The 72,089-nt window shown below is 42.4% G+C and overlaps 1 protein-coding gene across 1 annotated transcript; it reads right to left on the minus strand.

Annotated features, from left to right (window-relative positions):
• Positions 1–13,486: 13,486 nt before the first annotated feature.
• LOC134335481 (calcium-binding protein 7) lies at positions 13,487–42,680 on the minus strand. The gene is made up of 5 exons (XM_063018018.1): positions 42,572–42,680; positions 18,709–18,852; positions 16,208–16,320; positions 14,816–14,966; positions 13,487–13,860 (listed from the first exon to the last, which is right to left on the minus strand). Exons 1-5 carry the CDS (start codon positions 42,678–42,680, stop codon positions 13,730–13,732), a joined length of 648 nt encoding a protein of 215 aa, XP_062874088.1. The 3' UTR covers positions 13,487–13,729.
• Positions 42,681–72,089: the final 29,409 nt, after the last annotated feature.

Genomic DNA, 72,089 nt, shown 5'->3' on the forward strand with positions numbered 1-72,089 from the left:
TACCAGATCATATTTCTCCTCCACTGCTGCAAACCTCCATTCCTCCATTCACACACCCCCTTCAACTCCTGTGTAGTAGTGGATCACTTCTTTTTCACTTGTATGATGCAGGTTCATATAGAGATCTGTATCACGCACGGAGAGTCAGCCAGCAGAGGCTGTAATTGCAGCAGTTATGAGGAAACCCTGTTTAGCCATTGGCTCGCCCCTTACAGACACACAGCCAATCGTGTATCTGTGTAGGTGCCCAGCCGGATGACATTTACATTTTCCGCATTTAGCAGACGCTTTTATCCAAAGCCACTTACAATTATGACTGGACACGATTTTGAGCAATTGAGGGTTAAGGGCCTTGCTCAGGGGCTCAACAGTGGCAACTTGGCGGCGGTGGATTACTATTCCAGTACCGTAACCACTGAGCTATCACTGCCCACTCCTGAGAATCGAACTCTAGAGCTTGAGGTCTCAACACTGGTAGGCTGGCGTGATTTTTGCTGTGCCACCAGAGCGCCCCCAGATAGTAGATAATCTTTTTAGGTTAAAGTTTTCCAGCTTCCACTTTTTTATCCTTCTCTCTCTGTCTACAAACATGAGCCCGTCTCATAGTGGTGCATTAGGAGGCCTTGAACTCAGCTGCTCCTGATCAGCAGGTAGAATTGAACCTCTTGAACTCCCTCATGGCTTAAATCCAATCCTGCATCACCGGTCAGATTGAGTCTGATTCTGTTTCGGCCGCTGCTGAGTCGTGACTGGGTTCACGACTAACCTTCTGCCGCAGTGGCCTTGCCTGATGAACCGAATGGTTCAGGTATCTTTAGGGGTCAGTGGCTTGTAGGGAATTCTGGGTAATAGTAGATCGATCTCATTGTGGTCAGGGTAAATCGATAGGTGGTCAGGGCTCTAGTGGAGTTTCTTTAAATAGAATCATGCTGGAACAGGAAAGGTTGTGGCTGAAACACGTGGTGGTGTCCCAATACTTTTGTCCACTTATTCTATGCATTTGTTTTCCTTTTTAGTTTCTGTCTTTGTTCAGTTAATCAGTCCTCGTATCAGAACTTTACCGTCGACATCGCACTCGTACTCCTCAGACCCGTAATCATCGTCCACTGCACTCCAGCTTCTCATAAATCACCCAAATAAACCCTGACCGTCTTCATGGACTCAAACCACTGCGCCTCAAAGAGTCAATTACAAAAGCCAGCTGTCTGCGCGGGAATATAAGGCTCTTGAAAACCAATCAAGTCACGCTTGAGATATAAGTGACCCAGCATGAATTGTTAATAAGACTAAGTCTGATTCCTCATTCATTATTAATGCTGAGTTTTACCGCGGTGGGACGTAAGAGGACGATCTGTTCTTAGGAATAATTAGTTAAAAAATGAATCAAAAATCTGGTAACAGCACAGTTGTGTCATCATACCTGTAACACTAATGATAAGTGGTTGCCAAGTAAAGGCAATGCCTAGTTCACACTACATGATTTTTGCTCGCCGACAGGTCGCCGCTAGATGTGGCAGCTCGGAAGCAACTCTTTGTTCGCTCGGGGCTCGAAAATCGCCTCTCGATCACTGTGTGTGAACTGTTCAACGACTCGATCTCAAGAAAAATATCTAGCATGTTAAATATCTGGACCTGATGGCGACTCAAAATCATGTCGTGTGAAAGGTGCTATAATTGTTATGAATGCAAAATACAGAAGGGAACCCCTGTGGGAGGAGTGTCAATATGTGGAACAGGGGCATCATATAGTTTATATCAGAATACATCAGCACATACAAGCTTTACAGTCCTTGTGTCTTATCGTCCATGCCAAACCCTCTCCTTCACCCAGATTAATTTACTTTTCCTACTTCCTTTTACACTGCACATCAGCGCACAAACAACTTTGATCGCTCGCTTCTTGTTGACGTGCTTTTTTAAACACGGTATCATTAAACCCCTTGTCACTTTCGTGTGTTTTTCTGACTAAAACTAGTTTGGAAGACAAAAACTATGCCTGTGATTCCTCCTGGTGATAGATGCTGTAGTGTGTGACCCTCTATCGCCGATCAGTTGTGTAAATCAAGCACTCATCTTTAAAACCAAAATCATATTTAAAACATATATAAATTGATAGAAAAACAAATCACTGAATAAATAAGCACATCGCTAAAATCCTGGTTTGAACCTCAGTTCAGAGTTGCTGTCAGCTGACCAGGCATCTACATATATATATGTAAGGGTGTGTCTAAAAGGGGACCGAAGCCCTGCAATGGATTGGCATCCTGTCCAGGGTGTTCCTGCCAAAACCCCAAACAGTTGATCAGCATCATGTCCTGGATGTGTTGTTGCATCGTGCCCAGTTATTCTGGCTGAGCCAGTTCTACTGTGACCCTGACCAGGATAAAGTGGTAGTAAGACAAGAAAATGATCTGAAGAAAGTCTGAATGATCACAGTAATGCTGAGCGATATTTTTAAGTCAAAAGGTGCTCGTGTGGCGCCGTAGTCTATTACACTAGCTCACTACTGCTGAGATCCGGGTTCGAATCTAGGTCTACCTTAAGCGCAGTGTTTCCCAGTGGAACTGGACCTGTTGCATCCCTGACCAGGATAAAGCAGTGTTTAAAACGTGAAAATAGAAGTCTGAATGATCACGGTAACGCTGAGCGATATTTTTGATTCAAAAGGCTCTTGGGTGGCACCGTAGTCTATTACACTAGCTCACTACTGCTGGGTCAGGGTTCGATTCTGTGCCTACCTTAAGCGCAGTGTTTTCCAGTGGAACTGGACCTGTTGCATCCCTGACCAGGATAAAGTGACTGATATAAATGAAATGAAGGAATGTTTGAGTTTGTGTGTGTTACTGTAGAAAATTCCTATTTGCGCCTGGATGCAGATTCACGATTGACTGTGGGTCTGTAGGGGGAGGGACAATAGCTGAAACGGGGATCCTTTTCCGGTTGAGGCTCCTACACAAGGGGCTGCAGGTGAAAGTGAGGGTTGTGGCAGTGACGACAGAGAAAAGCGTTCCAATTGGCCACGACTAGATTAGAGTACAAAAAGGATAAAAAATCCTATTAGTGAGAATATAACACTGCAGTGCAGGACACAGCTGGAAATGGACAGTGAGATTTATCTGTTTTGGATAAACCTTCGCTTATGGGGAAGAAATAAATGCTGTAAAGGTGTACGTGTGGAGTTTGGGGGCAGCACAGGTAGTAAAACATGTCATATGAAGGGTGAAAAATGGAGCCACACTGAGTTTAAGAGGCCTCCTGTAGACTTTCCTAAAAGAATTCCACACACAGTGATGAGAGACGCTCGTATACGACCTGCTTTAGAGGTAAAAGCTGTTCCTAATACAGTTCAGTTGCATTAAATCCAGATTATGGTGCAGCAGGTAGTGAACGTGCTACGAACCTCATTTCTAACCGCTGCTGTTTAGGAGTTTGGCATGTTCTCATACTATCAGGTTCTTTGGAATCTTCTCAGCTCCCAAATACATGAAGATTCTTCTTATTATTAGTAGTAGTAGTTGCAGTTGTAGCCTAGAGGTTAAGGTACTGGACTAGTAATTAAAAGGTTGCTGGATCAAGCCTCACCACTGGCAGGTTGTCACTGGTGGGCCCTTCAGCGAGGCCCTTAACCCTCAATTGCTTAGACAGTGTACTGTCACAGTGCTGTAAGTCGCTTTGGATAAAAGTGTCTTCTAAATGTAATAAGCGTCTGCTATTAGTGTTATTATTGGATTGGTGCCGTGTCCAGGGTATTCTGTAGCCTAGTGGTTAAGGTACTGGACTAGTAATTAGAATTAGTAATTAAAAGGTTGCTGGTTCAAACCCCACCACTGCCAGGTTGCCGCTGTTGGGCCCTTGAGCAAGGCCCTTAACCCTGTACTGTAACTGTAATGTAAGTCGCTTTAAATAAATGCATCTACTAAAAGCCAAAAATGTAAATGTATTCATGTCTTGCGCCTGTTGGACCCGGACCTGCTGCGACCCTGACCAGGAAAAAGTGGTTGATTTAAAATACAATGACAAAATAATTATTATTGGGCGCTCAGGTGGTGCCCACCACTATTATGACGTGATATCTAGCGATGCTAATGGTCCATCGGCATCTGCATACAGACATGATTGGCTATGTCTTGGTGTGGGGGTGGCCGAGGCCCCTGATAGACTGGCGTTCTGTCCTGCATTGCACCAAGTGATTACAGGGAAATCAGACCCACCTTGACTCTGACCAGGATAAAACAATGGTAAAACATAAAATGATTATTATTAATATTATTTTTTTCAGGTTTTATCTGGTTGTTAAACTAATTATGACAGTTATGAAGCTAATAATTAAAGAAACTAAAGCTAAAGCTAAGTGGTTCTGACGGAAACCTGTTAACCCTCCCGAGGCTAAAGACTGCAAGTCGAGACTGCAGGGCCAATAATGCTGCTTCTACTAGATGGAACGGGAACCTGGTGTGTCTGCACCAAAAATGTCCAGAACTTACAACGGACTTTTCACAGACTGGACTGAACAAAGAAGGATGGGGGTCCCTGCTGAGTCTGGTTCCTCTCAGGGTTTCTTCCTGTAACTTTAAGGGAGTTTTTCCTTGCCACTGTCGCCCTCGGCTTGCTCAGTAGGGGTTTTGGTCTGTTGGTCCTGGATTCTGTAAAGTTGATTTGAGACAATGTTCATTGTAAGAAGCGCTATATAAATAAATTTGACTTGACTTGACTTGATACGCATAACTTATTCTGTACAATACCTGCACATCTGGACATTATAAAATTATTCTAATTCTAAATTGAAACGTTATATGCTGGAAAAATACATTTTTTACATTAACAGACTCACAGTAGATTATACTTTAATGTTGTATATCTGTACATTCATAGCTTTACATGTATGTATTGAACAGATGGTTTTATGTAAGATTTATGTAAGCAAATGTGTGTGTTGTATTTAATGTGTGTTAAAACTGTGAGGGACTCTGCACCCAAGATTTTTACTCACCTTTCACACCTGTGTTAATGTGACGTGACAATAAAAGTAAAAGAAAGAAAAGAAAAGAAAGAACTATTGATACAATAAGCTGTGTTCCATTACGATCAGATCTGATGAATTGATTAATAGAAACCCATGTGTGTATATTAGAAGTAGATGTGTGCGCTGAATTTAAATTAAAAAACAACACACACACACACACACACACACCCTCCGATTGAACCATCCAGGTTGAAAAATGTACGGCTTGATGATAAAGCTGCGTCCTTAAAAACTCATTCTGTACCAAGTGAACGGAAAGAAAACGTATAAGGATGGACACGGCGCTGGAGGAGTGTCGGTGTGACGCATGATAAGATATTAATCGAATCTCTGCGCCTGGCTGAATCTGTAATCTACATACCAATCAGGTGAACAGGAGGAACGTTTGAGAGTAATCTCCACATCTGCTGCCTGCTCCGGACTCCACGCTGATTGCTGCTTTGTCTCACACAATGTCACGCCGTCCTCCGGTCCGTTCGTGTGATTATTAACCGGATTGACGGCTGGCGTGGCGCTTTGTTGGAATACTTGTCAGCACTTGGAGAAAAAGGGATTCAAATGTGCAGCCTGCGGTGCCACAGACACCCACCGCTGGTCAGTCGGGTGAAATGTGATGCGATTGCACTTTCACTATAAGAGCTTGTCAAATAGTCGGTTCATCATCCCGCCATTATCCTGCTTTTAAATTTAGCAGTGATTGTCTTTTTCTTTTTACTACGTATGAGGGATCTTCAAAAAGTTTCCTCACTTTTATATTGTGGTTATAAGCGGTGAGGGTGGGAGGAGTAGTAATCGGTCGTGTCTGTGAGACTGAGAGACGCTTATAGTCCGGATTTAGCTCCATCTGATTTCCACCTTTTTGGACGCTCAAAGAAGCTTTAAGGGGAAGAAGATATTTTATGTGATGATGTGAGAGCAGCGGCGCATCAGTGGCTACGAGCTCAACCAACCCTCACACATTCTCAGTAATTAAGGTGACGCAGCGGTAAAGTACACTAGCCCTGGGGTTTTTAAACATTTGTTTCAAGTGACCCACATTTTGCCGTTTAGGTGGCGCAGCGGTAAAAACACGTTAGCACACCAGAGCTGACATTTCAAACTCGTCGTTTCGATGTTGTTCTTACAGGGTGAGAGCTGGGCGAGGATTCCTCATAACTGATACAATTACGGCCTCTGCTGGCTGATTTATGGTGAGTCGAGGAATAATGCGTTGATCAGGGTGTGTCTCTCCGTACACAAAGCTGATCCGCATATGAACTCGCTTCGTGCGGGTGAGAAGATGCAGTCGGCTACTGCACACGTGTCGGAGGAGGCGTGTGTCATTCACTCTCTCCTCAATCACCAGTGGAGATTAGCATCAGTAGAGAGGAAGCATCATGCAATTAGGTAATTGGATACGACTAGATTGGGAGGAAATTGGGGGAAAAAAAGTGACCCACATTTTGTCCATGATTTTTACCGCAACCCAGGCAACACAAACAGTGCGTTAAAACAAAACTAAATATACTTAATTAATGAAAACTGTGGCAATCTGGTCCCACTGTGGTTTACAAGATGTAATGTAAAGCCTCCACAAGGGTGCATTTGTGTACAAGTTCATTTCATTTAGCAGACGTCTTTATCCAAAGTGACTTACAGTAGTGTGAGTAGGGATGTAACGATTCACCACAATACAGTTAATAATCGATTCAAAAATTCCACGATTAAAATCGATTTGACTTGTATAATGAATCGATATTCATTTTAAACAGCAGAGGGCGTTGGCGCTATTCACCTCGCCTTGTTGACGTCACTACGCCTGGTTGCCAAATTCGGGGATTTTCAGCCAAATTGGGCTTAATTCAAAATTGTTTTGCATAGTTTGCACCTAACTCAGAAATAAAAGGGCATTCATTATTTAGATAAATAAAAGATAATCACAAATACAGCATTTTATTTTGTTTTTTTAAGAGAAATAATAAAAGGAAACTTTGTCATAATTTGTCTTCAATTTCAGTTTTAAAAAATTGTATCGTGAACCCAGTATAGTGAATAGCATCGCATCATGGGTAGAGTGTATCGTTACATCCCTAAGTGTGACCGTATACAGTCTGAGCAATTGAGGGTTAAGGGCCTTGCTTGAGGGCCCAACAGCAGCAACCTGGCAGTGGTGGGGCTTGAACCAGCAACCTTCTGCTTATTAGTCAAGTACCTTAACCTCTAGGCTTTTTCTCTGCAAACAGGGTATGAAAAGCCCTGCACTAGCTGACTACTGCTGAGATCTAGGATCCAGGGTTTGAGGGGCTTAGCTGTGTTATTGACCGGTCGGACTTCTGCATGGACATGACTGGCTCATTTCTGCAGTGGGGGGTGGCTGAAACAGCCTAGCCACTGGGAGGTGCACTTGTCAGTGCGCTCTCAGTGCTGGTCCCAAGCCCGGAGGGTTGCATCAGGATTTGCATTCAGTCTGGTATGAGGACCAGATCTGCTCTGGCGACCCCTAAGAAGTATTGACATGCATTTGTTATTTTACATTCTTGTCCCTTACACTTGTCACCCCTCCGCACCAGCTTTTGGAGTGTCTGTGGGAATTTGTGTCCATTTCATTTCAACAGCATTCTGGCATAGTGTATTTCCGACAGTCATGCCAATGCACAAACGGGTTCTCATACTCACTGTGGTGCTCAGAGAGTGTTTTAAGATCAACTGTAACAAACCAGTATTTATTATCTCTTGATTCAGATTGTTTAGCATCTCGAGAGGCCAGAACAGATCGGCCTTCTGTTTATTCTCACCAGATACAGTTACAGGAAGACGCAGTGAACACACTTCAGTTCGGATGCACACACACACACACACACACACACACATCACGGTAGATTTACTCAGGAACAGAATAACACGACATCTCGAGGTGCATCCATAGATATATTTATGGTACGTCGATATAAAAAATAGATGTATTCTGCAAAATGAAGATACATTTAATAACATTTCATTATAAAAGAAAGAACTGATCAAGGGAATCTTCAAGGCAAATCAAATTTTAAACCCTCTTAAAGCATCTTAATGTATATTTTTGTTCCACAAAACCACAACATTAAGGATTACAGTACATTTAACCTCTTGGGCCTGCTCTCTACACCGATCAGCCATAACATTGAAACCACCTCCTTGTTTCTACACTTACTGTTCATTTTATCAGCTCCACTTACCATATAGAAGCACTTTGTAGTTCTACAATTACTGACTGTAGTCCATCTGTTTCTCTGCATGCTTTGTTAGCCCCCTTTCATGCTGTTCTTTAATGGTCAGGACCCCCACAGGACCACCACCACAGAGCAGGTATTATTTAGGTGGTGGATCATTCTTAGCACTGCAGTGACACTAACATGGTGGTGGTGTGTTAGTGTGTGTGGTATTTAAAAACTCCAGCACAACACACACTAACACACCACCACCATGTCAGTGTCACTGCAGTGCTGAGAATGATCCACCACCTAAATAATACTTGCTCTATAGTGGTCCTTTGGGGGTCCTGACCACTGAAGAACAGAGTAAAAGCAGGCTAAAAAAATATGTAGAGAAACATATGGACTTCAGTCAGTAATTGTAGAACTACAAAGTGCTTCTATATGGTAAGTGGAGCTGATAAAATGGACAGTCAGTGTAGAAACAAGGAGGTGGTTTTAATGTTATGGCTGATCAGTGTATATTGCCATATAATAAAATAAATATGGACACGTACATACAGTGTATCACAAAAGTGAGTACACCCCTCACATTTCTGCAGTTATTTAAGTATATCTTTTTATGGGACAACACTGACAAAATGACACTTTGACACAATAAAAAGTAGTCTGTGTGCAGCTTATATAACAGTGTAAATTTATTCTTCCCTCAAAATAACTCAATATACAGCCATTAATGTCTAAACCATCGGCAACAAAAGTGAGTACACCCCTAAGAGACTACACCCCTAAATGTCCAAATTGAGCACTGCTTGTCATTTTCCCTCCAAAATGTCATGGGATTTGTTAGTGTTACTAGGTCTCAGGTGTGCATAGGGAGCAGGTGTGTTCAATTTAGTAGTATAGCTCTCACACTCTCTCATACTGGTCACTGAAAGTTCCAACATGGCACCTCATGGCAAAGAACTCTCTGAGGATCTTAAAAGACGAATTGTTGCGCTACATGAAGATGGCCAAGGCTACAAGAAGATTGCCAACACCCTGAAACTGAGCTGCAGCACAGTGGCCAAGATCATCCAGCGTTTTAAAAGAGCAGGGTCCACTCAGAACAGACCTCGCGTTGGTCGTCCAAAGAAGCTGAGTGCACGTGCTCAGCGTCACATCCAACTGCTGTCTTTGAAAGATAGGCGCAGGAGTGCTGTCAGCATTGCTGCAGAGATTGAAAAGGTGGGGGGTCAGCCTGTCAGTGCTCAGACCATACGCCGCACACTACATCAAATTGGTCTGCATGGCTGTCACCCCAGAAGGAAGCCTCTTCTGAAGTCTCTACACAAGAAAGCCCGCAAACAGTTTGCTGAAGACATGTCAACAAAGGACATGGATTACTGAAACCATGTCCTATGGTCTGATGAGACCAAGATTAATTTGTTTGGTTCAGATGGTCTCAAGCATGTGTGGCGGCAATCAGGTGAGGAGTACAAAGATAAGTGTGTCATGCCTACAGTCAAGCATGGTGGTGGGAATGCCATGGTCTGGGGCTGCATGAGTGCAGCAGGTGTTGGGGAGTTACATTTCATTGAGGAACACATGAACTCCAATATGTACTGTGAAATACTGAAGTAGAGCATGATCCCCTCCCTCCGGAAACTGGGTCGCAGGGCAGTGTTCCAGCATGATAATGACCCCAAACACACCTCTAAGACGACCACTGCTTTATTGAAGAGGCTGAGGGTAAAGGTGATGGACTGGCCAAGCATGTCTCCAGACCTAAACCCAATAGAACATCTTTGGGGCATCCTCAAGCGGAAGGTGGAGGAGCGCAAAGTCTCGAATATCCGCCAGCTCTGTGATGTCGTCATGGAGGAGTGGAAAAGCATTCCAGTGGCAACCTGTGAAGCTCTGGTAAACTCCATGCTCAGGAGAGTTAAGGCAGTTCTGGGAAATAATGGTGGCCACACAAAATATTGACACTTCAGGAACTTTCACTAAGGGGTGTACTCACTTTTGTTGCCGGTGGTTTAGACATTAATAGCTGTATATTGAGTTATTTTGAGGGAAGAATAAATTTACACTGTTATATAAGCTGCACACAGACTACTTTTCATAGTGTCAAAGTGTCATTTTGTCAGTGTTGTCCCATGAAAAGATATACTTAAATATCTGCAGAAATGTGAGGGGTGTACTCACTTTTGTGATACACTGTATATCACCTACACATAAACATTTACTTAATGTACATATATACATACACTTGATATCTACAATAAACATCTATTTAACAGCAATGAACTTAATAACACTCGTACAGAACAGTAATATAAAGTGCAATTAAAAGAAATCTTTCATTGGTCTTAAACAGTTCCGGCACCTCAGAGACGGATACAGATTTTCCACAGTCGTCCACATGCGTCCACTTCATCCCATCGCGACCATTATGACGTATTGCTTTAGCACACAGTAAAAATCGAAACGTGGACGTGTGTTTAACCGAGTCAGCCACCGCACGTGAGGTGCTGTTCAGGCTGATGTTTGATAATGAACTCCTGCAACCATGATTAACACAGAACAGTTTCAGATACATGAAGATGAAAAAAAGGGTAATAAAATCCATGGTTTTGGAACTGGGTGTCCAACAAGCCCCTTGTGACGTGTCCAGATACTTTTGGCCATACAGTGTATATACATTCTTAATATAGTGTATATCGTTGCTTGTTTAGGAATAAATACTGTTTATATTTCTAACTACAAAGTGAAAAGATTATCGAGTGTATCTAGTCATATCCTTTTCCCCCTCTTAGTTCCTCCACAGCTGCAGACCCCCACCTTGACAGAAAAAAGTCACTGACCGCTTGGTTTAACCTGCCAAAGACTCACAGAGAGCAGCAATGCGTATGGAGAGTCACCACTTCCACTCTATGAATCAACCGGCCAGCAGAGGCCTCAACTGCAGCAGCAATGAGGTACCTAATCGACCCTTCCTTTCCTCAGACCCAGCCAATCGTGTCTGTGTGGGCGCCACGCCTGTTGATAGCAAACCCGAGAACTCTAGTCACCCGAGCACCCTTGGTTACATTTCTCTTAAGTGACGGAAACAAAAAATGGTGAATATTATTTACTGTACTTAATGCACAAGCAGCTTTCACTTTAAATATCTATCATAAATTATCTTGGGGGGGGGGGGGCACGTTGTCTCTGTGTAGCACTGTCGCCTCACAGCAACAAGGTCCTGGGTTCGATCCCCAGGTGGGGCGGTCCGGGTCCCTTCTGTCTGGAGTTTGTCCAGGCGCTCCGGTTTCCTCCCACAGTCCAAAAAGAGATCGGAGATCAGTGCATGACTCTCCATGAACGAGACTGGCCTCGACTCTTCCTTTCCTTAAACACAGCCACTTGTGTCTGTGTCTGTGTGGGTGCCTGTCCCAGTGATAGCGCAGCTTAGATTTAAATCTGAAAACTGAAGCCACCGACCGCACTTGTTTACATACTGTATCTCTTAAGTAACGAAAAGAAATGCTTGAATATTTATATCTATGGGACTTACTGTATATTATTAAATCTAAGTCAAATATATGCTAATGAATTTTCACTATATTACGGTACATCGTGTTTACAGAGGTTACATTTTTATTGTTTTCTTTACTTAAAAAACTAGTTTTACCTGATAAGACACGCCATGCATCAACAGTGCAGGTTTTACGGTGAGTAAACGTGGGAACACGGTGACTTTACAGTAGGATGAACTGTGTAGGTTCAACCTGAAAATGCATAGTGTTTTCCAGATGTTCCATTCAATACTGTTGGTAATCGAATAACTAACAGAGTATCTACAGACAGTGATGTGAGACGTGCTTTGTGTTTCTTCTACACCTGGAACCAGCGTTTGAGTCCTTGGTTTCTTGAATTCTTCTGTTTGACTGAATGACGGTTATTGAGTATTACAAATGTTCAGGTTTTTATTAAAATACTTTGGTAAAGGATCACTGCACAATTTTCATCTTATTACATCTGGAGTTAAAAAGCCAAATCTAGCTTCTTTAGTTTTAGATTGAAGCTAAAAGTCTAATGTCACACTCAAATAAGTCTGTCACACCCAATTTTTCCAATAAATACATGCCTGTCATAAAATGTACTTGTGGTACTACGTGTATTTTGTGGTAATTGGGGATTTCATAATTAAGTGATTGTATTATTTTTTTCTGTGTACATTCCAATAATCCAAAGATATCCAAATAAGGTTTGAATCATTTTTGAGTTTATTGTGGGGTTGTTAAAATATGCTGGGTCATGGGGTGCCACGATATTCCGCTAGCACACCAGCACCGAGAATCTGAACTCCTCGGTTCGAAACTCGGTGTTGCCACCGGTCAGCTGGGTGCCATAACTGGCAGTGCCTGCGGCAGACACGTTTCTGCCAGGGTGGGATACCCGGACTATGTGGGCGGGGTCTTCAAACGCTGTGTAAGGACCCTGATTAGCACATAGAGAGGCGCATGTGCAGAAGCATGGGTGAGAAAGGGTTCCGATAAGGGCTGTGCCTGCAATTGGCAGTGCCTGCAGCGGACACTGTTCTGCTAGGGCGGGATGGCCGGGCTATGTGGGTGGGGTGTTCAAACGCTGTGTATGGACCCTGATTAGCAGAATGTGTGCAGAATGCATGGGTGAAAAAGGGTTCCGCTAAGGGTGGGTCCTGACCATTGAAGAACAGGGTGAAAGCAGGTTAAAAAAGTATGTAGAGAAACAGATGGACTACAGTCAGTAATTGTAGAACTACAAAGTGCTTCTGTATGGTAAGTGGAGCTGATAAAATGGACAGTGAGTGTTGAAACAAGGAGGTGGTTTTAATGTTATGGCTGATCAGTGTATTTTCAGACACCCACAGGGGCTCAAATCCTTTAGATTCAAGTAAAAATAGCAAAATGCCAAGGGGTCAACTCCTGGTTGCCAGTTATAAAGAAATACACAGCAAACAGCCTTGGTATAGTATCAGAACATAACGTAGGTCTGATGCCAACCCCTGTCGGCATGAAGTATTTTTACTGCTTAGTGCAACAGTTAATAATGCACAGTTACCGAAAAACAACACGTAACACACTGTACGACATGAGCACATCCTGAACAGCCCTTGTAGTCATGCAAATGGATTAGGTCTCTGTGTTAATAGTCAGAAAATATGTTCCTCCACTCCTCCGCTGGCAGGCCGATCGATATACAACAGATCTCCACTGATGTTGTAAAACTACTGAAGGTCCATGCATCATTTCATGCACTAAGGAGGAAGAGGATCTCAAGTTCGACGTTTCCATGCATCTTCAGAGCTCAATACAGACATGAAGGCCCAGAGACGAGCTACAGTTTGTCATGCCGTGATTTATTTGTTTATTTATTTTTTCAGCTGTAGCTCTAGGTGTAGTCGATTCCATTGAGCAGTTATTGAATCACAGGTTGAATCACAGCACTGCCAGGTAACGTCAGTTTGTCACATTGTTCTCAGTCACGGATCAGTGGTGAACGGTCTCTAGTTTCTGGTTGGACGCCACCGTTATTTCATGCCGCTGCGGAGCACCTGATTGGCCGCGATCAGCATCACGCTGATGATGAAAGCGATGGCAAAAGCGCAGATCAGACTCTTCCTCACACACGTCTGTTTTACCTGCTGGGTCGGACTCGATGCTGCGGAATGAGACAAATAAGTAAATAAATATAAAAGATGAACCACAGTGTCTCAAACGTGCCAGAAAAATTTATTTCATACCACAGAAAAATTATACACTAATAAACCATAATATTAAAACCATTAAAATCCTTGTTTCTACACTTACTTGTCCATTTTATCAGCTCCACTTACCATATAGGAACACTTAGTAGTTCTACAATTACTGACTGTAGTCCATCTGTTTCTCTGCATGCTTTGTTAGCCCCCTTTCACCCTGTTCTTCAGTGGTCAGGACCCCCACAGGACCACCACAGAGCAGGTATTATTTAGGTGGATCATTCTCTGCACTGCAGTGACACTGACATGGTGGTGGTGTGTTAGTGTGTGTTGTGCTGGTATGAGTGAATAAGACCTCACTGTCCTTGCTGGACTGAGAATAGTCCACCAACCAAAAATATCCAGCCAACAGCGCCCCATGGGCAGCATCCTGTGACCACTGATGAAGGTCTAGAAGATGACCAACTCAAACAGCAGCAATAGATGAGCGATCGTCTCTGACTTTACATCTACAAGGTGGACCAGCTAGGCAGGAGTATCTAACAGAGTGGACAGTTAGTGGACACGGTATTTAAAAACTCCAGCAGCGCTGCTGTGTCTGATCCACCCATACCAGCACAACACACACTAACACACCACCACCATGTCAGTGTCACTGCAGTGCTGAGAATGATCCACCACCTAAATAATACCTGCTCTGTGGGGGTCCTGACCATTGAAGAACAGGGTGAAAGCAGGCTAAAAAGTATGTAGAGAAACAGATGGACTACAGTCAGTAATTGTAGAACTACAAAGTGCTCCTATATGGTAAGTGGAGCTGATAAAATGGACAGTGAGTGTAGAAACAAGGAGGTGGTTTTAATGTTATGGCTGATCGGTGTATGTTAGTAGATCACGAGAGATTCTCAGGCTTACAGTCGATGTCCACTTGGCAGTCCTCAGGGTTCTCGATGTGGTTCTCCTCGGTCATGATGATGTTCTCGATGTCTTTCATAGACAAGTGATCACAGAAGGTTTCGTACAGAAGGCGCTTCAGCTCATCCACTGTCAGCTTCTGCAGGTCACACTACAGAACAAAAAGACTTCATTTCCCATGATTCTGTTCTGTACTGACTAAAAGTCTGTAGACGAGTCAGCTTGTCTGCTTTTATCTGATTTTGGCTGGATTTGAATCACTATGTCAAACAAGTACATCTTCATTTGACAGGGTCCTTTATACATATTTATATTTACAACCAACAAAGTGTACAATCTATGCAAATAAAATGTATAGATCTTGCTCAAGGGTCCAACAGTGGCTGGGTCTAAATCTTCAAACTAATCATCAACAGTCCGGTACCTTTACTCCTGACAGGGGACAGGGAAGCAAGTCCATAACAGGAGGAACACATATCCACACACATTAACTTACAACTAGGTGTGAATTAGATCCCCCAGTTTACCCTTCTGTGTCAATTTGGAAGATGGGGGGGGACACTGTGGAGCACATTCCTACACACACAGTGCTTCCAATGTTCATAAACACCATGCAAGGACACTGCAGAATAAATATTTGACAGAAACCCTTAACTAGAAACCAGAAAAAAATCAATAAATGCAGTTAAAATTTGTGTCTCTTTGTGCTCCTAGTTTGGCTGGCAGAGGGGGCATGACGGCATAGTGTGTGATCTGTCAATCCGTCTTGTTTGACAGATCTTGCACTTCCACCTCATGAACGTTAATTCGTTTCAGGTGGAAAGTGTCCTACGTATCACAGCTTCTCTCTTTTGTCTTTGACAGGTCTACTGGGAATTAAATTCAATTTAATGGATTCTTGGACTACCTGTAATTGCAGTTAATGTGGAAAGAATATAAATAACCTGAAAATGCAAATGTAGACCGAGGACATACGGGGTATGTGTTACCACATTGTAGAAAGGGTTGAGAAGCTGCATCTACTCTCTCACAAACACACACACATATACAGAGACCTCTTAACCCTCAGCAGACAGTTAAAAAGGACCTCATGCTTCTTAGGTTCAAGAACACCGCACAAGGACAACACAGCATAAATATTTGACAGGAACCACTAACACGCTCCCCTCGCCCACTTAGCACCTGCTGCTCGAACTTGAGAAATACCGCCGTGTTTACACAATGTGGGTTATTAAAACACATATACAAGCATGTAGATGCTTTATAGGCGCTTCTTTATTGAATGCTTAAGTGCAGAGAAAGTGTGAGGGAGGAGTGTGTGTGTGTGTGAGAGAAAGAGAGAGCGAGAGAGACATTGTCAGTTCTAACAAGTCAGCAGCGCTTGATAATTACCTTCCAGAAGACAGAGTCAAAATCAGTGCCGTTGAACTTGTCAGGCATTCCTGCGGCAGAGATCTTTGGCCCAAGAAGGGTTACAAACTCCTCAAAGTCCACCTGACCATCTCCTGAGACGCACAGAGAGAAGGACCAACACTGACTAAGTATATTTATATTTTTTTAATGCATTTTCTCCCCTTTTTTCTCCCCTTTAGCGCATCCAATTGCCCAATTGCATCCTCTCCTTCCTCTCCACCTATGCCGATCCCTGCTCTGACCGAGGAGATCGAAGCTAACCCACGCCCCCCCGACTCGTGGGCAGCAAGCCTTATGCAGCTTATCACCCACACATTGACGAGTGTTGTGCCACCTAGTATTGTGTACGGAGAGACACACCCTAAGAGCACTCTTTCCTCATCTCTGTGTAGGCGCCTCTAATCAGCCAGCAGAGGTCGTAATTGCACCAGTCTGACAGAGAGAGACCCCATCCGGCTTAGTCCCGCCCATCTGAACAACCGGCCAATCGTTGTTCATGTGGCCTAAGTATATTTATGTGGAACTTTTATAGTTTTCTACTTTCAACTGCAAAAATGCCAGACAATACCAGAGCTTATGAATCTAGCTTTGTACACAGAGGCCAAATCATGCTGGAACAGAAAAGGGCCTTCCCCAAACTGTTAAAAATAAAGGATATTTTTAGCGAATAGTGCAAACATAAAAGGCAATTGACTGAATCTGAAAGCTGGTAAAACACACTAGCACACCAGAGCCGAGATTTCGAACACATCGTTTCGAAACTCAGCTCTGCCATCTGGGCTGGGCGGGTTGTTCATACAGGGCAGGAAGCCGGATGGTGATTGATGGTGCCTGCACAGAGTCGAATGATAATGTGGACAGGGTGTGACTCTCCGTACACAGCGCCGATCCACAAATGAACTCTCCTTTGTAGATGAAAAGATGCAGCCGGCTACTGTACACATGGAGGGGCGTGTGCTAGTCTCGGCTCTCCTCGGTTACCAACATCAGTAGAGAGGAAGCATAATGCAATCGGTTAATTGGATATGACTAGATTGCGAGAAAAAAAAGCTAAGAAAAGAATTATGTCTTCTCTTGGACAACTGAAATCACTTCTCATCTGAGTTGTGCGCTTTACCGGAGCACCAAAGCTGGGAAGATTGTGGCTTTGTCCAGGTTCTTTTTCACAGGTTTATAAAAGACACTGGTCCAGTGTGGAGACACAGACGTGCCTTAACATGGACCGATGTAACTATGAGGCTCACCAAAAAGCCAGAAGAGCCTGGTGTTAGAATCTGCTTAATGGCTTAACGGAGACTGGAGTCAGAAAATGAAATCCCAGCCTTTTGTACACACACACTTGTTTATTACTGATTTTCACATTGTAAACACACAGCCCACACAAGAATCCAGTGGTTTTATAAATTCATAATTAATTACAAGGTTGAAATTAGTGTGTAACACTGTTTAAATAATTACCCACAATCCCCCTCCTCCCTTAATGCCAATAAAAAGCTAGGGGGACTTTAAAAAAAGATGATGTAGTTAACCTTCTACCAGAAACTATGGTAAAGAAAGGCCAAAATACTTGCGCCTGATTTTATTCCACAAAGTCCCTATGTAGTGCCCTTGTATTCTTTACACATTAATCATGTGATATCAGCTAAGGGAACTTCAGTAGGTTAAATCCCTTAATTTCGATCCACCTCTGTGTGCCCACCCAAGTTCTCAAAATAAGAATAAAAAGAGGGAACTCCCTTCATTCGGGATGCCCATCAACATCATCAGAGGGTTGCATTGACTGCAATCTTTGATTATTTTTTGTGAATGAAATATGGGAATGAACGTGATTTTATGGACATACAGTGGGTTTGCGTCATGTTTATGTTGTACTGTACAGGGAGTCCCTAAAGTGTGGACACATCACTAACTATATAAGTTTACTAAAATACACACACATACATACTGCATCACAAATACACATTGAAGATGTTATTGATTGATATTGTAATGAAAAATGTTTTTAAATGTATTCAAAATATGCATTTAGCCTATGTATATGTTTAGGGACACCCTGTATGAAGTTATCAAGCTGAATTTTGCAGCATTTCTAGACGTTAATTGGTTAATTTCACATCATTGGTAGTTTACAGCAAAGATCAATAAATTGTTAGTCTGACATAATTCCACTCGTACCGTTTGCTGGTCTTAGATATTGTGCCAGACATTTTAACCCATAAGACATGCAGTGATCGATGAGAAAACCTTACTGACAGCTTCCTTATAATGATAAGTTTAAAGTTTCCTTCCAACTGAACACTTTCACTCCCAAAAGTCCACTTCACAGGGAAATACTGTGGTGATTGGAATGCACCATTGAACATTAATGTGAGGAATTTACAAACTGTACAAAGCAAAGATAGTACATGGCTTTAAAATGATTACGAATGGAATCATAACCATGCAGTTCTGGAGTGGAGCAGATTTTTCGCTTCTCCTACCGTCCATATCCAGTCTCTGAATGATGACTTCCAGCTCCACCTCATTGGGCATGTAGCCCAGGGAGCGCATAGCCATGCCCAGCTCCTGCTTAGAGATGAATCCATTCCCATCGCGGTCGAACACCTTAAACGCCTCCCGGATCTCTGAGGAAAACAGACAGACAGACACATTGGAAATATAAATCTCTGAAAGCATGCATATATCATTTTAGCTACACTATATGGCCAAAAGTATTTGGACACCTGACCATAAGATTGTTGGACGTCTAGTTTCAAAAACAAATGACCTCTGTGTGATCCTTTTTGCTATAACAACAGCCACTTTTTTGAGAGGGCTTCTCCCAAGAGTTTAAAGGATTGTATGCCTGTGGGAATTTGTGCCCATTCAGTCAAAACAGCATTTGTAAGAGTGGGTACTGCTGTTCCAGTTCATTCAAGAGCTGTTTAGTGGTTCAGTGGTTCAGTTCAGTTCAGCTATGTGATCTTCTCACAAGGGTTTGAAGTATGACTGTGGGGAATTTGTGCCCATTTAGTCAAAAGATGAAGCATTTGTATGGCAGGGCACTAATGTTGGCCAAGAAAGCCTCAGTTGATGTTCCAGTTCACTCCAAAGCTGTTCAGTGGAGCTGAGGTCAGGACACTGGAGTTTCTTTAAACCGAGCTTTTCTTCTGCACAGGGGCACAGTCATGCTGGAACTGGAAAGGACCTTCCCTAAACTATTGCTGCAAAGTTGGAAGCGTGTAATTTCCTGTATATAATTGATTTATTGCACCATTTAGCAATTGTTGTATCTGAAACACACAAATGTATTAATAGGAAGGGGTGTCCCAATACTTTTGACCATATAGTGTATATGTCCGAGGCACATTTGTGGTCGTGACTATAATTTACCGCTCTCCCTAAAAAAGTTCATGCTGGTAAACCGTTCCTCAGACAAGAAGACAGACGTTTTAAAGGTCCTTCCACAATGGCTGACGTGCAGTTGAGACGGTTGACTGGGCGTCTCATTTATACGCGTTACAGACTGTTATCGGGTCACATGCAATTTTCCACACGTCAGGTTACAATATGTCAAGGCCGTAATTATGAAATATGAGGCACCCCGTGAAGCATGTAGGCGCCTCCAGAGGTTTTAATGTATCGAGTTGACTTTTGGATGTGTGTGCACCACTGCTGGTGTGAGGGGAGAGTTCTGGTTTGAGTTTTATAATCCACCACAAAACAGTGTAAAGCCCAAACTGTAATGGGCCCACCTGCCATATAGCTTGGCAGGGGGCACAGATTACACTATCATGCCCGACTGCCATGCCATTATGGCTAGCGCCAATGACTGACACGGTTCCTCTAAACGGCAGTCTCGGCACCTCATTGCTGGTGATCTATGCTGGCGTCTTTGTTGTGATGCTGAACTAATTTTTTTTCACCGCCACATATGTCAACATTCTTTACGGAGAACTTGGTCGGTGTTGCAGCACCTTTTGGCTTTGGCCTTTTTGTTGTCATGGTAAAACCCCCAGGATGGAAGTAGCTGTTCCACCCTCTCTGCCCTTTTGAATTCGCAGTTTAAAGCATAGACAGGAAAGAGAGGAAGAAGAGACATATGTGCCAGCTGCTCGATCCACCACTGTGTGCCAACCCCAGTTCTCAAAAGAGAATAAAAAGAGGACACTCAGTTTAAACAGTCACAGTGGATATAAAAGGGCAGAGATAGGGCAGAACAGTCACTTTTACTAACAGCACTTGGATTCCTGTGTGCTAATAGTGGTGGGCCCCTAAACAAGGCCCTTAACCCTTAATTGCTCGAACTGTATTCAGTCATAATTGTACTGAACTTTGAATAACAGCATCTGCTAAATGCAGCACATGTAAAAGTAAAGTGTTATATTGCACCGTATAGCCAGAAAAGATCAACACATTAGATCATGGCCATTAGTAGACATTATTTTTGGAGTATGCATTTATAAGGACAGGCACTGATGTTGGACTAGAAGGCTTGGCCTGTAATAGACACCCAAATTCATCCCAAAGGTGTTTTGTGTAGGCCGCTAGAGTTACCCACTGCAAAATATAGTGGTGGTAGCATCATGTTGTGCCACAAATCCCTGATTGTGATTTTAATTTATGCAAAAAACACAAATGTTGGGGTGGAATACTCTTTCAGAACACTGTACTACATGGAAGTCACTTTCTGTTAAAGTGGTATTGACAGCAGCACCTACTTAATAAAGATTTAAGCTCAATACTGGGACACTGACTTCAGCTCTGGGTCTGGAACCTCCTCTGACTATCCTTGCTCTCTTTGTTGTTCTTTTGTTGTTTGTATTGACGTCTCAGGACTCGATTTCTCTGATGATACACTGGCGCTCTGTTTGATGTGTGAAGGCGCGCTCGTACTTCAAAGCCGTAATAATGGCGACTCCAGCTGAGATTACGTGGCCTAAAGGACAGTGTGGATGTAAAGTTAAAGAGATTCTTTGTGCTTTTTGACCCTTGTTTATATGTACGCACGAAATATGCCAGCAATCATTGTGTATAAATCAACAATTGGTCGGCACAGTGGCTTAGTGGGTAGCACCGTTGCCTTATAGTGAGAAGGTCCTGGGTTTGATTTCCAGGTGGAACGGTTTGGGTCCTTTCTGTGTGGAGTTTGCATGTTCTCCCTGTGTCTGATATGACTAAGTGAATGTGTACTGTATGTTGTAAAAGTGTCTGTTACCCTGCAGTATATTGCTGCTCTGTCTAGGGTGCTAAACCCACCACAAACATGACCAAGATAAACAAGAAAATAAACCATTTTATTCATACATTGTCTGTTTTGCCATCGCTTTATTCTGGTCAGGGTTGTGGTAGGTATGCCAGTCCATCACTGGGCAAACACACACACACACACACACACACACACACACACACACACACACACACACACACACACACACCAAAGGGCAATTTTAGTATCTCCTATTAACCTGACTGCAAATCTTTGGACCGTGGGAGGAAACTGAAGCACCCATAGCAGGAACAGTTGTAGCCTAGTGGTTAAAGTACTGGACAAGTAATCAAAAGGTCATTGGTTCAAGCCCCACCACTGCCAGGTTGCCACTGTTGTGCCCTTAAGCAAGGCACTTAAGCTTAAATTTCTTATACTGTCACAGTATTGTAAGTCGCTTTGGATAAAAAGCGTCTGCTAAATGTAAACCCATGCAGACACAGGGAGAAAATGCAAACAACACAGAATCCCAAGAGCTTCTTGCTGTGAGGCCTCTCAGAACCAATGTCTCAACAATAACACTGGAATGGTTTTACCATTAGAATGGTTTTACTGTAATGCCTGACATCAGTAATAAATACATTGCAAATAAATAACTGTTTCACTCACTTTCTTAACCGCTTATCCGATTAAGGTCGCGGTGGGGTGCTGGAGCCTATCCCAGCTTTTCAATGGGCGCAAGGCACACAGTGACACCCTGGACGGGGTGCCAGTCCATCACAGTGCAGACACACATACACACACCCATTCACCTATAGGGCAATTCAGTGTCTCCAATGAACCTGACTGCATGTTTTTGGACTGTGGGAGGAAACCCACACAGACACAGGGAGAACATGCAAACTCTACACAGAAAGGACCCGGACCGCCTCGCCTGGGGTTCGAACCCAGGACCTTCTTGCTGTAAGGCGACAGTGTTACCCACTGAGCCACCGTGCTGCCCTATTATAATAATAATATAATTTTTTCTTAGCATATGGCACAAGCTGAAAACAAAAGGTGAAAAATGATGTCATATTAAATTGCAGCCATTGTTGGGCCCTTGAGCAAGGCCCTTAACCCTCTCAGCTCCAGCGTCTGATCCTGCACTCTGACCCAAGCCTCCAAACAAGCTGGGATATGTGGAAAAACGATGTCATTGTACGGGACACGTGTTTATGAATATATGACAAATAAATGTGTTCCATCTGCACTAGATTATCATCATTATCATTATCATTATCAACACAGATCATCTGCAGAAATCATTGCAGTTTCAAGATGTGATAAATACACTCATTACAAATGTACATAAACTTTCACTTCTGCTGAAAACTGAAATGAAAGAACTTTCCTAAATAGCACTGAGTTTTACTTTGATCTAGTTTTTTACCCAAAAGGCACTGGTACCTGCTTCTCCGAAAGCTGTTGGGCACAAATACACTTTCATACAATTGACCGCATAGAAATACATTTCCAGGAAGCCGTCGTTCTTCGCTGTAACAGTACATTCGGATGGAATGTTTAACACTATTCCGAGAAGACTTTGTCGTTGCGCTATATTGACACGCGACCTCTTTTGTTAGAACACATCCTCATAATTATAGGATGACAAAAGCCCGAGTGGAGCGCAAAGCTGTCGCCTGTCAAAAAATCTACAAAGCAAAGCAGGAAAACTTCTCAGAACCTGTCGCTGAGGCTGACGGCGGGGGAGAGAGAAAAAATAGCAACGATATCTGGAGTAAAATCTTTTCTGTTGTGCTGCTTTACTGTACACCGTCTGAAAACCAAGGTTGCAGGTACACTGCAGTATGTAGAAGGACGAAGAATGCTTTTGTCATATATACATATACAGCTGTACAGTACAATAACATATTTTTTCCGTATATCCCAGCTTGTTTGGAAGCTGGGGTCAGAGGGCAGGCCCGGTCATTGTACGGCCCCCCAGAGCAGATAGGGTTAAGGGTCTTGCTTAAGGGCCCAACAGTGACTTCATAGCAGAGGCTGGACTTCAACCGACAATCTTCCAATTGATAGCTCAAAGCTCTACCCACTAGACCACCACTGTCCCCCTTATTTAGTGCAATATTTACACCAACCAGGCATAACATTATGAGCACTGACAGGTAAAGTAAATAACACTGATCATCTCTTCATCACGGCACCTGTTAGTGGGGGGGAAATATTAGGCAGCAAGTGAACATTTTATCCTCAAAGTTGATGTTAGAAGCAGGAAAAATGGGCGAGCATGAGGATTTGAGCGAGTTTGATGAAGGCCAAATTGTGATGGCTAGACGACTGGGACAGAGCATCTCCAAAACTGCAGCTCTTGTGGGGTGTTCCCGATCTGCAGTGGTCGGTGTATCAACAGTGGTCCAAGGAAGGAACAGTGGTAAACCGGCGACAGGGTGATGGGTGTCCAAGGCTCACTGATGCACGTGGGGAGCGAAGACTGGTCCGTGTGTTCCGATCCAACAGACGAGCTACTGTAGCTCAAATAGCTGAAGACGTTAATTCTGGTTCTGATAGAAAGGTGTCAGAATACACAGTGCATCACAGTTACAGGGCTGTTTTGGCAGCAAAAGGGGGACCAACACAATATTATGAAGGTGGTCAAAATGTTATGCCTGATCGGTGTATATCCACCACATCATTATTATTATTAGAGAAGTAAAAGTTTGTCAAATCATTTTTCATTGGCTTGACCATGGCAGATATTTGGCTGTCTCTATTTTTATGGTTTAGGGTCATTTGTGTGTCTTAATATTCATGGTTCGACTGTCTTGATATTTGGGTGCAGAGCTGGGATTCGAACTCTCAACCTTTCAGTTGATAGCTCAAAGCCCTACCCATTAGGCTACCACTGTCCCACTGTGTCTGTGAGCTCTTGTCAGTGTGTGATCAGTAAGAAAATGCAAACAGACCCTGAGTCTACAATCCGAAATGAAATGCGTCATCAACTGAGTTAAATGGTGTTAAGCTCTTCTAATGAGCGCTCGTACATCATCGGGACAGTAAACATCATTTATTTTCTCCGTCATTTCTAATCACTGTTATAAAAGGTGAAAGTCAGACCATCAGACTGATAAAAATGCTTATAGATGTCCAGGACAGAACAGAAATGCCACCCCTTGTACCTACTTTGTAGTTCTACAATTACTGACTGTAGTCCATCTGTTTCTCTACATACTTTTTAAACCTCCTTTTACTCTGTTCTTCAATGGTCAGGACCACTACAGAGCAGGTATTATTTAGGTGGTGGATCATTCTCAGCACTGCAGTGACACTGACATGGTGGTGGTGTGTTAGTGTGTGTTGTGCTGGTATGAGTGGATCAGAGACAGCAGCGCTGCTGGAGTTTTTAAACACCTCACTGTCACTGCTGGACAATGGACATTGTCTCAAAGCAACTTTACAGAATCCAGGACCAACAGATACAAAAACTCCTGTTGAGCAAGCCGAGGGCGACAGTGGCAAGGAAAAACTCCCTCGAAAATTAAAGGAAGAAACCTTGAGAGGAACCAGACTCGGCAGGGCCCATCCTTCTTGGGCGCCCCGTGGGCAGCGTCCTGTGACCACTGATGAAGGTCTAGAAGATGACCGACTCAAACAGCAGCAATGGATGAGCGATCGTCTCTGACTTTACATCTACAAGGTGGACCAACTAGGTAGGAGTGTCTAATAGAGTGGGCAGTGAGTGGACACGGTATTTAAAAACTCCAGCAGCTCTGCTGTGTCTGATCCACTCATACCAGCACAACACACACTAACACACCACCACCATGTCAGTGTCACTGCAGTGCTGAGAATGATCCACCACTAAATAATACCTGCTCTGTGGGGTCCTGACCAATTAAACACAGCATGAAAGGGGGCTAACAAAGCATGCAGTCAGTAATTGTAGAACTACAAAGTACATCGGTGTATATATATATTTATGCTAAGAATATCGCACTAGAACAGAACCATGAACAACCAAACGCTTAGAACTGAGTAATTTGCTTTGAACCTAAAATATTTTGAAATAATTTAACCTGATATGTACTGATCTTGTAAAAGCAGTGACACCACATTGTGTAAACGTTGATTAAATTCCTTAATTTTCTTCGGGATTAATAAAGTATCTATCTATCTATCTATCTATCTATCTATCTATCTATCTATCTATCTATCTATCTGTCTATCTGTCTATCTATCTGAAGAGTAGTTATATTTTAAGACACTTCAAATATGAAAAGCTTCAACAGTGTACAAGAATGTGTAATTTAATATTAAATTAGAATGGTCCTGATAATAAAACATTGATCGATATCAATACGCTTCTACTGTTATCGACAGGACTGACACATGTAGTATAAATTCCCAACATGAAACAGAGGACGCAGAAGAATTTAATATCAGTCGTATCTGAGCCAGAATCTTCGGAGACACCGTGAAAAGTTCAGCCGCTTCACAAAAATGTCACACGTTTGGTTTTTTGTCGTGTAGGTAAAGAAATGTGATTGATGATTTGGGTCAGTGACACCTTCTGTGCTGGAATGAATATATACATAGACAGATGACATGATGTTTGCACAAGGTACCAGATGTTGTCTTTGCTTGTTCTGATGAAAAAATACTTTTTAAGTACTAATAACTAACTTTTTAAAATACTAATAATTTTCCAATTTCTTCTTCCTCAATTATTATTTTTCTTATTATTATTATTAAGAAAGGTAAAAGCATCTCAGCTCTGCTACCTGTCTGTATGATTTATATAAATCCCATTTATTAAAAGTATCCTCCAGGCCACCCAAGGAGGATGGGTCCCTGCTGAGTCTGGTTCCTCTCAAGGTTTCTTCCTGTGATTTTTTTTTTTCTTTTTTTTTTTAATTTTTACCCCTTTTTCTCCCCTTTTAGCGCATCCAATTGTTCAAATAGCATCGTGCTTCCTCTCTGTCTATGCCGAACCCTGCCCTGATGGAGGTGATTGAAGCTAACCCATATCCCCTCCGAAACACGAGCAGCAGCCAGATGCATCTTTGCCACCCACACATTGACGAGTTTGGCGCCACCCAGCGTTGCATGCGGAGAGACACACCCTAAGGGCACCCTCTCCCATCTCTGTGTAAGCGCCTCCAATCAGCCGGCAGAGAACGCAATTGCATTCTGACAGAGAGAGACCCACATCCGGTTCTTTGTCCCACCCCCCATATGAGCAACCGGCCAATCGTTGCTCATATAGCCACTCAGCTTCGAACCGGTAAAGCAAGGCTGGATTCGATACCACGTTCTCAGAATCCAGCCCTGGTTGCAGCGCGTCTCTTTTTACCGCTGCGCCACCTGAGCGGCTCTTCCTGTGATTTTAAGGGAGTTTTTCCTTGCCACAGTCGTCCTCGGGTTGCTCAGTAGGGTTTTTTTTTGTCTGTTGGTCCTAGATTCTGTGGCTTTGAGGCAATGTCCATTGTAAAAAGCACTATATAAATAAATTTGACTTGACTTGACAATTGGCAGTGCTTGCAGCAGACAAAATTGGCCACTGTGAAAAATGGGGCATGGTCCTGGACGCCGTGTAAGGACCCTGATTAGCAGCCCAAGGCGTCTGTACAAACAGGGGTGAAGGAACGTGAGGGTCGGTGCATGATTCTGTGAGCGAAACTAGGTGGACTGCACCAGCAAACATAAACAGATGTACCCTTCTCGGATGCGGTCGGGGTCTCCAGCAGCGGAAGACGCATTGGCTACGCTACATTGGGAGAAATTGCTAAATAAAATAGCAGAATAAGAAGGTTGTGAATGAATTTTTATGTTGGCTTGATCAAGGCAGGATGTGGGGCAGATATTCGGCTATCTCTATGTTGAGATTTTTTTAAAAAAAGGGAATTTGGGTGTCTCGCTTTACGAATAGGTCTTTTTGTCGTCTCAATAAATATGGGACGGGGACGAGAGAGTTTAAGTGATCTGGGTGAGAAGTGACAGTCAGAATCCAAATTTAATAATTGAACCTTCTGCCGTTCATTTCTCTAGGGGTAAAAACCTTGTGTTTGACAAAATTGGTAAAATCTATGCATTTTGACTAACTGTTCATCCTGGTCAAGGCTGTGATAGGTCCAGTGCCTTACAGAAACTGTACAGGTCACCAATCCATCACAGGTCAACACACCCACTAACTCATTCACACTGAGGCTTCATAGAAACACGGCAAAGTTTTCCAAGGATCGAACCCAGGTTCTAAAGACTCTACCAGTTGTGCACCAGGCTATCCATTAGTACGATATGCAGGAGTTTAACAATTAAGGGCTTTAAAGGTCACAAGCAGGACTTAATTAAAAGCAGAATTGAACACACATGTGGGGGAATCTGAATTAGAACCCAAGTAACACAAGAAGAACACGAGCTGCTGCATCCAACACAAACAGAAGCTCATATTAGCTATCAAAATGCTTAACTGCAGTTTTGTAAATATATTTAAAAAGGAAACAATTGTCTTTACAAATGCTTTTGTTTCCTCAGGCTATTGTAAGTCATAAACCAACAACCAAAAAACAATCATCTAAATGCCTCGTGTTGCTGAAGCGTACAAATTAGCCGTGGCATATTAAAGCTTTGTGTTTTTTTTTGTTTTTTTTTTACAGTAGATTATATATACACTGATCAGCCCTACCATTAAAACCACCTCCTTGTTTCTCCACTTACCATATAGAAGCACTTTGTAGTTCTACAATTACTGACTGTAGTCCATCTGTTTCTCTACATACCTTTTTACAGTTTTTACAGGAGTTTTTAAACACCTCACTGTCACTGCTGGACTGAGAATAGTCCACCAACCAAAAATATCCAGCCAACAGCGCCCCGTGGGCAGCGTCCTGTGACCACTGATGAAGGTCTAGAAGATGACCAACTCAAACAGCAGCAATAGATGAGCGATCGTCTCTGACTTTACATCTACAAGGTGGACCAACTAGGTAGGAGTGTCTAATAGAGTGGACAGTGAGTGGACACTGTATTTAAAAACTCCAGCAGTGCTGCTGTGTCTGATCCACTCATACCAGCACAACACACACTATCGTTTCTAGTCATGTTGGACCTTCACTCTGACCAGGATAGATTAGTCAGTGAGTTAAAAAGTGTTCCAGTTCTTAACGTTACTGAATTAATTATTTTGTTAGTCGATTTATTCTCATAGTTGTTCTTTATTCATGACGGTTTAATAACACGATCATGTTAAGCCCTCGGGAAAAGAACTATTTATAAAAATGTAATGATTTAAGCATGAGGCGCATTTATAACCTGCTTTTAAGTGTAATTGTGCAACATACGAATTCCTTCAGCATATTTTCATTTGAACAAATAGTCTCAGATACAATAAATGAACAAAAGTATTGGGACGCACCTTTTTTTTTTATTCATGTGTTTCAGCCACAACGATTGCTAACAGGTGTAATAAATCATTTGGGTAGTGGCAGCTCAGTGCAGGTTAAAGTACAGGACTAGTAACTGGAAGGTCACTGGTTCAAGCCCCACATCTGACAAATTTCCACTGTTGGGCCCTTGAGCAAGGCCCTTAACCTTCAATTGTTTGTCTCAATTGTTCCATGGTCCCAAACTGCATATATTTTAAGCTAATGTAAAATAATGGGGTTGTTTTTGACACTTATACACTAAAAATAACACAAATATAATATAAAAACACTGAAATGCAATTTAAAAAGCAGTTAAAAATCAAATACAATAAAACCTGCACTTTACCTTTACTTCTTTATTGTTTTTTTTAGTGAGTCCATCTCATTATTTTAATGCATTGTCACATTAAGCTTTTTTAACGATTTTTTACAACCCTGAGCTGTAACACGTTTAAAAGTGAAACAGTGAGGAAAATCCAGATAAACACAGATACATGTGGAGCTTTCAGACTGGATCTGCTGGTTATTTCACACAAATGCAGATTCGTCTCATATTCACGACTTAAGCCGGGTGCTGACCAAAGCAGCAGTCGCACACACGTCAAGTTTAAGGGAAACGTTGAGTTTAAGGGTACAAATTTCTCGACAAAGGGTGTCGAGTTTCAAAGATTTTGAGTTTAGGGGATGTTGAGTTACAAGGTACCACTGTATATGCTTCCAACTTTCAGCAACAGTTAAGGGAAGGACTGGTTAAAGAAACGACAGTGGTCTACACCGAGCCCTGACCTCAAGCACACTGAACAGCTCTGGAATGGCTCAGTGGTTAAGGTGCTGGGCTAGTAAGCAGAAGGTTGCCGGTTCAAGCCCCGCCACCACCAAGTTGCCACTGTTGGGTCCCTGAGCAAGGCCCTTAACCCTCAATTGCTCATCGTGTTCAGCTCATTGTGTAAGTCGCTTTGGATAAAAAAGCGTCTGCTAAATGCTGAAAATGAAATGAATGAAAATGGAATGAACTGGAACATCAACTGCATTCAGCCTGGCTTCAAATCTCCACGGCTAGGAGTCTGAGAGAGCTTAACCGGCCCTGCTATGTAAGTGGAACATATGGATAAATAAGACAGACGCTGGCACAAATATGAGTTAATGAGTGTTGAATAATTTGATTGCTTAAATAAATGAGTATAAATAAATTCATTATTCGTTTAATAATCAGAAATTAATTCAGTGTTCAGCGTATGTAGAGGGAATTCAGAAAAAACGCAAAACATAGAGGATTTAGAAACTAGTGCACGTTTTCTCTACTGCAGGGCCTGAATAAACAACACTGAAGTAGAAAAGCTATCGAGTAGAATTGCCACCATTTACTTTCTCAAGCACGGGCGAGGCGTTTTTCTCAGTGTTGTGTCTGGTTCATTTTCAGCTTGGAGGGATTTCATTTGTTACTTCAGGTTTTTACTGCCCAGCTCGTTTCAGCTTTGTGTCTATAATTTCTCACAACATTTACGTATCGGCTTTTTTATTGAACGAAAGTCGCTGAAGTGTTTCTGGTGGCAGTTTGACTTCATTCTGTCTACTAAAAAAAAAAACTACATTCTGTTTAAGCTCATATGCTTAATGGAGCAAACTGGACCAGTGATTCTCCTTGAACTGTGCAAACCACAAAAGACAGACCATTAGAGAGAATGAACATCAACTCTTTATTAACTCTGTGAAATCTGAACCAGCAAGGCCACCGTAATTCTGTAATATTAACAATCTGTCCAACACAGATACAAATAAATTACCAAATAACTCGCAATGATAAATCATCATATATATTGATGTATAACACCTAAAGAAGAACATGCAAACAGCCCAGTACAGTGGGCTGACCTCAGGAACATCAATCAAGGCTTTCTTCACCAACATCAGTACAGGGTGGCTCGGTGGGTAGCACTGTCGCCTCACAGCAAGAAAGTCCTGGGTTACTATGTGGAGTTTGCATGTTCTCCTTGTGTCTGGGTGGGTTTTCTCCGGGAGCTCCGGTTTCCTCCCACAGTCCAAAGACGTGCAGTGAGGTGAATTGGAGATACAAAATCGTCCATGACGGAGCCCCAGGTGGCGCAGTGGGATATTCCGCTAGCACACCATTGCCGAGATTCTGAACTCCTTGGTTCGAAACTCGGCGTTGCCACCGGTTGACTGGGTGACATTGGCAGTGCCTGCAGCAGGTACTAATTGGCCACCGTATCTGCGGGCGGGGACCAGACTATGTGTGGGTGGGATCTTCATACGCTGTGTAAGGACCCTGATTGGCGGAAGAGACGCCTGTGCAGAATGCATGGGTGAGAAGAGGAGGGCTGTACACGTGTCAGAAGAGGCGTGGGCAGTGACACACTCTCCTCGGATGCAATCGGGTATCCCTCAGCAGCGGAAGACAAAATCGAGTGTGCTAAATCGGGAGGAAAATGCATAAAAAATGAATAAATAAAATAAAAAATACAATTGTCCATGACTGTGTTTGACATTAAACTTGTGAACTGATGATGAACTGATCTTGTGTAACCAATAACCACCTGTCCCGTCATGAATGTAACCAAAGTGTAAAACATGACGTTAAAATCCTAATAAATAAATAAATAAACATCAGAAACATCAGTACACAGCCATAAAAACGCTCTTTATGATTGAATGGGCACAGATTCCCACAGACATATTTCAAAGTCCTGTGAGAACAACAAAGACCACAAGTGTTTCCTGGCTGATCTCCTCCTCCAATCCTTTAAAAGAGAAAACAACAGTTGCGGCTCCCTAAATGTCTACAGAAGACGAAATGTGAGCAGCACTGGCGCATTAGCGCCGTATCAACGTTTTATTCCTTCATTGATAAATGATCGTCTCGCAGTTCATGCAAATGTCCCAGCTGTGTAGATTTATCTCTGAACTCCGCTGACATTTTTACTCGAAACCTTTAGCCTAATTATGGCTTTAATTCCTCTGATGGTTATTTATTACGCAGCACGCTGGAGCAGAGGCCGAGGGTTTAATATGAGCTTTCTTGCCAAGTGGATCATGAAAAAAATATTTTCCTTATGGATTCGAAAACATTTCACACTTCAGATCGAATCATCAATGATTTATGCAGCAGTTCAGTTCACATTAATCTTTACCTTTTAAGTAAAATATAAATCATCATCACCCTTCAGTACAACACCCATGCAGGGCTATTCATCATAACTAAAAAAATAAGATAAAACTGAGAGGGAAACGTGATCACATTCTTAGGTGCATTATACACCTACTGTATATACACATGAGCTTGTTGGACGATCAATTTCAAAACCATGCTCATTAATTAAGATTTCTCCCATCCATATTGCATCTATAACAGTCTTGACTCTTCTGGGAAGGCTTAGATGTAAAAATTAATCCAAGAATCAGGGCGCATTCACATGAGAAGCAGCAAAACCGTGAGCCTCGGCGCAAATTTCATAATAAAACGTCATCAAAGTGTGAATATGAGACGAATCTGCATTTGTGTGGAATAACCGTCAGATCCAGCCTGAAAGCTCCACGTGTATCTGCGTCTATCTGGATTTTTCTCACTGTTTCACTTTTAAATTTGAGTTACAGCTAAAGGTTCTGAGAAATTGTGAGGATCAGTTTTTCTAAGAGTCTAAAACGCTTATCGTTAATAAAGCTTAATGTGGTTTAATGTACTAAAAGAAGGAGACAGGAGCACTAAACCTTTCTTAATTATTACTGCTCATAAGTTCCTCCACTAATGAAATTCCTCGCTCATTGATTTAGTACGATAAGTCACGTTAAGGTTTGTTCACGTTGAGCGTTTTTCGTACTGCCCGAGTCGTTTTTATCGCGTCATGTCAAACATTGGAGGCACTTTGAAGAGGTCAGTGGCAAACTGGGTCGAGGCTCAATCAAGTAAACTTTGAGCAATGTGGCAAGCCCAAAACGCAATGCGACAAAAGTGCAATGCGGCGCACACCACTCCTAGAGCTGTACAGCCCCAACGCTACTTGGTGTGCAACTGTCCTCGACTGTAAATTTTAATTATCAAACACCGTTAATGTGATCTCACTGATGAACTCTAACAAAACTGATGCAACTATCTGAACAAGAATTGCTATATAATTATTATTGTAAAATTTGCCCACAAAATTGCTTCTGTTTCTTCAGGCTGTTAAAGCTCGAACACATCAGGGGTGCAGAAATGAACAAATAGTATAACTGACCTCTGAAGGGCCGTCGTGATTGGAAAATTTATCAAATATTACATTTATCTGTAATTAAACACTTGATTAATATTATATTGCTGGAATAATAATGAGCCATAATGAATTTTTAATCCATAATAAACAACAGCGCGTGCTGGGATTCTCTCCCTTCATTCAGACATTCAAGTGTTCAGTCAAGAGTCTGTAGAACGGAAACAAGGTTAATCGTTTGTTCATTAGATCATTTCGACCTGCCGTTTCATTCTGGTCAGGGTCACGGTGGGTACAGCACCATCCAAAAACAATGAGCGCAAATGAAGATTAGTTTGTTTTCGAAATAAGACGTCCAACAAGCTCATAATAGCGTAACTGTGGAGCAATTTTAACCCACTGATCACTCATCAATGCAGAAGTGCATTAAATCAGACCCAGATACGTCACCATTTACTTCATCATCCTGACGTCCACCACACTACCCTCAGTGTGTTTGCTAAAATATTGTTCCAACTGTAAAAAGCTGTAAAAACCCTTGCTGTAAAAATTGCATGTCTCTAGAAGAGCATCTCAAAAGGGTTAGTGATCATACAAATGCTGTTTTTTACAAATGTCAGCTGAGCACTGATGTTCCCCTGGTTAATAGTTGTTTTCTCCCTCATAACCTCTCATAAATCCCTCTTTCTTACTGCAAAATCATACGCTACATGAGTATAGACACACTATAAAGCACCACGCCGGTCATTTATAACTGGACCGCACAGAAAGAATAAATAATTTTTTTTATATACAGTAGACCCTTGAGTTACGAACAGTTTACCATACGAACATTTTGGGTTACAAACGATCTTTTTCAACTTAGCGTACGAACAAATTTCGGATTACGAACCGAAATTCGCAAAACACGTGACGCCACGAACACGTTCACTCCGACCGTCTCTCTATATACAGTATATAAATATATACAGTGAGCGCACATTCAGACAGCAGACGGTGTTTTTTCAGTATTTTCTTTATATTTTGTAAAATTCAATATTAAAATGGCCTCAAAGAATGTGCAGAGGAAGCGCAGTGCTGAGAAAATGAATCTATTAACTATTTGTTGTTGTATAATTACTCCTGCCAGTAGATGTCACTGTGTATCAGACAGCAGGGACAGTGAGTGAGAGAGAAGAAGGAATTCGGCTCAGTAAAGTATTCTTTCTTTCGTGCAATTACACCTACAAAATACAACACTACTGAAATAAAGAAGGAAATAATAGAGAAATATGAGAGTTATTGTTGTTTCTGGTAGATACATTTTATAAAAAAAAGAAGGAAATGTATTATGGTGTATGATACAGCACACGTACTGTACTCAAATGTGATGTGTGTTTATGTACAGTACTACTGTGTATTGTTGTTTATTATTGTTTATTACAGTAATGTCTATTCTATAATTTAAGATTTAATGGAAAATATACTTGTATTTATAACAAAAAAGAGCATTTAAGACATTAGAAAGGTTAGGTAAGGGGGGGTTTGTGAGATCTGGCACGGATTAATTCCATTTACATTATTTCCTATGGGAAAAATAGGTTTAACTAACGAACATTTTGACTTAAGAACAGCCCTTTGGAACCAATTAAATTCACAAGTCAAGGGTCTACTGTATTTTATTGACAATCACACATTTTGAAAAACTGGATTCTCTTTTACTAACATCTGTCTGTTCCTCTTGACTCGTTTGACACGTACCTATTTCAGTCACGTCGTATGATTTTATTTTAAATCCTCCCGTCCCCGCCGGTCCGTGAAATTATATCTTATATGAAACCGGTCTGTGGTGCAAAAGCGGTTGGGCACGGCTGCTATAAAGTATTTGGACATCTGAGCATAGGCTTGTTGGACGTCCCATTTCAAAAACAAGTGGTATTAAAACCTCTTGGTGACCTCTTGGTGATCCACTCTTTTGGAAGACTTATCACAAGACTTTAAAGTATGTCTGTGGGAATTTGTGCCTATGCAGACAAAAGAGCATTTGTACGACTGGGCACTGATGTTGGTCAAGAAAGCCTCAGTTGATGTTCCAGTTCATTCCAAAACTGTTAAGTGGGGCTGAAATCAGGGCTCATATAATTTTCTTTATATAATTGACTTATTACACCTGTTAGCAATTGTTGTGGCTGAAACACGTGCATCAGAATTTATACGCAGTGTCCCATTGCACTCGACTCGTTTTTTCAGTCCATGTACGACATGCAGCAAGAAAATGCATTACACACACACACACACACACACATACACACACACACAGTGTTCGCTTTTGGAGTTTTCATTATCAGAAGTGTGACTGAACCTGGTGTGTAAAATGACATCCCGTGTCTTTCCAACATGAGCTAGATTGGAGCAAACTGGCATTTTTTGCCGAACGGGAAATACTATCTACCGTGCGTCTTCCATGCAAATGGAAACAACATCTTCCACGCGTGTGTGTCAGCGGTCTGAAACACAGAATCAATCAGGGATGCAGATCCACCTCCGCCACCTCTGCCAAGCGCCTTAATCAAGCTCAAAACAAGCGTGCTGAGTGATCATCACGGTGCCAGGCGAGAACCGTGTGAGGCACGTGGCCAGGTGTGAGCAACATCTGGGAATTTCCTCATTAAGGCAAGCGTTGCCAATCAGCAGCATGTTGCTGCTATTAAACCAGGCGTCTCTATATTAGGACTGTGGGATTAAAATAAACAGCTGCGCATCCTGACATTCGTTTCGGTTATTGTCGCTCTGAGCAGGGATGGCACCGTGGTGCAGTGGGTAGAGCTGTCTCCTCACAGCAAGAGGGGTCTGGGTTTGATTCCCGGCTGGGTAGCTAAGGTCCTGTCTGTGTGGAGTTTGCATGTTCTCCCTGTGTCTACATGGGTTTCCTCTGGGAGCTCCGGTTTCTTCCCACCAGGCCAAACCAGGCTAATAAGTGTGAGTGTGTGAATGTCACTGTCGCCTCACAGCAAGAAGGGTCTGGGTTTGATTCCCGGCTGGGTAGCCAAGGTCCTGTCTGTGTGGAGTTTGCATGTTCTCCCTGTGTCTACATGGGTTTCTTCCGAGTGCAGTCTGGCTATTAAGTGTGAGTGTGTGTAAATGTCACTGTCGCCTCACAGCAAGAAGGTCCTGGGTTCGATTCCCAGCTGGAGCAGTCCAGGTCCTTTCTCTGTGAGTTTGCATGTTCTCCCCATGTCTGTGTGGGTTACTTCCGAGTGCAGTCAGGCTAATAAGTGTGAGTGTGTGTGAATGTCACTGTCGCCTCACAGCAAGAAGGTCCTGGGTTCAATTCCCAGCTGGAGTAATCCGGGTCCTTTCTGTGTGGAGTTTGCATGTTCTCCCCGTGTCTCTGTGGGTTACCTCCGGGAGCCCCGGTTTCTTCCCACAAGTCTAAGGCTAATCACTGTGTGTGTGTGTGTGTGTGTGTGAATGTACTTATGTGTGTGTGTCTTCCCTGAGATGAACTGGCAACCTGTCCAGGGTGTCTCCTGCTTTTTGCCCAAAGAATCAGACCCACTGTGATCCTGACCAGGATAAAGCGGTGGTAAAACAGACAATTAATGAATGTTCTGCAGTGAACTGAAGTCTCACCCAAAAACATCTGAACACCCTTGCCAAGTTCATCTCATGAATAAAGCAGTAAAGAGGCGCACTGGCCCGGCTGGCAACGTGCACACCACACAGCAACATGAGTCCTGGGCACAGAGACCTGTTTACCACCGTGTTTCATCATCTCTCCTATTAATTACACTTTTTAATGGTTCAGGGTCTGTTGTGTGTGGAGTTTTTGCCCATTCTTACTTGATACGTGACTTTCAACAGTCTGTGGTCACCATGTCTGTGTCTGCCACATATTTTCAATAGAACACAGATCTGGACCGCAGGCAGGCCAGTCAAGCACACACACACACCCACCGGGTGTGTTCAAAAACCTAGTGAGCTGCCTTGCTGTCTTAGTGTCTACATAGGCAGCTGCCTCAGTAGAGACGATTCTAATAAGTCAATGACTTATAAGTCAGGTTATTCGAACGCGCTACTTAGATAGCGATTCCATCGGGTTTTGGGTTTCGCGTTTAGCATTTAGCATCTTGCCATTAAAACCAATGAATTGAGGTAGCACAGCACGTTAATGTCAATATACAGTGTATCACAAAAGTGAGTACACCCCTCACATTTCTGCAAATATTTCATTATATCTTTTCATGGGACAACACTATAGACATGAAACTTGGATATAACTTAGAGTAGTCAGTGTACAGCTTGTATAGCAGTGTAGATTTACTGTCTTCTGAAAATAACTCAACACACAGCCATTAATGTCTAAATGGCTGGCAACATAAGTGAGTACACCCCACAGTGAACATGTCCAAATTGTGCCCAAATGTGTCGTTGTCCCTCCCTGGTGTCATGTGTCAAGGTCCCAGGTGTAAATGGGGAGCAGGGCTGTTAAATTTGGTGTTTTGGGTACAATTCTCTCATACTGGCCACTGGATATTCAACATGGCACCTCATGGCAAAGAACTCTCTGAGGATGTGAGAAATAGAATTGTTGCTCTCCACAAAGATGGCCTGGGCTATAAGAGGATTGCTAACACCCTGAAACTGAGCTACAGCATGGTGGCCAAGGTCATACAGCGGTTTTCCAGGACAGGTTCCACTCGGAACAGGCTTCGCCAGGGTCGACCAAAGAAGTTGAGTCCACGTGTTCGGTGTCATATCCAGAGGCTGGCTTTAAAAAATAGACACATGAGTGCTGCCAGCATTGCTGCAGAGGTTGAAGACGTGGGAGGTCAGCCTGTCAGTGCTCAGACCATACGCCGCACACTGCATCAACTCGGTCTGCATGGTCGTCATCCCAGAAGGAAGCTGACGCACAAGAAAGCCCGCAAACAGTTTGCTGAAGACAAGCAGTCCAAGAACATGGATTACTGGAATGCCCTGTGGTCTGACGAGACCAAGATGAACTTGTTTGGCTCAGATGGTGTCCAGCATGTGTGGTGGCGCCCTGGTGAGAAGTACCAAGACAACTGTATCTTGCCTACAGTCAAGCATGGCGGTGGTAGCATCATGGTCTTGGGCTGCATGAGTGTTGCTGGCACTGGGGAGCTGCAGTTCATTGAGGGAAACATGAATTCCAACATGTACTGTGACATTCTGAAACAGAGCATGATCCCCTTCCTTCGAAAACTGGGCCTCATGGCAGTTTTCCAACAGGATAACGACCCCAAACACAACCTCCAAGATGACAACTGCCTTGCTGAGGAAGCTGAAGGTAAATGTGATGGACTAAACCCAATTGAGCACCTGTGGCGCATCCTCAAGTGGAAGGTGGAGGAGTTCAAGGTGTCTAACATCCACCAGCTCCGTGATGTCATCATGGAGGAGTGGAAGAGGATTCCAGTAGCAACCTGTGCAGCTCTGGTGAATTCCATGCCCAGGAGGGTTAAGGCAGTGCTGGATAATAATGGTGGTCACACAAAATATGGACACTTTGGGCACAATTTGGACATGTTCACTGTGGGGTGTAATCACTTATGTTGCCAGCCATTTAGACATTAATGGCTGTGTGTTGAGTTATTTTCAGAAGACAGTAAATCTACACTGCTATACAGGCTGTACACTGACTACTCTAAGTTATATCCAAGTTTCATGTCTATAGTGTTGTCCCATGAAAAGATATAATAAAATATTTGCAGAAATGTGAGGGGTGTACTCACTTTTGTGATACACTGTATGTACCGAATTCATGTACCGATAACGGTTACATTTCCTGACAAGCCCGAACTTGCAAATAAAAACACTCGGTACAAGTTTATTTACGTTTGATAATAACTCCATTCGTTTCTCCACCCCGTCAGCCATGTTTATTTTTCTGTGAGAGAAGAGAACCCGACCCGCAATGAATTCTAGGATTGCCTTGATCACTAAGGCAGCGTCGGATGCTCACTCGTTCTTGAGCCAAAATAACATTGAAATATTAAGATGCCTCAGTAGTGAGGATACTAAGGCATCTAGGATTTCCAACAGCCTCCTTCTCGGGAGCGCGCGCAGGATGACGTAAAATGCTGCCTATGTAGAGAGCTCCCTAGCTTTTCGAACACATCCTCTGTCTACAAAGCTACGCTGTTGTTTTGCTGAATTAACCATGGATTTTCGAGGATCCATGACAGCACGTCCCAGTGGTACCTTCTCACAAGGCACCAGATGTTGCACATTTCGTTGATAACAGTCTGGATGGTCCAGTTTGTCTTTGGAACTGGGAGTATGTTAATCCCAAAAACACACCAAAACATGGACTTACTGTATCTTACCACACCCTGTGTTTCCACTGTCTGTTAGTCCAGCTGAAATTAGTGAGAGACCTCGGCACTGGATCCTCCTTTTGCACACAATCATGATACCAATTCACCTGCTTTTGAAAAGTTTAAAAACTTGAATCATCTATGAACTTTTCTCTCTTTTTGCCCGTCCAAATTTTCAAGGTGTATTACAGGTATCAGATTAATTTTATGGTGGTTGTTGTGGTCCAGCTTCCGTCAGGATCGTCCTGATCCATTGCAGAGCCTCAGCCCCCAAACCCAACCACACCAATTTCACAACGTGCTCTTGTCCTTATGGTAAGAAACATAAGAAATAAACCAGCAGTCACTCAAAAAGTCACAGGACGACCTGAAAGCAGCATGAACAACAATTACACAGAGAACAAAAAGCAAAGGGCTACATCACAGTTGTCACCACTCAGCCCAAACAAAACTCACTCACTCACTTTCTTAACTGCTTATCCAGCTAGGGTCGCAGGGGGCTGCTGGAGCCAATCCCAGCTTTTCAATGGGTGCAAGTCCATCACAGGGCAGACACACACACTCGTACACACACCCATTCACCTATAGGGCAATTCAGTGTCTCCAATTAACCTGACTGCATGTTTTTGGACTGTGGGAGGAAACCGGAGCTCCCGGAGGAAACCCACGCAGACACGGGGAGAACATGCAAACTCCACACAGAAAGGACCCGGACTGCACCGTTGGGGATCAAACCCAGGACCTTCTTGCTGTGAGGTGACAGTGCTACCCACCGAGCCACTGTGCCACCCCCCACCAAAAAAAAACTGTTCTGCTAAAAAAGAAACCCATGTATGTCTAAAATGTGCACACAAGCACATTGACTAATGAGAACAATAAATCCATAAATAATTAGAACTTTATAGTAATAGTTTAGTTTATTAAGTTTTAAAAAGGAAGGGTGATCTCAAGAACACGTCCATTCAAAGAAAACGCTAATTAAACACTAACTATTCTCTGGATATAACACACACCCCATTCATGTCCCTGTAATTAATGCTTTTTCACATGATGACGTTTGATAAAAATGCTTTCAGAATGGCGAAAACGTTCAAACTGAATCTGAACAAATATAAAACAATGTTTAGAGAGCCCTGAGTGTGCAGCGTGCCGTTACCCACGAGCATCTCATGAACATGTGAGACCCTTCCTGGCTACAGATATTCACAGGTGACGACCTATTACAGTGAGCATCACGCCGAATCAAACCATCCTGCTAAGCTAAAACACACACACACACACACACACACACACACACACACAGCTCTAACGAATACATTAGGATTCACAGCTGGAAGTCTTTTACCAATTTGCAAGGACGATTGTAAACACTTGTCTAGAAAATCCAATTAAACGTACAAACAAACACCTCAAGAACAAACACACGCAAACTCTATTCAAATACGGATTAGCATTGTTTGAAAAAGGGGATTAGCCTCGTTCCAATTATTGGATACGAACAAGATCAATGAATCAGTGCTTCTGATGATTGGCTCTTTGTGCCACAGGTTAATGCTTTGGTGTGTGATGAACTTGTTTTATTCACTTATTTTACCTCTGGTCACCAAACATAGTACCAGTTTTACAGTATGTAGGTTCTATGCCCAATCCATAGTAGCATTTGTACTACAGCAGTCATTTACTGTATATAGAATTCTCAAACTGGTATGGATCTCATTGCAGATCAAGAGATCTCATTGGGATTTGAATCCCCAGCGGTGCTATTGGTCAGTAAGGTGTCTATATGTATAGCAGGGTGTCTGAGGGGGGATGGCTGAGGCCCAGCAATAGATTGTCGTCCTCTGTGTGTTCTGAGGTGTGTTTGTGCTTTGAACCCAGTGCTTCCACAGAAACTGGACCCGACCAGGACAGATCCAGTGGTGAAACATAAAAAAAGAAGTGTGTTCTATAGGACGTCTGGTAAATATAAAGGTATTGGTCAGTATATCAATGCATTAATAATGCAGGATAGTAAAACCTTGGTTAAATAAACATGTAATAATTACGACAGATCTACCAGTAACTCAGTTCTTATGTTTAAACTGGTACACACAGGATGGCATGACGACACAGCAGCAACAAGCATCCTGTGGACCAGGCTCCTTGTCGCTGGTCAGTGTCTAAGAACTTTGGCATGTTCTTTCAATATTTGAAGTTTTTCCTTTTGGTAAAATGTGCAGATCATGGACTGGTTGCTCTAGCTGTGAGTGAATACCATGAATAGCAATCTGGTGCCCTGTTTAGGGTGGATTCATCAGGACTCAAACCTAATGTGACCCTAACCAGTATAAAATTAATATTAAAAAATGAATGAAGAAATGAATGACGGTGTTATACTTTTATTATACTGTAGGCAGCATGGTGGTGCAGTTGGTGGTGCAGTATGTCCTGGGGACCAGTGTTCCATCTTCCTTACCTTTTGGTCATTATCTGTGAGGAGTTCTGCCCGTGTTCGACCCCTGTCTGTATGGGTTTGCAGTTTCCTCCCACCTTAAAGAAGCTAAACAGCATGCAGAAGCCAAACAGGCTCCAAACTGCCCTTTATTTATTTATTATGATTTTAACGTCATGGACAGTCATGGACAATTTTGTATCCCTAATTCACCTCACTTGTACGTCTTTGGACTGTGGGAGGAAACCGGAGCTCCTGAAGGAAATCCTGGAAGGGGAGAACATGCTAACTCCACACAGAAAGGACCCGGACTACTCCGCCTGGGGATCAAACCCAGGACCTTCTTGCTGTGAGGCGACAGTGCTACCCAGTCACCGTGCCATGAGTGTTTGAGGAAATGTGTGCGTATTTGATGCCCTGTAAAAACTGGCTCCGTGTCTAGGGACCCTGACCATGGATGAATGAACTTAAATGATCAAAATATTTTAATAGAGAGCAGAAAAATAAGTAAGGTGTAAGATGTTGTAAAGAACTCCAGCAAGTGTTTATTAATGCAAATGGTTTTGGATGGGAAAAGCCTGCGATTAATTGCAGTCGTTTCGATTAATCACGATTAGCTAAAATAACTGCGATTAGGTAACTATGTAAACTATGTGTCCCAAAATTTAAGAGACAAATGATATAAATGTGACTCTTTTACCGCGCACGCATTGTTTAAACCCACAGATCAGAGTACATGGTGATTTACGCATATGGCGCAAAGCGCGCAACTCACCCTCCACCTCATCCTCAGGTAGGTTGACCGGTGTCCGGTACGAGAGGATGTCCGGAATGGTGCAGATCCCGCGGTACATCAAAGTGGAAGTGACGGGGTGCATGGGCATCTCTGCGACCAGTTCTGATCCTCATATATGTCCGCAAAGTCCGTGCCGAGACAACTTTTCCTCCACTTCCTCACGAAGGTGCTCATACGAAGGAACGGGGATAGATCCTCTCATGCGGGCACAGAGACGCGCAAAGTCTTCGTCTCATCTGCGCGAAACGAGGCTGAATCACGCTCGTCGGGGGCGCGTGTGTGGAAGGATGCAGAAGACGAGGTTCGTGCATTTCAAGCGACTGCACAAGACGCGCAAAATGCAGCACTAGTTCATCACCGCAACTTTTGCTCTGCAGGATCACCTGCTCCTGGTGCACTGAGCTCCCTCTCTTATGCGCTTCAGCTTTTTCGCACTGGTTACCAAGGCGACGCGTGAAGGCGGGTTTCCTTCCTTTTGGCGGGAAATTACCCCGGGAACAGGATTCCAGTTTGTTCGGCACCACCACTAAATATATACTAAATATACCAATTACATTTGGGTTAAAGGTAATATTGCAGTTAAATCATAAAGTGGGGCTGCACGTTGGCTCGGTGGTAGCACTGTCACCTCACAGCAAGAAGGTCCTGGGTTCGATTCCCAGGTGATGCGGTCTGGCCAGGTCCTTTCTGTGTAGTTAGCATGTTCTCCCCGTGTCTACGTGGGTTTTCTCTGGATGGCCCGTTTTCTTTCCAAAGACAATAAGTGTGAGTGTGTGTGAATGTCATTGTCACCTCACAGCAAGAAGGTCCTGGGTTCGATTCCCAGGTGTAGCGTTTCGGGTCCTTTCTGTGTGGAGTTTGCATGTTCTCCCTGTGTCTGTGTGGGTTTCCTCCAGGTGGTCCAGTTTCTTTCCAAAGACAATAAGTGTGAGTGTGTGTGAATGTCACTGTCGCCTCATGGCAAGAAGATGCTGGGTTTGATTCCCAGGTGGAGCATTTCGGGTCCTTTCTGTGTGGGTTTCCTCCAGGTGCTCCGGTTTGCTCCAACAGTCCAAAGGCATTCAAGTGATATAAACTGGAGATACAAAATTGTCCACGACTGTGTTTGACATTAAACTTGAACTGATGAATCTTGTGTAAGCAGTAATTACCTGTCCTGTCATCAATGTAAAACCAAAGTGTAAAACATGACGGTAAAATCCTAATAAATAAAGTTTGGTGGATGTACAAACCCCCATTTCCAGAAAAGTTGGACTGTTTTGTAATACGAAATAAGAATCTGTGATTTGTTAATTCTCTTAAATCTTTATCTGTTAAAAGTAGAAAGAAAAGATTTCCGATGTTTTCACTGATTAGTTTATTTTTATTTTTTTAAATATTAACACATTTAGAGTTGGTGCCTGCAGCAGACTCACAAAAAAGTGTTTACCCTTGTGTTCCAATCTTTCTTATAAACGACACTTTTTAATGATTTGGGAACTGAGGTCTTTAATTGTCCCTTTTATTGCTAGATACAAGACTTGGGCGGCACGGTGGCTCAGAAGGTCCTGGGTTCGATCCCCAGGTGGGGTGGGCCGGGTCCTTTCTATGTGGAGTTTGCATGTTCTCCCCGTGTCTGCAGGGGTTTCCTCCGGGTGCCCCACAGTCCACATAATGCAAACAGGTGCTCCGGTTTCCTCCCACATAATGCAGATCCTGATTCGCTGGCGACGCCTAACGGGAGCAGTCGAGGAAATAGAGATTGCTAGTCGTTGCTGTCGTCTGAGTCTTTTGTGTAAACTTAGATTTGCCGATTTCCCTCACCAGTTTATAATCCTAACAGGAAGATTATTATACTTCTTTAAATTAAACATAGTCATTTTCCCAGCACATCTGAACCCTTGGATGCTGTTATCCAAGCGTTTGCTTTACATTAACGTGTGACTTCGTCGTTGAGGTGCATTTGTGTAAGTAGGTTTGTGTGTAGTTTCACCGACGAGTCAGATTCTGCCCATAAAGAGTTTATTGTGACCCACCAGGCATACTATGCCAAATAAGCCACTGCCAATGATTCCCTCACCAGTTTACCTGCTTGTTGTCTTATTTTGCCTCTGTGTGTTACAGGCATCAAATTTTAAATGTGTTTATATTCCCAAAATACAATGAATTTGATTAGTTAAATCATAGAGACTTCTTTTTAATGTATTTTACAGTGTCCCAACTTTTTTAAAAATGGGGTTTGTCCTTAACCACAGCAGTCAAATAAAATGTAACATTTTCTAGCCAAATTATAGTTTCACAGTAATATAGCCCAAATAGTAACACCATCTACTAACCCCAGGGCAGGTTTCCCACTGATTCCACTGTGATAAAAATGTACCCATTTGATGTTGTGACTCAATCTGGCATCACTGTAGTAAGAAACACATTTGGCAGCTCGGCTATAAACAATAGCTGTGATTAATGTTTTCATGGTGCAAGGACAGATCATTTTCTGGTCTAATTCTCTCGACTGGGAATAAATAACTTTAATGGTAGTTTTAGGATTACTGCCTGGATTTCAATATGTGTTGATTTATTCATAAACACACATCAGAGCCGGATAGTCCCTCTGAGGTCCCTCGAGTCTGTCTATATTCCCGCTCTGTCTCGGCTCCAGACGAACCTGAGCCAGGTAATTAAGGCCGATGGATTTTTATTAGCTGGCTCAGATTTGCTTGCTGAGACTCTAGTTAAATGAGTAATAGATGGTGGGTCCCTGAGGCCTGGATTCATACAATTAAAAAGAAATGACCAGCACTGACACACTTTCTGTTTCATTTTATATTTGGTCTTGATTGACACGGCGGTTTAAGCACGACCCTGTTATTGGGAGTTTTCTATTCATAATTCTATCACAATCATCCACACTATATGGACAAATGTATTGGGACAAATGTATTGGGACACCTGAATATGAGCTTGTTAAAAATCCCATTGCATTTATATTGAATTACTCCCTCTTACCTTTGTAGCTTTAACATCATCCACTCGGGTGGCACGGTGGCTAAGTGGGTAGCACTGTCGCCTCACAGCAAGAAGGTCCTGAGTTCGATCTCCAGGTGGAACGGTCCGGGTCCTTTCTGTGTGTGGTTTGCATGTTCTCCCCGTGTCTGGTGGGTTTACTCCAGGTGCACCGGTTTCCTCCCACAGTCCAAAGACATGCAAGTGAGGTGAATTGGAGATACAAAATTGTCCATGACTGTGTTTGATCTTGTGTAATGAGTAACTACCGTTCCTGTCATGAATGTAATCAAAAGTGTAAAACATGACGTTAAAATCCTAACAAACAAACATCATCTACTCTTCTGGGAAGTCTTTCTACAAGACTTTGGAGTGTTTCTGTGGAAATTTGGGCCCATTTAGGCAGTAGAATTTCAAGGTTTGAATCTCAGCAGTGGTTGGCTAGCATAATAGACGGCTCTTTTAAAAAAAAAAAAAAAAAAAACATATCAGTATTCAGCCAGAAGCTGAAGTCTCTTCTGTTTGATATTTTCGGTTTCTCGGTTTTGGCGGTCATATTTGCTGAAATAACCACAAGCAGGTGTTCGATCCCCTGTAGATGCCACCGCACTCAAAAAGTCATTCCTAAAATCCACTCCTGACATGAGAATCTCTTTCGCCGGTCGCTCGGCCGTTTTCTGCTCAGCCAGATGTGTGTTATTACGGGAAAATCTTGGCTGTGATGGATTTGTTGGCTGAAATAATCCTATTGCGGCTTCCACCTGTGGACCGGACGCAGGTGCTCTGATGGACCCTGGTGGACTGTTATGTTCAGAGCTGGACGTCTGTCACCGTCCCTTTCTGTCTCTCTGTTTGTTTTTTGCTGTGTAGAGATCAAGTTAGGGAGGCCTGCACTGTTCACTCCATCAGTGCTGATGGATGAGTTTTGAAAACATGTAGTTATATAAGGCCAAAAGTATTTGGACACCTGACCATGAGTGTGTTGCTGTAAGTTGCTGTATGTCTATTTTGGAGCCATCAGATTAAAAACCAAACAATAAAACAAATAAAACAATAAAAACTAAGACAAAATAAGCATAGAATAAAATTTAAATGTGTATACATTTTTGGAGGTGTTTTGATCATCATAGTCTCTTAATTTTTACTGATGCTGATCCCCACTTCTGATTGAGGAGAGCGAGACTGTCACACGCCCCCTCCGACACGAGTGCAGGAGCCGACTGCATCTTTTCACCTGCAAGAGGTGAGTTAATATGCGGATCAGCTTTGTGTACTGAGAGCCACACCCTGTCCACATTATTCCTCGACTCTGTGCAGGCGCTATCAATCAGCCAGCAGAGGTCGTAATTGCATCAGTTATGAGGTCCCTATCCGGCTCCCTCCATGTATGAACAACAAGTCAATCGTTGTTCAGGTAGCCGCTCAGAACAGCCGGGTGGCAGAGCTGAGTTTCAAAGCGACGAGTTTAAAATGTCAGCTCTGGTGTGCTAGTGTGTTTTACCGCTGCGCCACCTGAGCGGCAACAATTAATTACATTTAAAAATAATTGTTAATTGTATTTTATTTGCACTGCATTGATGTGTGATGCTTGTGATGTTTTTGAATTGCTGCTGTAACACTGAGGATCAATAAACTAAGCAATCAATAAACTAAGCAATCAATTAACTAATCAATCAATAAACTAATCAATCAATTAACTAATCAATCAATTAATTAATCAACCAATAAACTAATCAATCAATTAATTAATCAACCAATAAACTAATCAATCAATTAACTAATTAAACAATTAACTATTAAATCAATAAATTAATCAGTCAATAAATTAATCAATCAATTAACTAATCAATAAACCAATAAACTAATTAATCAATAAACGAATTAATCAATAAACTAATCAATCAATAAATTAATCAGTCAATAAATTAATCAATCAATTAACTAATCAATAAACCAATAAACTAATTAATCAATAAACTAATTAATCAATAAACTAATCAATCAATAAATTAATCAATCAATAAATTAATCAACCAATTAACTAATTAATAAATTAACAAATCAATCAATAAACTAATCAATCAATTAACTAATCAATCAATAAACTAATCAATCCATCTAAATCCACAGTGTTTGGCTATAAGAATGTTTCAGTGCATGAACACAGTCCTGAGGATTTTCTCTACTATTAAACAATAGAAGTGACTGACCGCACGGTCTCCTTGTGACTGTCCACCCCTCACTTTATCAGTCCTCCCGCTCTTCCCCTCACCATCTCTCTCTTCTCTGACAGCATGTGGTCTCTATTGGCTTCTCCTGCTGTCCTCAGAGGGCCGGTACCTGCCCTGACAGGAGATAAGAGCACAGGATGTGGAGATGAAAAGCCATAAAAGCAGAAAGAGAAGAAATAAAAAAAAAAAGCCATCAGACTCTGTTATGATTCCTGCAGACCTGAAGAAATGAGACGGGGGCTCTAACGTCAGAATGTCGGCCCTGTGAATGTGGGGGTGACGGATACAGTCGGGATAATGGCTTTCTGTTTGTCATTTTGAAACTGAAGGCCGCTGAGCCTAATTTAATAAATGTTTTGACAATTTCAAGTCTGGAAATACGACTCATGGCTGCTTAAACAAAAGAAAATTTGGACTTATAGCTTTTATCTTTGTGATCTCTTTAAATGTACACTATGTGTCTCATACTGTGTGGACACTTGACCATGAAGTTGCTGGACATCCCACTGATATAAAGTTGCGCCCCCCACCCCCACCCCCTGCATCCACCAAAAAACTCTTCTCTTCTATATAGAAGACCTTCTACAATGTTTTCATCATTTTATTTTTGCATTTTCTGCTTTTCCTTTTAATCTAATCATATTCAATTCCCAAATTGTATTTTTTCCGTCTCTGCTGACCCCCACCCTGATCGAGTAGAGCCCAGACCATCACACAGCCTCTATGAAGTGCTCTTTTGCCCAAACCACTTCTTTCTATCTGCCAGAGACAGAGTCTCACAGAGAGCAGCATCACGAACAGTGTCACACAGTACTGACTATGAATCAACCATCTCTCATGCAGGCAACTGTATCAGCAATAAGAAACTGGCCTGTCTGGGCGCCCTGCTTGTCCATAGCACAGCTGCGAACTGTACACAATCTCTGCTTGCTCTCAGTTTAGTCATATCTAACTCCTCTTCCCTGTTAGAATGCCTTTATTTGTCATATACACGTACACGATTAGGCATAACATTATGACCACCTTCCTAATATTGTGTTGGTCCCCCTTTTGCTGCCAAAACAGCCCTGTAACTGTGCTGCTCTGTGTATTCTGACACCTTTCTATCAGAACCAGCATTAACTTCTTCAGCAATCTGAGCTACAGTAGCTTGTCTGTTGGATCGGACCACACAGGAATCAATGAGCCTTGGCCGCCCATGACCCTGTCGCCGGTTTACCACTGTTCCTTCCTTGGACCACTTTTGATACATACTGACCACTGCAGACCGGGAACACCCCACAAGAGCTGCAGTTTTAGAGATGCTCTGACCCAGTCGTCTAGCCGTCACAATTTGGCCCCCGTCAGACTCGCTCAGATCCTCATGCTCTCCCATTTTTCCTGCTTCTAACATCAACTTTGAGGATAAAATGTTCACTTGCTGCCTAATATATCCCCCCCACTAACAGGTGCCGTGATGAAGAGATGATCAGTGTTATGCACTTCACCGTTCAGTGGTCATAATGTTATGCCTGGTCGGTGTGTACACATGTACTGTACATGCGTTTCCCCTGGAGCTGAGAGGGTTAAGGGCCTTGCTCAATGACCCTGGGATTTGAACTCTCAACCTTTCAGTCGATAGCCCAACGCTCTACCCACTATGCTACCACTGTCCCTAACTGTTGGACTCATGCTGCTAGAACCCCTACCAAGGAGGGATAAGACTAAGTAAGTAAATAAATAAATAAGTGAAAGTGTAAGTCAGTGTGTGTGTGAATTATAAAAAGAATTTTATAGTTCACATTTTTCGTAGAACATTTTTAAAAAGTCACCGTCTGACTTTTCACTTCTGATCGACCTCAGCGTCGGCTCAGTCCCGCTATGACAAACATGCAGAACAAAACCCGCCACTTAGACACGCCGCAGATGAAGCCGTAACCTTCTTTACAATTCATGCGGCACAAAAAGCCCCCACTATGGGGCCCTACATCGGAAAGGTCAGCCCGCATCGGGCCCGTCAATACCACCTGGAGGACTTAAAGCTCAGGCCAAGACCCACGCTGCGTAATAGATTATACCCAAAAACACACTCTCACTGGCACCGCTAAATACCATCATGTTCTGTACTGCAGGGTCTTCTGTCAGGCTTGTTCGTTGGTCCTCTAATTGTATCCATCCATCTTGTTGCTGGCCGTCCTCTTCCTCTTTTACCTTCAACTCTTCCAAGCATACTTGACTTTACCAATTAATTGGTTCTTCTCATAATGTGTCCAGAATAAAAGAGCTTCAGTTTGGTTATCTGGGTGGGCAGTTTGGTTTGATTTGGTCAACGATCCACATGTTTGTCAAAAGTATTTGTTTCTCTAATGGGCAGTGATTGCCTAACAGTCAAGGTACTGGGCTAGTAAGCAGAAGGTTGCTGGTTCAAACCCCACCACTGCCAGGTTGCCACTGTTGGGCTCTTGAGCAAGACCCTTAACCCTAGATTGCTTAGACTGTATACTGTCACAGTACTGTAAGTCGCTTTGGATAAAAGCATCTGCTAAATGTTGTCTTTTTTGCCGATCAAGCTGCTCTCAAAAGTCTTCGCCAGCACCAAAATCCAAAGGCATTGATGTTCTTCTTGCCCTGCTGTTCCATCCATAAAGAACCACAGAGAAGATGATATTCTGGACGCTCACGATCTTTGTTTAGACTTTGTCTTTGTTATATTTATATCTTTCCCAGTTCCTTCAACGTATTTCCTGACTGCTGAATACTTTGCTATTTTTTCTATTTATTTATGCATTTCTCCCCAATTTATCATAGTCAATATGTCTTCTGCTGCTGGAGGATCCCTGATTGCAGTCTATAGGGAATATTGCTGCTCAAACCTACTCCAACCCATGTGTAGCCCTTAGCGGAACCCTTTTTCACCCATGCACTCTGCACTGGCGCCTCTCTACCTGCCAATCAGGGTCCTTACACAGCGTTTAAAGACCCCATCCACATAGTCCGGTCGCCCCCGTCCCCCGCAGCTGGCACTGCCAGTTATGCCTGCTAGATTGCACCCAGCTGACCGGTGGCAACGCCGAGTTTTAAACCGAGGAGTTCAGAATCTCGGCGCTGGTGTTCTAGCAGAATTTCCCGCTGCGCCACCTGGGCTCTGAATACTTTGCTTTAATAAATGATCCAAGTAGGCAAAATCCGTCCACCAAATCCACATACAGTACTCCAAAGTTATGTGAGAAGTCTTCTAAAAGGAGTGGCTGCTGTTATAGCTGAAAAGATCACATAGAGGTGGAGATGTGATGTTTAACAAGCTCATGGTCAGGTGTCCAAATACTTTTGGTCATATAGTGTAATTTAAGCATGTCAAGTTAAATAAGGGGAAAAACTGTTCATAATAAATAATATCAAAACAATCTGTAGGCGGCCAGGTGGTGCAGCGGGATATTCCACTAGCACAACAGCGCCGAGATTCTGAACTCCTCGGTTCGAAACTCGGAGTTGCCACCAATCAGCTGGGCGCCATCTAGCGGGCATAATCGGCAGTGCCTGCAGCAGACACTCATTGGCCAACGTATCTGCTAGGGTGGGATGATCAGACTAAACGCTGTGTAAGGACCCTGATTATAGCATTTATAGAATTTAATAGACTATAATTTAAAGGTTATTACAAATTGCTCAAATTACCCATGATCCACAGTCTTCATCAATTAAAGTCAAGGATTTAAACTTGACACTTTTTGCTGTATAAATCAGGACAAATTCATACGGAGCAGATGAAACCGGACTCCTGAGCGCTCAGGAAGATCTAATATCTGTTTCTCTGACAGCAGGGTGTCCTGCGTACAGGCTTTAAAGGGCAGAAGGGTGAGCGCACTGACCTGTCGACTGGCGCTGAATTAAACCGCGGTACCGCTGAAGTCTCAGTGGCCGCGGGTGAAATCTGTACGAGAGTTGAGAACAGCAGTGGATTTGTCCTTGCAGCGATTAAAACTAACTTCTACAGTTTTTCTACCTGGGGATCAACTGAAGGGAGGGCAGGTCAGTACCAGAAATGTAGGATGTCCATGGGGGATTGTTTTATAAACAGCTGAGCCCGGTCAGTCCACTCTGACCGCTCCGCCCTGCTGTGCTGAGTTTGATTGAGCTGATTGGATCTGACAGGAAGGATGAATGAATGGAAGAAACATGTCAAGAGACAAAGAAGTATATATACACCGATCAGCCATAACATCCTTGTTTCTACACACATTGTCCATTTTATCAGCTCCACTTACCATATAGAAGCACTTTGTAGCTCTACAATTACTGACTGTAGTCCATCTGTTTCTCTGCATGCTTTGTTAGCCCCCTTTCACCCCATTCTTCAATGGTCAGGACCCCCACAGGACCCCCACAGAGCAGGTATTATTTAGGTGGTGGATCATTCTCAGCACTGCAGTGACACTGACATGGTGGTGGTGTGTTAGTGTGTGTTGTGCTGGTATGAGTGGATCAGACACAGCAGCGCTGCTGGAGTTTTTAAACACCTCACTGTCACTGCTGGACTGGGAATAGTCCACCAACCAAAAACATCCAGCCAACAGTGCCCTGTGGGCAGCGTCCTGTGACCACTGATGACCACTGTGGACAGTGAGTGGACACGGTATTTAAAAACTCCAGCAGCGTGTCTGAAAAACAGGCTAGCACACCAGAGCTTGGATCTCAAATACATCGTATCGAATCTCAGCTCTGCCATTCGGATGAGCTGGGCGGCCTCATGAACCACGATTGGCTGTTGACAAGCCGGAGGGGAATCCTCATAACTGATGCAATTACGACCTCTGCTGGCTGGTTGATGGTGTCTGCACAGAGTCGGGGGATAATGCTGATCAGGGTGTGGCTCTCCGTACACAAAGCTGATCCGCATATGAACTCACCACATGCAGGTGAAAAGATGCAGTCGGCTACTGCACACGTGTCGGAGGGGGCGTGTGTTAGTCTCGGCTCTCCTCAATCAGGGCGGGGGTCAGAACCAGTAAAGATGAAGCATAACACAAATGGGCATAAATTAGATGCGCTTAAATTGGGAGAAATCAGTTTGTTTGTGACGCTGGACAAAATTTCCCAGCCTTACTAAGGCATTTATTTCTTTATTTTATTTATTTGTTACATTTTCTTTAAAGCTGCACCTTCCTCCTCACGGTTGTTTGCTCTATTGCACCAGGAGAGATGGAGTAAATGCAGGACGTTAATTTGTCTGAAGTGCGGCTCGGCTGTTTAGGGATCTTCACAGAGCTGGAGAAAAGGCAAGGGACTGAGCCAAAGTTAAAAGAACCTAAAAGCACTTCTTCCATCATGCCAACAAACAGGCAACCGCAGGGGAAAAAACCCAAGATTCTCCCGGTTATGCAGCCCAGAACTGCTGATTTATAAAAACAACCATCTGTGTTTGTGTGGAGCCACTTAAGGGAAAGTGGAGCTCAGAAGTACTGATTCTCTTACAGATACACACCAGCAAAGTACTTACCAAAACAGATGGACACCTTTCTGAAACAGAGTGCTGATGTTTATTCCCCAGTTCTGCAGTTATGTAACAATCCATGTGACACTGATCAGCCATAACATTAAAACCACCTCCTTGTTTCTACACTCACTGTCCATTTTATCAGCTCCAATTACCATATAGAAGCACTTTGTAGTTCTACAATTACTGACTGTAGTCCATCTGGTTCTCTGCATGCTTTGTTAGCCCCCTTTCATGCTGTTCTTCAATGGTCAGGACCCCCACAGGACCACCACAGAGCAGGTATTATTTAGGTGGTGGATCATTCTCAGCACTGCAGTGACACTGACATGGTGGTGGTGTGTTAGTGTGTGTTGTGCTGGTATGAGTGGATCAGACACAGCAGCACTGCTGGAGTTTTTAAACACCGTGTCCACTCACTGTCCACTCTATTAGACACTCCTACCTAGTTGGTCCACCTCGTAGATGTAAAGTAAGAGACGATCGCTCATCTATTGCTGCTGTTCGAGTCGGTCATCTTCTAGACCTTCATCAGTAGTCACAGGACGCTGCCCACAGGGCGCTGTTGGCTGGATATTTTTGGTTGGTGGACTATTCTCAGTCCAGCAATGACATTGAGGTGTTTAAAAACTCCAGCAGCGCTGCTGTGTCTGATCCACTCATACCAGCATAACACACACTAACACACCACCACCATGTCAGTGTCACTGCAGTGCTGAGAATGATCCACCACCTAAATAATACCTGCTCTGTGGGGGTCCTGTGGGGGTCCTGACCATTGAAGAACAGGGTGAAAGCAGGTTAAAAAAAGCATGCAGAGAAACAGATGGACTACAGTCAGTAATTGTAGAACTACAAAGTGCTTCTATATGGTAAGTGGAGCTGATAAAATGGACAGTGAGTGTAGAAACAAGGTGGTGGTTTTAATGTTATGGCTGATCAGTGTATATTAATGTATTTATTTTACAAATTCCAATTTGTCTGGGTTGGTTTGTTTGATTTAGCATATTTGACCAACATTTTTAGCATTACAAAGTCCATCCATGTTTCTGTGTGAGGTGTGATAAGTGTTTATGCTTATATAGTGTCTCTAACTTTTGTTTTTGTCCTCACACTGTTACTCTCATAATCAAATGATGGAACAGATTAGTGCCACTTTTACCAAGTCCACCAAGTCTCTTTCCATCTGTGTGTAAATCTACTTTGCCGTAACCCTGCGGTCACTCTGACAGCAATGCAGTACGACGAAGCGTCCAGAAGTAATTTGGTTTCCGTGAGCGCTGGCAGGTGAAGGTAACAGAATGCGCAGCTTTAACTTAGTTAGCTGAATTAAACGTCTGAGTCTGGGTCTCTTGGGGGATAGGCTTTATTGCTGATCTCCACAGAGCTCCCAGCATGCCGTTCACCTAATTGTTTAGCAGCTAATTGCTGCACAAACAGGTTGAAGGTGAAACGCCTGAATCTGAACTCAGAGACAATGGTCCAGCATCCAGTATAGTTTTAAATTCTGGTCTAATCTACATAGGAACTCCCCAAAAACATGTGACAGACAACAAAGAAGACCCACGTTATCACTACATGACGTTAAGAAAGTAGTGAGCTTTCATAAACTCTGAATTTGACTGTTCTGTTGTTGGGCTTGTATTTTGTATTTTACTGTACCCACAGATTTGTAAAGTGCACCCACAATTTAGCATCACTGTACCCACAGATTTGTAAAGTGCACCCACAATTTAGCATCACTGTACACACAGATTTGTAAAGTGCACCCACAATTTAGCATCACTGTACCCACAGATTTGTAAAGTGCACCCACAATTTAGCATCACTGTACCCACAGATTTGTAAAGTGTACCCACAATTTAGCATCACTGTACACACAGATTTGTAAAGTGCACCCACAATTTAGCATCACTGTACCCACAGATTTGTAAAGTGTACCCACAATTTAGCATCACTGTACACACAGATTTGTAAAGTGCACCCACAATTTAGCATCACTGTACACACAGATTTGTAAAGTGCACCCACAATTTAGCATCACTGTACCCACAGATTTGTAAAGTGTACCCACAATTTAGCATCACTGTACACACAGATTTGTAAAGTGTACCCACAATTTAGCATCACTGTACCCACAGATTTGTAAAGTGTACCCACAATTTAGCATCACTGTACACACAGATTTGTAAAGTGCACCCACAATTTAGCATCACTGTACACACAGATTTGTAAAGTGTACCCACAATTTAGCATCACTGTACCCACAGATTTGTAAAGTGTACCCACAATTTAGCATCACTGTACACACAGATTTGTAAAGTGCACCCACAATTTAGCATCACTGTACCCACAGATTTGTAAAGTGCACCCACAATTTAGCATCACTGTACCCACAGATTTGTAAAGTGTACCCACAATTTAGCATCACTGTACACACAGATTTGTAAAGTGCACCCACAATTTAGCATCACTGTACACACAGATTTGTAAAGTGCACCCACAATTTAGCATCACTGTACCCACAGATTTGTAAAGTGTACCCACAATTTAGCATCACTGTACCCACAGATTTGTAAAGTGTACCCACAATTTAGCATCACTGTACACACAGATTTGTAAAGTGCACCCACAATTTAGCATCACTGTACCCACAGATTTGTAAAGTGTACCCACAATTTAGCATCACTGTACACACAGATTTGTAAAGTGTACCCACAATTTAGCATCACTGTACCCACAGATTTGTAAAGTGTACCCACAATTTAGCATCACTGTACCCACAGATTTGTAAAGTGTACCCACTGTGTCACCAATTCTAAGGTTCACATGGTGGTTATAGTGGACTAACGTTAATAAATACGTAAGCAATAATAAATATAAAATACATGTATCATCAAATTTTAGGGTTTTATATGTACGTATGTGGCCACGGATGCACTGAAATCTTAGAAGAACCAGCTGTTTATGAAGGGCACGGATTTTAAATCTGTGTTTACAGTTTTGCTAAATCTGTGGGTGCACTTTACAAATATGTGGGTACAGTTTCTCATTAGTGACCCCTAAGGGGCTCCGTACCCACAGGATGTTTGCAACCCCAAAACTGAATATCTTTGGGAATCCCACTAAAATAAAAGCACTTTTACTGACAGAATCAGGTCTGACATTTAGGTTTGATTTGTGAAATAACTGCTGTGAATTTAATAACAAAATAAAAAGATTTTACTCTGGATGGTAAACACTACATCGCCTCCAGCCAGCACTCATTGATTTTATCTCATTTTAATCTATTCACAGTTCAGATGGCAAGTTAATGATCAATAAACCAGGGACGCCTCTGAGTTCTGTGGCGTGAACGGCTGATATGAGAGCGCGATGCTACACATCTCTCACTTATAGTTCATTAGCGATCGTCTTTACTCATTGTGCATTCAGGTCGAGCGGCGGCCCATCTCAGCGTTTACCTGCGGGCGATTTTCCGCTGTGCCATGACATCCATCATGCCAGAAGATGATGGGCTTATGCTAGCGAGCTCCCCGTCTCTCACTCACGCTTCTGCACTCGCTCTTTATGTGATGATGGAGACTGCCTGCACGTTTTTAAATAGCTGCTCTACATTCGCCCCGAGACCTCCCGGTGAGTTAGCTACAGCAGACTGACGGTACTGCGTATCGAGGCGGGGGGTGGTGTCAGAATGTTTGATGTTCGTGAAGTAATGAAGAAACAAACAGAGACCTTAGAGGAGAAAATGACAATAAAAAAGTGAACCTTCGGCCACCAGCCTAGACCTGTATGAAGCTGTAGTTAAACTGTGTTGGTTTATTGTCTAGTGAATTTCTTACATTATCGCTGAATGGCTAGATCTAGATTCAGACTAAGATAATCTGAAAGCAAAGCAAAGTAACAGAGTAAACAATGTGAAAATGAATAAAGGCTTGTGGAAAAACCCTTACTGAAATAGCTCAGCGACTGGATTATGAGTAGAAAAGAGTTTCAATCTTGTCTGTAGAGAAGGATCTCACTGACAAAGTCTTACACAGAAACTTGTAGAATCTATCTATCTATCTATCTATCTATCTATCTATCTATCTATCTATCTATCTATCTATCTATCTATCTATCTATCTATCTATCTATCTATCTATCTATCTATCTATCTATCTATCTATCTATCTATCTATCTATCTATCTATCTATCTATCTATCATCCATCCATATACCCAATCCCACCGATCCATCCATCCACCATACTGTTCTACATATGTAATGTAAATGTGAGAGTCAAAAGTCAGTTAGGATTTGAGCTCCACCACATGGCTGCATGCCATCCAAAACTATTTTTCCCACTTTTATGTAAATTGTTGGAGAATTGCTTTACCCTCTTCTCATATTTACACGTCATACTTTTCCTGCACAAATTAGCGATGCGGAGCCTGCTCAACGTGTGTAAATTAGCCGTCACACATTTCTGCCGGACTGAATAGATGTTTGATTGATGGATATTTTACATCAGGTGCTTGACTGAGAGTTGGTCTCAGAGGAGAAAGTTGATTAGCTCGAGGCGAGCCGCTGAAATGTATCTACACCCCTGGGATGTGAAAGCACTCGAGACCAGGACTCACTCCTCAGAATATTAACCAAGCCAGAGGAGAGAAAAAAACACACATCAAAGATGAAGAAATGAGGAGGAGACAGGATTGCTCCGGCTCTTCTTTTATCTGGTCGAGCCCTCCCTCCCTCCCTCCCTCCCTCCCTCCCTCCCACTGGTGGTCTGCAATCTATTTTAGGATGTTTTTATCATAAGCTGTCAGATTTCTGCTTGTTTTAATGCAACTAAAACAAATGTGACAGGCCTGGAAAAGAAAATACCCACCACAGATCATCACCGTGACAAAGCAGGTTTATTTATTATTTATTTTAAATACAACCACAAATCAGAAAATGTTGGGACAGCATGGAAAATGCAGATAAAATAAACACACAGTGTTCCGTACATCTACTTTGACTTTTATTTGATTGCAGACAGGATGAACCTGAGATATTTCATGTTTTGTCTGCTCAACTTCATTTATTAATAAACATCCATTCCTGCATTTCAGGCCTGCAACACATTTCAAAAAAAGTTGGGACGAGGGCAAACCTTTGTCAAGCACTACAATACAGAGTTACTGCACAAATGGCACTTAAAACTTGTGTGTGCCAAAAAGAAGCCTTATGTTAATCATGTCCAGAAGCGGCGTCGACTTCTCTGGGCTTGGAGGCATCTAGGATGGACCATCACACAGTGAAAACGTGTATTGTGGTAGTATGAATCAGCATTCCTGGTCTTTATTGGACCAAAAGAACCATCCAGACTCCAGATCAGCAACAAGTCCAAAAGCCAGGGTCTGTCATGGTATGGGGGTGTGTCAGTGCCCTTGGCAAAGGTCATTTACACTTCTGTGATGCAGCATTAATGCAGAAAAGTACTTTGAGATCTTAGAGCAACATGTGCTGCCTTCAGGACGTCGTCTTTTCCAGGGACGTCCAACATTTTTCAACAAGACAATGCAAAACCACCTGCTGCACACATTACAAAGGCATGGCTGCGAAGGAGAGGGTACGGGTACTGGACTGGCCTGCCTGCAGTCCTGACCTGTCCCCAATAGAGAATGTGTAAAGAATTTTGAAATGAAAAATGCGACAATGACGACCGCGTACTGTTGCACATCTTAAGACGTGTTTGCAGGAAGAACGAGACAAAGTGTGGTGAAAAGGAACGGCAACATTACAAAGTGGTAAATGTTTTTTTGCTAAGCTGTTGGTCAAAATGTAAGAGATTCCGGCCTAACGGATCACAGAGTAAAATCGGATTATTCATAAAGGATTTTTTTAAAAATCACATCATAAACATGGAATATAAAATGTATTCTAACAAAAAATCTATTCTAGTAAATCCTATAAAATACTTTACCGTTTCCCTGCGGTCAGCAGCATCTGGTACGAACATTCAGGATTTTATTTATTCAGCCATATTTGAACCCTCGCCATATCAGACTCTTATTTTATGTAAATAGAAATCTAGTGCACCAATTTCACTGTGGAGATTCAATTACACAGACATCCAGAATGCTCTCATTTGGTGGACTGAGTCAATTTGGCATTAAGTGGAGGGTCAAATTGCCTCTAATGCCTTCCTGCTCTGAGTTTTGCCTTCGGTCAAATGAGGTCAGTCAAAACTTTAGTGAGACGTGGTATTCTCAATAAGAAATAGGATTCATTTCAAAATATCGAGGTGAATCGTACAGTGTGCTGAAAGATGGAAGTTGGGAGAAGATTAATGAGAAAAAAGAAAATGTAACCACCTATTTTTAATTAATATTTGTTTGATGCATAGATACACTTTAATTTTTTTACAAATAGTCATTTATAAATGACATAAATATATCTAAATGTATATAATATATACATTTATATTTAAATTTATACTTATAAATGCACACAACAGTTACAGCATAAACAAATATGTTATATTTTGTACAAAGAAGTGTCTCACTACTGCTGTGATCCAGGGCTTAATGCCCAGCGGTGCTATCATCTAGTCGGGCATCTACATACAAACACTACTGGCTGTGTCTGAGGGAGGATGGCCAAGGTCCCATGATGGATTGGCCTGTTAGATAGATAGGTAGGCAGGCAGGCAGGCAGGCAGGCAGGCAGGCAGGCAGGCAGACAGACAGATAGACAAATACAGACAGATAGATATTGTAGATAGATACATAAATAGACAGACAGACAGAAAGACATTATAGATAGACAGACAGGTACTTTATTCATCCAGAGGGAAATGTTTACACTGTGCTCAGTCATTCTAAAGAAATGAGAAAATTGAAGTGTGTGTTCTGAATAATCACTGATATGATACGTGTCCCTTACAAGCGTATTTAAAGGTTTATATTTAGTTGTGAATAGAGACGCTCCGTCCTGTTTCAGTTCTGTTTACCCCGCTGCAGGTTTTTGTCAATGAGCAGAGTCTGGTGGAACTCGAACTGAATCGAACAGATTACTGGACCTGGCATTGGAACACAGGTTTATTTCGGTTAGCCTATTAGCGGCGCTTCAGTCTACGCTACATTCCACCCATCTGCTTCTTCAGATAGCGGCACTGTCCACAGTCAGGATTTCAGGGTGCTAATGTGAATTTCCAGATGCTGTCGAGCTTTCCAAACAGATAATCCCAAACACGAAGTGGTAAAAGGAAACACTGGAGAAATACACCAGTGCACAGCAACATCTGCTGGATTTGGGCACCGCTGGCACGTTTACAGAAGCTTACACCAACCTGGCAGATGAGGAAGCTATCGAAAATCTTTTTTACAAAAAGGCCATTTTAAGTCATTTGAAGAGAGTTTTTTAGACCACAGACCACAACTGATATAGATCTTGTCAGAAACTTCTGCAGCTAGTAAACAAACTGTGCATTTCTGTAAAATCTGTATCATACCATTTAAAAACAACAGCAGGACCAAAGCACAAATGCGTCAAGCAGACAAAGTGTTTCTTTAGAGCAGCAGTGATTCATAAGATTTATGATTTAGAGGAGCAAATTTAGGTGGTCTGAAAGCTGCACATGTATCTGTGTTTATCTGGATTTTCTTCACTGTTTCACTTTTAAACTTGTTACAGCTCGAGCTTCTGAGAAATTGTGAGAATCAGAATCAGCTTCTCCCAGAGTCTAAAACTGTTATTGTTAAAACAGCTTAATGTGACTTAATGTATTAAAAGAAGGAGACAGGAGCACTAAACCTCTCTTCATTATTACTGCTCAAAAATTCTCTCCACTAATGAAATTTATCGCTTGTTTTAATACAATAAGTCACGTTAAGCTTTGTGCACGTCACACTCCATAGGAAAAAATGGCACAGCAGTGCAAAAGCGGTTTTGTTGAATGCGCCGGTACTGAACTCACTAAGGAATACGGTATTCCAAGATCAAGCATCTCCACGATTAAGAAGCATAAGGAAACAATAAAGAGGTAAAGATAAAGTGCAGGTTTTATTGTATTTTTATTGATTTTTCAGTTGTATTTTAGTGGTTTTTTATATAATATTTATGTTATTTTTAGTGTATACGTGTCAAAAAAAACCTCATTACTTTACAAGAGCCTTAAATATCTGCAGTTCCACGGGAGCATGAAACGCATTAACAGGTTTCCCAAACTTCCTTATGGGAAAAAATACCTTAAAACTCAACGTCGTTTTACTTGACGCCACTCCCAGAACCGATTGACCTACTAAGTATGAGGGTACCACTGTACTACATTTGCAAAATTGTGGTCTATAAAGACGTTGCTCCTGCTTTGTCTTTGTTCATGAGGTCATTAAGGTTTTAGTTGAGCTACAGGGGGTCTAACGTAGAATCGCAAAGCAGCTTCATATTTGCTGGTTATTTTGCTGGTTTGTTTTTAAAAGCTGTTAGAAAACAGAGCTTTATTTCAGTCTTGCTGCCACCATAAATTTTCTGTTATTACTTAGTGGACATTTTGCTGTAAAATCCTCCAATATTGCCAGTGGTTGAGCTTTATGCCGTATTCCTTTATAACCCAGTCACAAACCCGTCTTTCACTGTCCTCTGTCTCTGTCTTGATAAAAGTCTTGTATAAATCAGTCTGCACATTTCCTGCGTACCTCAGGGTGGTTAGTGGGGATTGAAATGGCTGGGTGGTTAGTGGGGATTGAAATGGCTGGCTGCAGTGTGCATTGTGCAGTGAGTTAGTCTGATTGTAGATTTAGAGCGATGCTGCGCTACCTGGCCACTTTAGTGCTGATGTATGTGTTGAATTGTTCTCTCTGACAGCTACACCGTCTCTCCATCGAGAGTCAATTGGACAGATTAGGAACAGTCCGATTTGCTGGGCTGGCCGAGGCCGTGGTGCCAACCAACTAGGAATGAAGATGGAGGTCTTCGAGAGTTCTGCTAAACATACGGTAGAAACAATCTGCATAATTAATATTAAATATAACTGTGAATATTTGAATTATATTATATGAATATTTTGTTTAAAAATTTTCCACACATTCTCTATTGGGGACAGGTCAGGACTGCAGGCAGGCCAGTTCAGTACCCGTACTCTCTTCTTCCGCAGACATGCCTTTGTAATGTGTGCAGCAGGTGGTTTTGCATCGTCTTGTTGAAAAATGCTGGACGTCCCTGGAAAAGACGACGTCTTGAAGGCAGCACATGTTGCTCTAAGATCTCTATGTACTTTTCTGCATTAATGCTGCATCACAGAGTGTATGTGTTTACCAAGGGCACTGACACGCCCCCATACCATGACAGACACTGGCTTTTGGACTTGTTGCTGATAAGAGACTGGATGGTCCTTTTTCGTCTTTGGTCCAAAAAAGACCTGGAATCCTGATTAATCTGACCACAAAACACGTTTCCACTGTGTGATGGTCCATCCTAGATGCCTCAGAGCCCAGAGAAGTCGACGCCGCTTCTGGACATGGTTAACATAAAGCTTCTTTTTTGCACAGTAAAGTGTTAAGCAGCATTTGTGCAGTAACTCTGTATTGCAGAGCTCGATAAAGGTTTGATAAAGTAATCCCTCACCCATGTGGTTATATCAGCTATTGTTGAGTGGCAGTTCTTGATGCAGTGCCGTCTGAGGGATGGAAGATCACGAGCGTTCAGATTAAGCTTGCGCCCTTGGCCTTTACGCACTGAAATTCCTCCCGATTCCTTGAATGGTTTAATGATATTATGCACTGTAGAGGGAGAAATATGCAAATCCCTTCCAATCTTTCTTTGAGGTTTATTGTTTTTAAACATTTCAATCATTTTCTCACACATTTGTTGACAAAGATGGACTGGCGACCTGTCAGGGGTGTTCCCAGCCTTTCGCTCAATTAATCAGACCCACCTCGACCCTGATCAGGATGAAGTGGTGGTAAAACAGACAGTAAATGAATGAATTAATGAATGAAATTGCATTCGTTATTGACTTATATTCGTTATTAATGCCAGTGCATTAACCATGGAGTCACATCCTAATTACACTAATCCCTAAGGATGTTTCTGGATTAGGACACAGCCAGATTGGTGGATGTTGTTCACTGACTTCTTCATTTGCATCTTTATGAATAATCATAGATAAAACATTTTTATTCATACGTTCTAAGACCTGCGATAATTCTGAAATGGAGAATTTCATTTATAACTTTAAATAATCAATTCAGAGGCGCTTTACTACAGTGGGTCATACAAGGTGACATTTGGGCACCAGAGTTTTGCTGCCAAATGTTAATTAAAAGCGATCAAAGATCCGAGCTGTTACACGACACCCGGCTCGGCGGGACAGCGTGACTCACTCTACTATGATGGGTGGAGAAGTCGGCTAAAAATACATTAGCTTCATCGCTACCTGCTGCGTGAGTGAGTATTTATCAATTTACCAACCAAACCATTAATTAACATTCATTCAGAACTACACTATATGAACTATTGAGACACCGCTTCTAATTATATTACCCATAACATTAAAACCACCTCCTTGTTTCTACACTCACTGTCCATGTTATCAGCTCCACTTATCATATAGAAGCACTTTGTAGTTCTACAATTACTGACTGTAGTCCATCTGTTTCTCTACATAATTTGTTACCCCCTTTCACTCTGTTCTTCAATGGTCAGGACCCCTACAGGACCCCCACAGAGCAGGTATTATTTAGGTGGTGGATCATTCTCAGCACTGCAGTGACACTGACATGGTGGTGGTGTGTTAGTGTGTGTTGTGCTGGTATGAGTGGATCAGACACAGCAGCGCTGCTGGAGTTTTTAAACACCTCACTGTCACTGCTGGACTGAGAATAGTCCACCAACCAAAAACATCCAGCCAACAGTGCCCCGTGGGCAGTGTCCCGTGACCACTGATGAAGGTCTAGAAGATGACCGACTCAAACAGCAGCAATAGATGAGCGATCGTCTCTGACTTTACATCTACAAGGTGGACCAACTAGGTAGGAGTGTCTAATAGAGTGGACAGTGAGTGGACACGGTTAAAAACTCCAGCAGCACTGCTGTGTCTGATCCACTCATACCAGCACAACACACACTAACACACCACCACCATGTCAGTGTCACTGCAGTGCTGAGAATCATCCACCACCTAAATAATACCTGCTCTGTAGTGGTCCTCTGGGGGTCCTGACTATTGAAGAACAGCATGAAAGCAGGTTAAACAGTATGTAGATAAACAGATGGACTACAGTCAGTAATTGTAAAACTACAAAGTGCTTCTATATGGTAAGTGGAGCTGATAAAATGGACAGTGAGTGTAGAAACAAGGAGGTGGTTTTAATGTTATGGCTGATTGGTGTATACTGTATACATGAGGGATACGCCATTATACTAGTTCATAACAGCATCTCACTGTTGTACGATTCGGCTCCTGTCTCGTTTTACTCTCTGGGATGAATAACTTCACAGCCAGTCCTCCACAGTCCTAGGATCCTCCGTGCTGAATCAGGGCTAGAGGTTACGGGTTAAGTTCCATTATCTGTTTCTGCTGCACTTCAGCTCTCTGATAAGAGAAGATGGATTGAACCACTGCGGTGCATGATGGACAGCTTCAGGCTTCAGCTATCAGATAAGACCTGAGCTGAGAAGATCTGAGATACGGCTTGTAACTACGGGGCTTTTTTTAGGATTATTATTTGATTTTCTGGTCCGTGTTTCATCAGGATTTATTTTTGGGGTCTTACCTGCATGAAAACGCCTGCAAGACTTAATCAAAACAACAATGCAGATCCCACTTTAGAAGATGTGGGACATTCACTGAATGGCCACAAATATCTAGATACCAGATCATGAGCATGTTAGACATCTCATTCCACTACTGAAATGGCATTTAAAGTATTCAGCATATTAATAACTTCAAAAGCTTTTAAAATATTCATCAAATTGCTCCAAATTAAGTTGTATTTTATCAAGTGTAACCCACATTACATACTACAACTCTTATACTGACACTTTTACCCTTAAAACTTGGGGGAGCAACAACGGTATTCAACAGAAAGCCATCAAACACAGAGACATTAAGTATCTTGAGAGAGAGCAAAAAATTTTCAGGACTGACTGTTAAAAAGAAGGACAATACCAGGAATATTGTGTATACCATATACATGAGGAATCTATATTTTGGTTATAAGCGGTGAGGGTGTAATAGGAGGAGTAGTGATCAGGAGGAGTAGTGATCAGTCGTGTCTGAAAGACGCTTATAGTCTGGATTTAGCTCCATCTGCTTTCCACCTTTTCGGACGCTCAAAGAAGCCTTAAAGGGAAGAAGATTTTCATGTGATGATGATGTGAAAGCAGCGCTGCATCAGTGGCTATATATAAAGTATTCTGAGACTCTTTCTAAGGTTTGCTGGACAGGAAATCGCAGCAGAGAAGGAGGTCACGGACAAGGGCAATGCTGTGTCTTTGATTTAGGATTATTCTCATCCTACAACAACCCAGTTGTAGCCTGGGCAGTTGTAGCTTAATGGTTAAGGTACTGGACTAGTAATCGAAAGGTCACTGGTTCCCGCCCCATCACTGCCAGGTTATCACTGCCAGGTTGTCACTGTTGGGCCTTTGAGCAAGGCCCTTAACCCTCAATTGCTTAGAGAGTATACTGTCACAGTACTGTAAGCTTCTTTGTAAAAAAGCATCTGCTAAATGCTGAAAATGTAAATGTAACCCAGATGAAGCAGACAGACTCGCTGTCCTCATTGTTGTACGATTCGGCTCCTGTCTCGTTTTACTCTATGGGATGAATAACCTCACAGCCAGTCCTCCACAGTCCTAGGATCCTCCGTGCTGAATCAGGACTAGAGGTTACGGGTTAAGTTCCATTATCTGTTTCTGCTGCACTTCAGCTCTCTGATAAGAGAAGATGGATTGAACCACTGCGGTGCATGATGGACAGCTTCAGGCTTCAGCTATCAGATAAGACCTGAGCTGAGAAGATCTTAGATACGGCTTGTAACTACGGGGCTTTTTTTGGGATTATTATTTGATTTTTCCGATCCATGTTTCATCAGGATTTATTTTTGGGGTCTTACCTGCATGAAAACGCCTGCAAGACTTAATCAAAACAACAATGCAGATCCCACTTTAGAAGATGTGAGACATTCACTGAATGGCCACAAATATCTAGATACCATATCATGAGCATGTTAGACATCTCATTCCACTACTGAAATGCCCCTCCACAGTTCACTTGATTTACCTGAACTAAATTATTAATAATGTCCACATACTTTTGCTCATATAGTGTATTTTACACCCTGTGCAAATATTACACTACAATATATAGACAAAAGTATTTGGACAGCCCTCTTATTATTGAAATCATGTGTTTCAGCCACACCAGTTGCTAACAGGTGTAATAAATCAATTATATAAAGGAAATCACATGCTTCCAACTTTGCATCAACAGTTTAGGGAAGGACCTTTCTTGTTCCAGTATGACTGTGCCCCTGTGCACAAAGTGAGTTCTAAAATATTGCCTGACCTCAGCCCCACTGAACAGCGCTGGAATGAACTAGAACATCAACTGAGGCTTTCTTGACCGACATCAGTGCCCAGCCATACAAATGCTATTTTGACCTAATGGGCACAAATTCCCACAGACATACAGCATGCTTTAAAGTCTTGTGAGAAGCTGTTGTTATAGCTGAGGTCAATACCATTTTTTTTCCAACAAGCTTATGGTCAAGTGTCCAAATACTTTTTGGCCATATAGTGAATGTTTGGAGCCTCTTTCTTGACATTCTGAAGCACTCTCGTACATTTCTTTATTAGGGCAGTTCTAGCCTAGAGGTTAAGGTACTGGACAAGTAATCAGTAGGTCGCAGGTTCAAGCCCCACCACTGCCAGGTTGCTTCTGTTGGGCCCTTAGGCAAGGCCCTTAACCCTCTATTGCTCAGACTGTATACTGGCATATTAGTGTAAGTCACTTTGGATAAAGGCGTCTGCTAAGTGCCAAAAATGTGAAGAATACAACCAGGACAACGTGCCAGTCTGAAACAGGGCAGTACAAGTGGAGGGTGGGATGAAACAACTGTACCAGGAGAGACCCATGCAGCCATAGAAAGAAATTTACAAGACTTTTTACAGACAGTGACTAAACTGCTGAACGCTTTGCCTGTGTGTACCCACCCTACCAGCTGTGCCACAATGCCACTCGTGTGTTTATTTGACCAACCAGTCACACTGACTAAAAAAACAGGGGCTGATCATGTAAGTCTGGGCAAAGAAGCCTGGACCCATTTACTTTCAGATACATGACATATCTAATGCTGGAGTTCTTCCAAAAATACTCTGTACTCTGGTACTCTGTTTGTCTGGTGGATTAAAGCCTGGTTCTGCAGCAGAAGAGGACACCGGTTCTGTCATCGCTCACCTCGGATCTGCATCCTTCAGCTTGTTCACTGGATTCATGTGACATTTTCATCCACGACGGAGCAACAGATCAGAAATAAACGACAGCAGAGAGGAATGAATAAGAGAGCGCTGGTGGGTGAGGTGTTCTGCAGGTAATCGCGCTACTTTTAGCTTCCATCCTGCTGCGCCACGTCTCATGTCTCTACCCCTGTAGATCTGTGTGTGTGTGTGTGTGTGTGTGTGTGTGTGTGTGTGTGTGTGTGTGTGTGTGTGTATGTGTGTATTCATCACATCAGAAACGCCTGATGCAGTCAGTGCCAAATGTCTTTCTCCCTGCTGGAAGGAAGTCAAGCTTTCGAGAAGGCTTGATTTTTCTGAGGAGACCTTATAGCATGTAAGTTTTTCTGTATGTCGAGTAGAAGGAAAAGGGGAATGTAAAAAAGTACCACAAAAGACGGAAAGACTTCTTATTCACAGACCCAACGGTCACTCTAAAAGAGCTCTGAATGCCCATGTGGTTATATCAGCTATTGATGAATGATGGTGCAGCATCAAGAACCGTCTGAGGGATCAGAGATCATTTGATGAAATTAAAAAATTTAACCTCTTATTCACAGACTTTGTTGTGGAGACCCAGATGGTGGTCAGGAAAAACCCAATGGTCACTCTAAAAAAGCTCCAAATGCCCTGTGCAGAACAGCAAGCATGGCTAATATCATCACTACTGAGAAACGTGGTGCTTTCGAGCAGCAGGGATGAAAAGACTGGTAGAAACTGGGGTCACAGTTCACCTTTCAACACACCACTGACACTGGAGTGTCTTAGGTGCAAATCTGTGAATGTCCAAAGTGGCCCAGCCAAAGCCCAGACCTAAAGACTTCCAGTGCCATCCAGTCTAAGGGAGCTTGAAAGGGTCTGCCATGAAGAATGGGATACACTGCCCAAATCCAGGTGTGCAATGCTTGTAGAGATGCATCCAAGAAAATGGATGGGTAAAATAGCAATTATATACATTCAAATGCAAATCCACTGTACAATAAAAATAAGGCAAATTAAAAATTATGCACAAACTCAAGGTGTCTGAATACTTTTTGATGGTATGTCAAGGCAGTCTTTTAATTTTAGTGAATGAAGTTAATGTTGGTTTTCTAAAAACAATTCAAAAAATCTTCATACAGCAGCTTAGATTCTTACTTTTTCTAATGTAACACTGTGTAACTGAACATAACCTAAGCTTAACACTGGTTGATTACAGATGTAAACTACTCTGTGTCCATATAAATATGGCTAGTCACAAGCTTTGCACTAAGAAAGTCTGAGAAACTATCATAATTTTTAACTAGGCACCATTTCTAAGCAGCTTCAGGTCCTAGATCATCTATACCAGCTACAGTCAGCATCTGACCTCAGCTGTAGTGCTGCGCTAATCAGAGTCGTGACTATTACCAACTGTAGTTTGAAAATTTGACTTCTTTGGCTCCTTCTGCTCTTTGTAACCTTTAAATTGTCTTGATTTTCGGCCAAGTATGTGTACGTGTGAGTCAAAGCATTAAAACTGCCCCAGCGAATGAGCCCGTCCTCTGTAGTCATTAGCAAGTAAGTGTTCGATAAAGGATAGTGATTTATGGATCGCTTTGTGCAGGACTTGTTTTCAATCTGCTGTTTTACAAAGGGCAGCGTACCGCAGAGATTAAGGTTCTGGACCAGTAATCAAGAGGTCGCTCGGTCCAAACGCTTGTTTCAACTGTTTCAGTCACAGTTTTTAGTTGATCTGGGTAACTGGGTCCGGTAAATACCGTAAATGCAAACACGCTGGATGTTTTTCAGTCTGGTGATTGGTTCGTTCATTCTTACAACCCTCAATACTTTAATTAGGTCATTAATAATAATGGGGAGGCACGGTGACTTGGTGGGTAGCACTGTCGCCTCACAGCAAGAAGGTCCTGGGATCGATCCCCAGGTGGGGATCCAAAGACGTGCAAGTGAGGTGAATTGTAGATACTAAACTGTCCATGACTGTGTTCGATATAACCTTGTGTGAACTGATGAATCTTGTGTGATGAGAAACTACTGTTCCTGTCATGAATGTAACCAAAGTGTAAAACATGACGTTAAAATCCTAATAAACAAACAAACATTAATAACAATAATAAATACTGTATCTGACATTACCAAACTATTGCATAAAAACTGTACCATGTTTAACATAAACAACATGAGAAATCAGGTAGGTTTATCAGAAATATATTTGATTTGTTCTCTTAAACAGATCAATCTACAATTACACTTTTTAAAAAGCATTTAATAAATAAAGGAATTTAAAGCAATTCATGAAACATACAGAAATACAACCACAAATCAGAAAAAGTTGGGACAGTATGGAAAATGCAAATAAAAAACACAGTGTTTCTGACATTTACTTAGATGTTTAGTTAACTGCAGACAGTTTGTACCCAAGATGCTTCATGTTTTGTCTAGAGAAGTCGACGTCACCTCTGGACATGGTTAACATAAAGCTTCCTTTTTGCACAGTAAAGTGTTAAGCAGCATTTGTGCATGTAACTCTGTATTGTAGTGCTTGATAAAGGTTTGATAAACTAATCCCTCACCCATGTGGTTATATCAGCTATTGCTGAGTGGCGGTTTTTGATGCAGTGCTGTCTGAGGGGTCAAAGATCACGGGTGTTCAGCTTAGCCCTGCACCCTTGGCCTTTACGCACTGAAATTTCTCCAGATTCTTTGAATGGTTTAATGACATTATGCACTGTAGAGGGAGAAATATGCAAATACCTTTCAATCTTTCTTTGAGATTACACTGTCAAGTTTAACATTATTATTATCATGTACACCCATACATGCTGACCTGACCACCTGGATTGTCATGTGACAACCTACCAGGACCTTTTTGAGTCACTCCCAGCCTGTCTAGCTGCTGTACATGCTGCTTATGGCTGTAAGTCTGGATATTAGCTGGTGGTCATAATACTGTGATTAGACAGTGTAAATTCTCACACATTTGTTGACAAACTGGAGATCCTCTGATCATCTTTGCTCATCAAAGACTCAGCCTTTCCCGGATGCTGCTTTTGTACCAAATTAGCTGTTGACGTCACCTGTTTAAAATCACATCATTATTTCATTTCTTACCTTATTAACAGCCCTAATTTGCCCCCTTTTTGAATGTGTTACAGGCCTGAAAGTTTGTTTGTTTGTTTATTAGGATTTTAACGTCATATTTTTACACTTTGGTTACATTCATGACAAGAACGGTAGTTACTCATTACACAAGGTTCATCAGTTCACAAGTTTATATCAAACACAGTCATGGACAATTTTGCATCTCCAATTCACCTCACTTGCACGTGTTTGGACTGTGGTAGGAAACCGGAGCACCCGGTGAAAAGGACCAGGACCTTCTTGCTGTGAGGCAACAGTGCTACCCACTTAGCCAAAGTGCCACCCCAGGCCTGAAAGTTTTCATAGTGTCCCAACCTTTTCTGATTTGGGGTGTAAATCTGTATGTATGATAGGAACACGAGTGCTGATCTGAGGTGTGTGTTTGTGTCATTAAACCCTCTCAGTATCTAACCTGCTTATACATTATTGGACAATTAGTGATCACATATTTTTAATACTGGCAGTTGTAGTCTAGCGGTTAAGGTACTGGACTAGTAAGCAGAAGGTCACTGGTTCTAACCCCACCACCGTCAGGTTGCCACTGTTGGGCCCTTGAGCAAGGCCCTTAACCCTCAATTGCTTAGACTGTGAGTTACGTTGGGTAAAAGCGTCTGCTAAATGCTGAAAATGTAAATGTAATGTAAATGTAATACTGATCTAAAGTTAATCCAATTATCACATCGCTAGTACTAAATCTGCGCCTGGGTTTATCTGCACTTATCTAAGGGGAAAATTCTGCCTGCTTGTTTACATTATTTATGGCACGATAGAGCCGTTCTCCTGAAAGCTGTTCATTCATATCATTCATATTTAAACAGTTGTTTAAAAAAGCTTGTAGTGACATTTCGGTTAAAAATCGCCTCTTAAACACAATGACTGATTACAATTTTGGTCGCATTTCATCAAACTTGCAATTTCTGTTCCAGTTCCCTTACAAATGTCTCTCCTTCACGCTCTTGTTTAGAAAAACGATCTGTCACAGTATTCCTATTTTCTCATGCTTTTATACGAGTAGATTTTAAACGTTTGGAAAAGTGAGAATGATAAAATATTTAGCAGCGGCTTCTTGAATAAAGAACTTTATTTATGGCTTAAATATCTCTCCCGCTTTTACCTTTATCTCTGCTCCTCAGCTTTATAAGAAAAAAAATCAGCATCGTCCTCAGTGTCTGTAATCTGTGAAAGGTGCAGCTCGGTCTCTTCCCTAATTAGGAGGACATCT

The sequence above is a fragment of the Trichomycterus rosablanca genome, chromosome 21, assembly GCF_030014385.1.
Source record: "Trichomycterus rosablanca isolate fTriRos1 chromosome 21, fTriRos1.hap1, whole genome shotgun sequence".
Lineage (NCBI taxonomy): Eukaryota > Metazoa > Chordata > Actinopteri > Siluriformes > Trichomycteridae > Trichomycterus > Trichomycterus rosablanca.

Excerpts from the sequence above, each read along its gene's own strand:
- LOC134335481 (XM_063018018.1), bottom strand. The coding sequence starts at position 42,680 with ATGCCCATGCACCCCGTCACTTCCACTTTGATGTACCGCGGGATCTGC. Across the intron at positions 18,853-42,571 it reads ACCTGAGGATGAGGTGGAGG|AGATCCGGGAGGCGTTTAAG; the intron begins GTGAGTTGCGCG and ends TGTTTTCCTCAG. Across the intron at positions 16,321-18,708 it reads TCAGAGACTGGATATGGACG|GAGATGGTCAGGTGGACTTT; the intron begins GTAGGAGAAGCG and ends TGTGCGTCTCAG.